Source organism: Uloborus diversus, chromosome 7, assembly GCF_026930045.1.
Source record: "Uloborus diversus isolate 005 chromosome 7, Udiv.v.3.1, whole genome shotgun sequence".
Classification (NCBI taxonomy): domain Eukaryota; kingdom Metazoa; phylum Arthropoda; class Arachnida; order Araneae; family Uloboridae; genus Uloborus; species Uloborus diversus.
The window spans coordinates 60,693,197-60,765,285 of record NC_072737.1 but is presented as its reverse complement, the minus strand read 5'-3'; the positions used below and the strand labels follow the sequence as shown (position 1 = coordinate 60,765,285).

The 72,089-nt window shown below is 31.9% G+C and overlaps 1 protein-coding gene across 1 annotated transcript; it reads right to left on the bottom strand.

The window, feature by feature from the left end:
* Positions 1-12,830: 12,830 nt before the first annotated feature.
* Positions 12,831-63,676, bottom strand: LOC129225786 (vacuolar protein sorting-associated protein 52 homolog). The gene is made up of 19 exons (XM_054860295.1): positions 63,550-63,676; positions 63,255-63,317; positions 58,125-58,212; positions 57,042-57,094; positions 56,136-56,210; positions 55,972-56,040; positions 53,523-53,636; positions 52,079-52,140; positions 48,641-48,791; positions 43,093-43,326; positions 42,949-43,006; positions 40,878-41,011; positions 37,533-37,688; positions 20,809-20,927; positions 18,822-18,945; positions 15,954-16,157; positions 15,172-15,349; positions 14,938-15,056; positions 12,831-13,063 (listed from the first exon to the last, which is right to left on the bottom strand). Exons 2-19 carry the CDS (start codon positions 63,297-63,299, stop codon positions 12,917-12,919), a joined length of 2,130 nt encoding a protein of 709 aa, XP_054716270.1. The 5' UTR covers positions 63,300-63,317; positions 63,550-63,676; the 3' UTR covers positions 12,831-12,916.
* Positions 63,677-72,089: the final 8,413 nt, after the last annotated feature.

Genomic DNA, 72,089 nt, shown 5'->3' with positions numbered 1-72,089 from the left:
AATAAAACTACTTTTGTCATAATATATGTCAACTTCTTGTGAATCTTTTCAATTTCGAAATATGGCTCTATAAATCTGAACTTGCACATTTATTGTCTATTGCAAGTTAATCAATGAAAGCTGAATAGGCTCAAGTTTGCATTCAGAGTATTTATCACTGCTTAAGCTGCTTTTGTATATTTTGAGGTGTAGAGACTGGACTGTGGACTTTCATAAACTTTTCTTACTTCCTAATTTTTAAATTTACTCGGGGACAGTTGAAATGCCTTATTGTCTGAACAGCTAATAAATACATACGAATAATTGATTTGCATACTTATAAATGATTTGCAAACCTAATATTTTTAGAACTTAATAGTGAAAACTGAAATAACTTTCTGGGTAGTGTTTTTGTCCTAACCGCCCTTATATTGTAATAAACCACTGTATAGATATTGGAAATAAATGTTGAAACCCCGGGGGGGGGGGGGGGGGGAGTGACTTCAAAAACTCCTCTCTGGCAATGCTATTTAACTTGGGTATTTTAGTTTCTTCCCATAAAAGTTAAAAAAAAAAAAACCTTTCATAAGTGCTTTTAAGTATTAATTTGCTGATTCTAGAAAATATACAAACCTCTGACTGCTGCAACCTTTGAAAAACCTCAAAATTAAACCTCTTGGTATCTGCTTCTCTTTATGACCAAACTTTTCAAACATTTTCAGAAAAACTTTCAACGCAGTAGATCTTTCATCAAAGCGTCTCTCGTTGTAGAAAAAGCAATTTTGCTTCCCTATACTTTTTTGTATTATTGCCTTATTTCTATGTGTTTGTAGTAAATGAAATCTGCATACAATATTTTTAGTACAAATTTATGATATTGCCTTGAAAACAAAATTTTTTACCTTGAAAAGTACTTGAAAAGTGCTTGAATTTTTTTCTGCCTAAAGGGTATGAACCCTGAAGTAGAACATGCATTGAGAACAGAGATAATTGAAGACATAAAAATATTCCAACCGAACGAATATCTGACAAAAAGTCCAATTCAAGCTGCTTTTAGCCGATATACAAAGCAAAAAAAAAAGCGAATAATACTGATTTTTCAAGAACCGACAGCCTTTTAGAGGTATTTGAAGATAAAATAGACATTTAGAGGAAAGTGAAGCAGATATTGTTCATGAAATTTCTTACATTGCTATGGACATCAATAAGAATTATTTTGGGATTGATACAATAAATCTATATATATATATATATATATATATATATATATATATATATATTAGGGTGGTCCTTATTTATATGGGGAAATATTTTTTTCGGAATTCAACAAGTGACGCCCCCTAGTTTTGTGACACTATAATAAAAAGCAATCTGTGAAAAATTTGAACTCGATCGGTCAATAATAACACATGCCCCTAGGACGTTGAACTTTCACACTTTTGACAATTTTCTCACACATCTTAGAGTTTGAACTACGAACTTCGAGTTTGAACTTGCAAACCTAGGAGAAACAGACCTCGTACATCGTTTCTCCTAGGTTTGCAAAATAATTTAACAGTGAGGTAGCGCTAAAATTAATCTTTTAAAATACTTCATATCATCTAAAGATTTTACATTGAAGCAGAATGAAATAGTGCTTTAGAAACTTTACCTTAATCGTACTCTTTTCTCAATGTATCTCAATCGTGTGCATTTTTTTCCCCGATAGTCTTGGACTGTCTGTAAAATAAATTACTTTTGTGACTCATATTTGGTGAATTGATTGTGAAATTCTTTGATTAATTGTGCTCCTCTTTCAATTGTATCATTCACAACTTTCAGCATCTCAACGATCTCTCTTCCCTTTAAATAGCTTCCTTCATTTTGCCATGAATCGGGAGAAAATAGAAAAACATCTTTTGGCGTTTGTAACTTATCAAACAGTTTTATTCACTTGTAATTTATTCTATAAAGGGGAAGATCTTTACTAAAAAAAAGTGTTCCAAATCATCTACTGTTACCTGAAATTTTTTATTAAGTCATCAGACACGTCTTCCTTATCAGCAAGCATTTTTAGAGTAGTCTTTTCCTTTCTTCAAAGTTAATCCCTTCATCCAATATGAACAAAGCTAATAGTACATCCCCTAAACACCATAAGCGATTTATGAATTTTCCAATCACTGCCTCTGCTGCATGTTTGTCATTTTGTTCGCTGCTAGTTATTTAGACACATTGTATTATTTAAAGGAGCCTCGTTTGAGCTGCTGCAATAAACCACACCTTCATAATACAGCATTTAACTGTATAATAGAATTTACGGGCTTTTTCTTCATGTAGTGTCAATTGAAATTGCTTCCTAAATAAATTTTCAAAGAAGAAATTCCTTTTGCCACCCATCTTGGTCAGGGATAAGCTCCAGGTTGCCGAAAAAAATATCCCTGTAGGAGAAACTTCACCAGGAAATATTATTACAAATTATAGGAATTCTCTAATCTTTTTCAATTCCGTTTTTTATGAACAATAATGTCATCAACTTCGTCTTTTAGAATTTAAGTGGTATGTGTACTTGATTCAAATGTTATACGTTCTGAATAATGGAGGTTTTTCCGCAAAATTTTGAATGGAATATCGTGTATAGAACTAAGAAAGGTGAGAACTTCTTTAAAGACACACTCTGCAGTAAAATATCAAGTACATGATGATGGCAATCCAAATGTAATGTATCACTGTTCAGATTTTGCTAAAAAAAAATTGCATGCACAATTTATATGGCCGGTATTGCAAGCCGTTGTATCAAACACTACAGCTTGAACAGTTAGCAATAAAGAGCAATCATCTAAGATATCATTTACAACTGAAGAAATATCTCAGGAATTCCGAGTAGCTGTTCAACATTGGAACTTGAAGTTATCACGATATAACTATCGGCGGTTTTTTTTTCCAGTTACATCTGGATGTAGCTTTGTATCCCACAGTGAATAACTAAAAAATCTAAAACTAAATACATGAAATTGGATTTTACCTCTCGAAGATTTTCTCTTGCTCTCTTAAGGGATGTGCGATTGACCACAAGGTCATTTGGGTTACAATTTACTGCATCTACATAGGCTGTTAATAAATGAACAGCATCTTTGTCCCTAATATGGCATTTGTCTAACAAGCGAGCAGATATCAATAGTTTTCAATCTTTTTTGGGTTGTTGTAGACCATATATGGAAAAAAGCTTCAACAGGTTAGAATAGATACCCATTTCGGTTTGTAAATTTTGAATTGCAAGAAAATTTTGATAACAATAAAGGACTATGTATTGCAATAAAAGAAAATCAATTTAAGGTATAGATTATTACATTATTCCTATATGGAATTTTTTAAATTTATATTTTAGAGATGTAAAATCCGGTATATTTTTATGTTAAAGTAATCGAGAATTTTTCAAAATTTATATTTTAAGAATTAAAAATTGCATAAACATTTAAGTATATTTATAACAAAAGAACAGAAAATTAAAATATAGTTGCCATTATTTATATTTATTGCATTGAAACCTAGCTACCCTATTTGCCACACCTATTACACAGGAAATTTTGTAAATCAACACCTCCAAAATCTCGAGGAGGCAATTTGTTGTTCTCAAAGATCATTCATTAATGGCCTAGGCTATTCATTAATGACCTTTAGAATCCCTTTTGTCCATCTTGGTGGAAAGAAATGTTCTCCTGCCGCTAGGTTTGAAAGGAGCGCAGAATAGCCCAACGGTCTTGCTTTTTCCCCCCGATTGATTACGATTCTGTGAATTTTGTACGTAAAATAAATTCAAACAGAAGTAACATTAATTTCAGTTCTAATAAGTGAAAAAAAAAATCCTCATGATAAAAGATTTTTTTTAAATATTGTGCACTTTTCCTATAACGAATTGCCTATTACAAGCAGAATGGTGATTATAAATGAATACACTAAAAAACCATGTTTTAGTTTTGTAATTACAGATTACACCAAATGAGATTCTATGAACTTCTAAATCATATGCTGCTTCTACAACGATGAATTTGATTTATTGAACCCATTTTTTAATTATGAGAAAAGTTAATGCGTATATTATTTTGCGGTTTGGTAATTTATTTAAGTATATTTTATTAAATAACACTAACTGTTTATTCAATAGTATATTTTTTACTGTTTATCGTTCTCGAGAATCGAAAAAATCAAGTCAATATATTTGACGGCGTATTGGAGATATGATATGAGACTGAGGCTTTCGATCTTGGACCCTCCCCTTGCAAAATTTCTGTGTGTGCCACTGTGCCTGATCCAAGGCCATTGGAGTACATTTACCCTTTGTAACATGTAAAATTTTACAGAATGAAAGTGAGAGAATGGTCGGTCAGGAAGTAGCAACATCTATTGAGGTTCAAAATTACTTTAAATGTGAAACGTAAGAATATTTTGACATAAAAATGAGAAAATCCGCATTTTTTTCTTCCAAACTCAAAAAAAGGGGCCCCTAGGGGCACGGGTTAATATTCATGGATTGACTTAAAATTTTGCAAGGATCATTTATTTGTATAATGGAACAAATTGAGGGGGCGTCGCATAAAATATCTACAACTTCAAAAATAAGGACCACCCTAATATATATATATATTTATATATAGATTTATCATTTTCTGATTTACCTGCAATTAAAATACCATCAATGTGTTAAAATCAGAAAAATAAAGTATTGCTAGTCTTTTTCTCTCTCTCTATACACACATATATACATTCTTACTACATCCTTTAAGTTTTAGCAGATCTAATCTGCATACTGGACACACGTTTTACGTAGGAGAAAATGCATAAAATGAGCTGCAAAAAAATTATTTTCTGGAAAACAAGAAGAGATCCCATGCTGCTTTCTTTTTCTTGATGTTTTACACATAGCCAGGTACCACAATATATAAAAAGTTTTTTTTACTAGTGATGCTGTTATGAGTTAATTGCGATCAAAAAAGAACAATTTTTGAAAATGTGAAAAATATCAGGGTGTTTTTCTCCTAAAAAAAATTAAACCTCAAACAAATTTTGTGCCATTTACTCTCTTCATAGCATAAACTTTCAGTATATATTACATTTTTTTCGGGGGGTGGCTTTTTGGGGGAAATAACGCAGGTTAAACTTGCGCGAAAACGGAGAAAATCCATACTTTGCGACCCCTTATCGGAAGAAAGCAACAACCCCCAACCAAAATAACTATGAAGTCATCATCACTAAATACAGTACAAGCAATAAATATAAACATAACCGTGAGGTGGTGTTTCTGTAAAGAGCTATAGCGCACTAAAATGCGACTTTTATAATTTTTCTAAAGAAGCGCTGCAAAACCTCAAACTTGGGAATTTTTAACGCGCGAAAAAATTTTTTTTTGAAGGCTAAAAATTTCAGAATGTTCACTTCTTATGACCTACTTTGACATATAAAAAAATTAGGAAAATCAAAAATGGTCACTGCCAAAATTTCCGTTTTTTGTCTGAATTTCAAAATAGTGGCTCTTAATATCCTAGGTAACCAATCGTTAAAATTGAGGAATGAAATTGAAACTTCTCCAGATATATTTGTTTTTTCTTAAGTGCAAAGGATTATTAAGGTTTTGATTACAATCATTAGTTTTAATTAGGTTGTTTTTAAACTATGTTGAATGTGGTGAGACATTCAAAATATTAAAGTACTGCAAAATTTAATCTGCCTTCTCGCCTTCTGGTTCAGGTTCTAACAAAGATAGTAATTATCAAGGAGGTGCAACAATGAAGCAATTAATTGAACACTGTTTTCTTCCCATCACTGTTGATATGTTGAGGCCATTGACAATCACTTTCAGCTCACACCTTAATTGGTAAGGTGTGCACACAGAGAACATAACGTGTCAATAAATAAAATATTTAGTTATTCTTACCAGGAAACATCACGATCAAGGAAATTCAAAAAAATTCCAAATTGGTGGCATTCGAAAGAGCATTGGAAAACATGTTTATGGCACTGAAACTACGTGCCCTCGTGACCACGTCATCGAAATATGTCTTAAAAATTGCCGAAATTTTTAGTAAAGTCGCCAAATTTAGCGAGTTTTGTTCAGAAATGGAAGGTACGGCGCGAATTCAACATCTGCATCTGACAAGACATTTCACTTCCATATTTGGTCACTGTTCCGGGATATTAACGTGCAACTGTATAGGGGAAAACGCCACAGCCCGAAATATTTGTTTTATTTTATTGTAAAAACAATGGAATTTTTTGTTATTCTTAAGACTGTTAAAAAACTGATGTTTAAAACTTTTATGCTTCTGCGGGTGAAATATTTCCACTGAAAGAGTTTATTCGATGATGAAACTGTTTTGAAAAAAATATGATAACCGTAGAGAAACGGTAAACACACTTTAAAGTCTTTTTTTTTGAAAAGTCGTAAACCTGAAGTCTTCAACAGTATCTAAATACGAAAAAAACGACATTTTTAAAGATTTCAAACCATGTTCTCAAATTAAAAAAAAAAACGATTTTTGTCAGTTATTTTCAGTGTGTTTTTCGTTATGTGTATCGTTTTCAAGTTATGTGTGAACCCTCTAACAAGTCAAATAAAAAAAAAAAAACTGTATTAATTTTTATTTTGCTCGAATTTGAATTCCCTTTTAACGTGAAACATAATTGGTAAAAGTGACTTCAGTATTTTTAAAAATGACTAAATAACATGCAATATGATATGCATTTACGTTATAGCGACTTTCAGTTGCAGTGAGACTTTTTCGAACTACAGGGGTTGTTGTAATGAACGTCGACTATAAAATTTTTGATAAGAATCTGTTATGAAGTAATTTCCGACATCGTTAGTTTTGCTGTGCAAAATTTTGACATTTACTATCCGTTGTTTTCTTTTTTTTAATTATTATTTTTTTCAATTTTAAATTAAACATTTTCGCTAGCAGTGGTCAGACAATAAAACTTCATGAATGATAGTAACTTTAGAAAAAATAAATAAGAGCTGGGATACTACAATCCATGATCATGTTCTTTCAACATCAAAAACTATCCATTTTATTTTCAATATATAAGCTTTAATAAGCATGTTTTTTTTACTTATTCATATTAATTCTCGTACATAATTATTAATTACTTACAACACATTTCATTACAAGAGTACAAACTTAAATTAGTTAAGTAAAACACACTTGAAATGCACTTAAATTCTGAAATGCATTATTATCACGATTACAAAGTTAAATTCTACGTTCAATTTCGTTATAAAGTTGTAGCTCCTCTGGATAAAGCTTTCTTTCCATTTCACAGGCTTCATAGTTACTTTTTAATTTTACCTACACAAGTAAAGGGTTAATTCGAAACATCGTTTACGCGCTTTGCAGATGACCAGAAATGGAAATGAGAGTCTTGCTAGACGCAGGCGATGAAATCACGTGGTATTTTCCATTTCTTGCCAAGTCTTTAAATTTGGCGAATTTTCGTAAGATTTCGACAGACTTTGACCCCCCATATCTCAAAAACAAAAGGACGAGGGCACACAATATTTGGGTCAAATTTTTTTCTAAAGATACTCTTTCGAATGCGACAATTTTTAACTTTTTTCATGATTACTGAACTCGTGATGTTTCCTGGTTAGATTTGTTCACTAATATTTTTTATTTATACGTCGTTAAAGCAAAACCTGGTGGCAAAATTTCAAATTGCATTTTTTTTTTTTGCTAAAATTTCCTCCTGATCATCTGCATTACATATACAGTAAACTCCCGATTATCCGCGGAATTGGGTGGCACAAGTGCCGCGGATAATAAAAATCGCGGATAACCGCAAAAAGACTAAAATGGGGGACAAATCAGGTAAAAATTATCCTATCTCAAATTCTTAACTGTATTGATGCATAACACTTTCTGCAAACAGTGAAAATATATATAGAGTACAGTACAAATGTTTTGTATTTTTGCACAACCGAACTTAACATCAATAACAAACAAGTGTATGTACGATGAAGAACGCACAAAAATAATAATAATAATAATAATAAAATTAAATCAATCAATCAAGCAAAAACAACTGAGTGTAAATTTACAATTTTTCAAAAAAGAAAAAAAAAACAGCCACTGGTATTCGCTTTTTACTGCGAAAATACATGTTCGGGGTTGTTGATTGATTCGCGGATAATCCGCCCCGCGGATAAACCGCTCGCGGATAATCGGGAGTCTACTGTATCTGAAGTTCCATTTGGATCTTTCTAATATAATCAAGCCTCTGTGCACTGTTATGCTTAGTTATAATCCTTAAAAAAAAAAGGAAAAAAAAAACTGTTGAGCAGAGTTTTTTTTTTTAATTATTGGTCAATGGTTTTATAAATCATCTTCTCTTGTTTTGTGTTGAATAATTTTTTAATTTATATGGTGGTGGGAAAAAAATATGTTTTTCTCCCGTTCGCTTTTTGTAATGGTATGTAGCAAAATTTTGTGCAATGAAATTAAAACAAATCTGGGGGTCATATGTCAAACCAACAAAGCATAATACTGCCGTGCTAAGCACAGATGTGGTATCTGCAGTAGAGCTCAAAATGAGAAATTGACGATTAAAGTTTTACAACTCATTTCTTTCATTTATGACTTAATTAAATGCTCAACTTGCGGTAGTTGTTTCGTAAATAACTTATCTAAAAACCGTGAGAGAGTATTTTTGTAAAAATCTTAATTTAAAATTAATAAATGTAGTTACGACAAATTTTCTTTTCAAAACCTTTTCATATACTAATCTATTTTCACCGTAAGTGACAATGACTAGGCATTTTTAGGGGTATCTGCACAGATACGACAAAAATAGCTTAGTAACACGTGCTCAAAGTATTATTAAATAATACTTAAAACATCTGCTTTCTTTGGACTTAGCTGTTTCGCTTTATTTTGTTAATACAAATCTAACAGAATCTGCCTTCTGAAAGATACCATTTTCAAAACTCTGGACACCACCATAACAATTTTCTGTTTTTTATATTCAAAGAATGTTTTTTATAATGTTTTATTTTCTAGATTCATTTTTACCGAGCATGAAGATAATTTTGGCAGCAGACGATACTTAAATAAAAATATTACTGGCCGTAGAATGAAATGCGTTTTTTTTTGCATGAAAGAATTAGATATGAATATTTTACATGCATTTCATTTTTAGAATTTCATTTTAAATAAACATTTAAATAGAAAAAGCTGAATATTTACTTTAACAATTATGCAAAGTTGTATTAGTTTTTATTATCAACCTGTATCAACTATTCAACGGTAAACTAATTTTAATATTCTGTGTTACAATAAACTGCTACATTATTAAATATGCTGCTTTACTAAGGTATAAAAGTCGTATCTACAAAAAATACTAAGGAAAAAAGTGGTAACTGCGCAGATACCACTTTAAAGGCTTAGTATTCGTCACTTACGTTCATATTGTCTTAGGAAACTACACAAGCTGTGCAGTTACGACTTTTTTCTTAAAGCTTTTTTTAATATTTCGCGTTCACAAATCGCCAAAAAACTTGACATTTAGGTAAATTAAATTACTAACGATCACCTGGTGACAATAACTCAATTTTGACAAAATGTGCAGATACCACATCTGTGCTTAGCACGGCAGAATACCTTGCCATCTAGAATTTTTTCAAAATCTGTGAAATCACTCTGGGACTTCTATCATTTGCAGTTGATAATTTATTTTTGAAATTTACTAGTAATCACTTTTTTAACTTGGCAGTTGCATTTTAAAACTTAAGAATTCAAAAAAACTTACAGGCAGGGCTGTGACCAGACTTTTGTTTTGGGGAGGGTTTTACCGAACATTTCTCGAGAAATCTATATGGTTAATAAAATTCAATTTATTCATATATTTTATTGGTTTTTGTTACAGTAGATTGTTCATATGAGGGGATACTTTTTAAAGGCATTGATATGAGCAAATGTAAAAGGTGATGCAAGTAAATGCAGAAAAAAAAATCTATGTATGTATTACATAACTTTACCCCTGTATGCGCATTCAACCTAATATTAAGTAAAATAAAGAATTTAGCCCTTTTAATTTTAGAGAATATTAATGTTTTTGTTAGTGTCGGGTATTTCAAAGGAAAATGCTTTTTCTTTTTTTGTAAGATATGAGTTTACAATTATTACAATAAAAATAAGTACTGCAGATAGAACGGCGAGTTTGTACCATTTGTCAACTATAATTAATTATTTTTTAAATGGAAATCACACAGTTCTCAACAAAAAGCATATTTTAGAAAAGTTTTGGAAAATTTTCCCGAGAAGCAGGGGTAGAAGTAATCCTATATATCCTATATTTTCAAAAAAAGCATCAAAAGTGTCCTATATTTCCTATATTTTTGAAATTGTCCTATATTTCCTATATTCTTATAGTTTGTTATAAAAAATTAGAAAATTACCATTGAAAAGCCTTTTGGTCACTTGATTTGAACTTTCTTTCACGACTTAACAATTCAAGACTGCTTAAAAACAAAATGCTTGTATATATTTTTTTTTTTTTTAATCGCTGCTAGGGCATTCCAAGGTATTTTTGACATTTATGTAGAGTCCGTAACGTGACGTTTCTTGCCATAACTTTTTAATTTATTGTTTGATTAGCATATTATTTTATTTTGATCTTTTCCTACCAACACACCAGCTCAAATTAAAATAATTTGCAAATCAAACGGTTAATTAAAAAGTTATGGCAAAAAAAGGTCACGTTACAGACTCTACATAAATGTCAAAAATACCTTGGAATGCCCCTGCTAGCACCTGTCTTTTTAAATTTTGTAGAGTATTTTTGACAAAATTTTCAATTTGTTTTAAGAGAAAGCTTCAATGATCTATTATTTTATGACAAGCTTTCCAAACTATTGATGAAGCACTTTGCCAATGAATTTTCACTAACAACAAAATGTGGAAAGATTCAGGCGCTATTAATGTTTAAAAAAAAAGGTCTATTTCAAATACTTAAATGTAGGTAATTATGCAAATAAATAAATAAATAAATAAATCAACCCTGCCTGGATTCAAAATTTGAACTTCTTAGTAAAATCAGAATTTTACATTATTTGAACACTATATTTTTAGCAGAATTGGTTATTGAAATAAAGGCTTTTCAGAAAATTGAAAAAAAAAAAAAAATAATAAAATTTTTACAGGATCCTTCCATTGATACATCACCATCTTGTTAAAAATTTTGAAGAATGGGGATTGGATGTTACTTGGATGTAAATTAATTCATTTTGGAAAAATACTTCATAATGATAAAAATTGATTAGCTTTCTAGATGGGAATACTTAGGTTTTTTAATTGTGAAAGTCTTAAGCATCTTTCATAAAATGTAGCATCAGTTGAAAGAGGTTTTTCTCACAAACAAAAGGATACTGACATAAGAAAGATCATCTTAAAGCATTGACTCTATAATAACAATTTTAAGGTTAATTAAGGTACTGAAATGGGGAAACCAATAAATTATGCATGCATTACCAAGGAAAGAGTTCTGTTTTATCATGATTTATTATAGTACTAAACACAAAATTCATAAAGAAATGGGAAATTCTTGTAGAGATGCATAACAATCAGAGGCAAAAGAAAAGGTTCATGTACCTTCCAAGAAAAAAAATAGTGAAACTTGGGGAAAAAATTGATTTTGCAGTCTGATTAATGTAGGCCGTCAAGGCATAGAAAATGGCCTTAAACGTAAATACATATATATGTATAAACTTTTTTTTTTCTCCGAAGCTATTCATTCAAGAACTGCATACTCATTCTAAGTAAAAGTTATAACTTTTATTTGGATTTTCTAACTGTATGCAATATGATTAATTGAAGTCATTGATAATAATTTATACAAGAATATCTAGATTATATATACTATGCATTTTTTATTTTTTCATATCAGTATTATTCACAAAACGTGTCCTATATTTGTCCTATATTTCTGGTGGAAAATGTCCTATGTATTAAAAGTTGACCACTTCTACCCCTGGAGAAGGTTTGAACCCTAAAAACCCACCCCTTAAATATGGTCATGCGTACAGGGTCTACAGTTGCGTGTATGCAGTTAAATTTGATATGTAACATTAATACTTTTCATAGAAAAAAAATATCCGTTTTAAAAAACTTTAAAATTAAAAAAAAAGGCTTGTCCCTTTTAAGTTTTGTAAAACACTTATGATTTTAAATGCATTTTAAAAAAATGTACTCAAAAAGCTTTTAAGTGGGAACATGAAGCAGTTTTGTTTTTCATGAAAAGTATTCAGGTTGTACATCAATTGAACGTGCAATTATATTAAAAAAAAAACTACTCTCCATAGAGCTTGAGTTATACCCTTTTTTTTATTTGGAGGGAAAGTGAGCATTATATTAACTGTTACAACAGTCATGATATGTCAAATTAGTAAGAATACTCATTGGTTGTACGTTGTCTTTGTCCTGAAATTCCTATTGGTTGGCCCTCCTTGGTATAAACACCGGTGTCCACGTAGTTGTCGGTTCTCTCGCGACGTTTGGTTGTGTTCGTGAGCTTTTTGCACTGATGAAGAGGCTTCATCGTAGCCTTGAAATTGCTGTATGCCGTATTTTCTTCAATATTTGTGCTTTATTTACATTGGCTTTTCGCTTAAATCATATTGTAGCACAAAGCTTATTGGATACTTTTTCATTTATACTCATTGTGTAATAAGGTATTAAATTATATTTCTATTGCAGTTTAAAATTACTTGGTTGAAACATTACAAGTTTTTCACCCTCAATGGTCCAATTTTCAAAATCCACTCATTTAACAGTTGTAAGATTTAAAGTCATAACTTGTAAAATAATATCAATAAATATGCTCAATAGTAACTGTATAATAATAAATTTTATTTTACAAATTATGTACAATTATTTACACTAATATTTTGAAGGAAAATTTGGCTCAACACAGATTAAAAATTGGTTTTGAATTTTTTTGCTTCTACCATGATGTGATGGATGTTCAACAAATCACTTCGTACTGGCAAGCTTTTGAATGGTTGCTGTGAGAGTACTTTTTGAAATCTGTGGTAATATTGAATCAGTTGTGTAAGAGCAGTCTACAAAAAAAAAAAAAAAATAATAATAATAATAAATAAATAAACAGTTACAATATTTTCCATCTCGACATAAAAACAATTAGTCGAACCTCGTTGATGCAAAATTCGCGGGACCATAATTCAGGGTTCATACTCTATTTGGATGAAAAAATTCCATGACTTTTCCAAGACTTTTTCATGACTTCAATGAAAATTTTCATGACCTTGTTACACGAAAAGAATAGCACTATTTAATCTCAAACTTAATAATTTTTGGAAATGAGCATTAACAAAACGTCTCAATGAATACCACAGTCTCATTGAAGCACTTACTCATAATGGAAAAAATATAAGTGTACACTTAAAAAACTAAACTATTCTTATTTGTCTTCATCATATAAATTTAAGTAACGTAAAAATGCAGTGAAACGAATATGATGATGCTTAAATATGTAACATTTTTTTTATAAACAGGGAGAATGATATTGAATGGAACAAAGGTTGAATGAGTGAGTCATCACTAAGTTTCAATAAATGTGCTTCAAAAGTGACCTTTTAGTGTCAACAGAGCATTTAATCATCCACGTAACTAGACAGTTTTTTGAATTTTTAAAATGAAGCCGCATAGTTTAGTTCTTTAAGTTTAAAAACCAGATCTTTTTTGATTCATTACTGAATGGTTTTTTCAATCTTCTGATTTAAAAGTATACTTGTTTTGTTTACTTATTTGCACATTTTCAAGTGTATATAAATTAATAGGTTCAGAAATTCCAGAACATGTTAGATTCCTGACATTGAGCGTAGCAGTGGGTCGCATGGATTAGTTTTGCGGGCCGTATGCTGGGCACTACTCTTTTAGATTATTAGAATTCCTATTTTTCTGTATTCTATCGCCTGACTAAAGATCTTTATTTTCTAAAATTTTCAATAAATTAAGATAAACTCTGTCAAATTTAATAATAAAGTTCTTACGAGTGATGGAATCGAACTCGGATGCAATTGAACTGCCTTTTTTGAGTGGGCGTGGCAAAACAAAGAATGTGCAAGTTCGCTACTACAGAATATGAAACATAAGAAGTGTTGAAAATAACAGTTTATTCAAAATCTCAGTTATGTCCAAGCAGAAAAATCACATCGCTAAAAAGGCAAGCAGCTGCGACAGAAGTGGATGCAATGAGATTTCAAAATTCAAGATATAGTTTTGGGATCGTTCAATTTTCCACTTTTAATAGCTTTTATGCGCTATAGTGTTAAATCACTCAAGATTTCTAATGCTCTTTTAGTTACTGTTACTTTCTCTTTGTCCAGGACATTTTTCCATGACTTGAAAGAAATTTCCATGACTTTCAATGAAAATTTCAATTTTCCATGACTTTTCCAGGTCTGAAATTCGTTTATTTTTTTTCCATGACTTTCCAGGATTTCCATGACCCGTACGAACCCTGATAATTATTTCATGTTAACTGGATTTCATCTTATCTGATAAATTATTAAATGAATGTTATTTCACCGGACGAATCAAGTATTTTATTTTAAACTATTTCATGCTAACCAGGTCAGATTGTACTCTGTTTCCGGATCTAGGATTTTTCTGAACTGGGGCAAATCTTGAAACCCTCTTCCTTTCAAGTTTTTATAACAAGTTACCAAAAAAAAAGTCTGACACAAAAGCAGGGAAGGCCATTTTCATGTCCTTATGATAACGCCTCATTCTTTTGCTTTTCTCTTCTGAGATGAAATAAACACATTCAACTTAGGAAGCGAAACTTTTACAAGAAAAAAAAAGGATGAAATTAGTGTTTCAAATTTAACTTGATAGTAATTTTAATATATAAAATTAATGTTTAAAAGCTATTTGAACTATAGAAACATTACCATTGAAACCATTAATTTACCTGCAATATATTTGTTCCATTTTTAAAATTTGTAAATGTTGTCATGATATCAGCATTTATTTCATCCATAGCTTTTTTCCACCCACTGTTGAAAGACTTTACAATGGAATTGACTTTAGCTGAAATATACATGTGTCATCAATATATTAAAATTATTTTAATATATATATATATATGTATATATATATATGTATATATAAAAAAAACCTTTGTTAAACAAAGGTCTTATTTTACCTGCTTCACTTTTTAGACAGTCCATTTGCCCTCGCTCTAAATACTTTTCACAATCCTTAACAAATGTCATCATTCCTCCAAAATATGGTGAAAGTATCTCTTCCACATACTCCATAATCCTGGCATTTAAAAGGTCTTTGAAACTTTCAGATTCCCTTGAATCTTCTTTTGTCCTTTCCTATTAAAAAAATAAAAAAAAACTGCAACTGCAAATTTCCTGAACTGAACTAAATACATTTAGTACTAGCCAGTACTGTAGTTGGAAAAAATATGTTTGAGGAGATTAACATTGGGGTTTGTAGACTCCAATAAGAAAAGGTGGCTTAACCAATTTACATTACATTTGCATTCTTTGTGCAATAAAAAACCAAATATTTCAGGGGAGCATGCCATTTAAATTTTTAGGGGGGGGGGGCTATAGGGGCATATGTGAACAATTGAAGACACTTTTAAAAAATTCCATAAAGTATAGAAATAATTCTTTTAAAAATCTGAAAAAAAATCAATGGCAGAAAGAAACGGCACTATTCAATCATGTCGACTCTTTTGAGAAATTGAAAATATTTTCTGAGATATTAAGATATGGAAAAAAAAAATTATCCACATGTGCCCACTTTTCCTCTACATATTTTGATAATTTTCAATGCATATAATCAGGCTTTATTGGTCTTTTATTGCACTTCTTTCGATCATGTCCTAATGGTTCAGAATCCACTTATTGTGTTACTTAAAGGTGATAGTTATTGTTATGAATGTTATAATGAAAAAAGATCAAACCTTACAAGTAGAACATTTAGCATCATATCATAATTATTTATCTGAAATATCAGCTGATCTTTATGGTCTGGAAACTCAGCAGCCATTCGAAGAATGAAACTTTCTACTTCTGCTTGAAGAGCTGCTAATAACCTTGCAACTCGCTCGCTTGGAAAATTTTCGTTAATGCCTACAAGAGCAGCAGAAAATTCTGCATATCTTCTGGTGATCTAGAAAATAAAACTTACGTTTATAATTTAAATTTAAAATACGGCTTTTCATAATAGTTTTCCAATATTTAGCAGTTGTTATACAGTTCATAGCTTAAAAACACAAAACTTGTGATGCCCAAACTGACGTCAGGTACAAGAAAAATTACTGATGACATCTGGTTAATTTTATAGATACGATAAACTTCTTCCAGTTCCTCACTAATGTGTCTAATACTAAAAAGTTCAAATAACAGAAATGTTGTAAAATGTGCTAAAGCTGCAGAGACAAACATAGATACAGTCGACTCTCTTAAGAACGACCCCTATTACTGCGACCCTTCCATTATAGGAACCAATGCATGAAGTGCTGTTCCCCACGTCAGATATGCAATGGTATTTTATCGTCCAAATTGAACCGTTCATTCCAATATACCGTCCAAAATTATGTTCTTTTCCCCTTTTATTATCCTGAGGACTAGCTTTTCAAAAACTGATATTAAAACCTTTAGTACTTTAAAGTTCAAAATATTTCCATTGAAAGCAATTACAGGTTGGTAAAGGATGAAAGAAATAATGAAAACCGCGAACAAATGGTAGGCATTATGCGTTGTGTTTTGTGGAGAAAGTCATGAAAGTAGAAAGCTTTTATAATATCTATGTAAGAGGAGAAGATGTACACTTGGAAAAAATCTTAAACAAAAAAATAAAAATATATTTAATTTTAAAAATGACCGTTTTTTTTTGGTTATTTTCAATGTATTTGTCGTTAAACGTATTATTTTGAGGTTATGTGTAATTTATGGACAATATTTCAGTATGAAAATTACAAGAGAAAGAAACTAGCAAAATAATTTCTAAAACATAATTATTTTAATATTTTGTTAATTTCTTGTTTCCCTTTTAAGACAAAACATAACTTTGAAAAACAATTCCTGCCTTTAAAAAAAACGTGCAATATGTTATAACGACCTCTAATTATAGCGACCAATTTTAATTGGACAATGGAGGTCTTTGTAACGAGCGTCGACTGTATAACAGAGTCCTAAATATTGAGATCTCAATAACCTGGCCAACTCCAGAATACTTGCAAACGAAAACCAATGCATGAAAAATCCCTTGCTTGTGAATTTCTGTTAATCTGGCATCTCAAACATGGCCACTTTTAAGCCTACACCTGGCCAAGTATTTGAAACTCTACTGTATTTCTCATTTAAAAAATAAGATTTTATAGATTAAAGGTGTTAAACTTTTTAGTATGTTATAAGAGATTTAATACAGTGCATAGAGTATTCAGTAAATTACCGCCCTTTAGCCAGGGCTAAAGGGCCGGTAATTTACTGAATATACCATGCCTTACCTTCAATCTTCGAGTTGAACCGAACCATTGCTTCGGTCACTCGTCTGGTCTGTGCTAATTCTATATTAGCTACCAGTTTGTTTGGCGCTCTTGGCTTCCTTACGAGGTTTTCATCTCCAGCTCAGTCACTTTCCTATGCCGGGCTGTTGAGTGCTAATGAGCACGAAACTGCAGTCCTCGGCTGGAAATGACTGAGCTGGCAGCGTATTTCATGTAGTTCATTGAGTACTTCTACCCAAGACAAACTTTTCACTAGATTAAACCTCTTATTCATTTTTTTTATGAACCTGAACAAGCGTTGACAGCAATAAATGATAAGAAAACTAATCTCTGTGGCTAATATTTTAATTAATACTGACATTTGTTTTTTAACATGATAATCAATTAATTTACTAAATTTGGATTGACTGCTATCATTCGATTACAATCAACAAAACTATCAAATGCTAGCTTTATCATTTTAATACAAGACAAAGTTCGATGCCCCCTACAAGATCAGCATTTAATGATTCTAGGGAGCTTCGAATGTACAGGACTTCTTTCTGTTAACTTCAGAGTAATTTTTTTTAAATTGCTCTAAACAGTATCTGATGCTAAGACTGCCTTGCTGCAAAACTAATGTCCACATTAGCAATTCATTAAGCATACATTTATGAAACATTAACCATTTTGAAAAGACCCAACCCCAAACAACGTTTATCCAAACATCGTTTTTGACGAAAAAAGGTGAATTTGGACAAACCCAATTCAGTATGTAGTTTGTTTCATGTTTGGATATGCTTTTACTTTCAACGATTATCTGGTTTCTCTATATTTCAGAGCTTAAGAAAATCAACAGGCTAAAAAGTATATTTCATTTAACTTAAAGCCCGAGGCTTTTATACGCACATGCTTTGTCATTTCACCAACACTTAAAAAATGAAGTACAGTAGATGGTGGTTAAATGAATCAAACGCTTTAATTAATCAAATTGTGAAAAACAACAAAATCCAGCTTCGTTGAATTAGCGACTTGATTGAATTATCCCCTTTATGGAATCAAAACTGTTTAGAACAAACGTAATTCATATTAACAGCGACCTCTGTAATTAGACGAGAGAAAATTTCAATGTCCTTTATCATGTTCAACTATACTTCTGTCTCTGAAATTTGAGGTTTTTCTTTATCTCAGTTGTACTTAATAAAAGAGAATTGAAATGACATAATGAAAAACACAACATACATCTGTATTTTAGTTTTTGAACATCTCCTTATTATTAGCAAGTACTTATGTGGTGTCCTTTTTATAATGCAAAAGAATAACACATAATAAAAAGTAACACTTACATAATGAGGTCTCTTATCTATATTTGTAAACTTTTGAGGATCACAATCTCTAACACTTTCAATGTTTAAACGCAATATGTATTCAAATCGTGGCCAAAATATCTGCAGTAACGTTTCCCAATACCTGAAATATATTAATAAATATAATACAACACTTCTAAGGCATTAAAAAAAAAGTTTCAAAATAATAAAATAATTTTCTTTTTATTATAACTTTCATACAAACTAAAAAATTGCAGGACCAGTTATTATAGTACCTTTATGCAAGTGAAATATAGTTCACTTGAAAAGTTCAGTTGTTTGAATGATTCATTAAATTATTTTTGAATAGAAAAATTATTGAATTTCTGAAATAAACAGTTTTAAAAAAATTGGAAGGCCATTGTTGAACTATTTCATATGTATACAACCCTATTGAAACAGTCATTTTTCCTGAAGTCAAGATTAGCTAGAGTTTTGAAAAGCTTTAGGCGATGACCTTTGGTTTTGCCATCTGTGCAGAAATTTAGCCCATAAACGTTCTTCGTTTTAACTGAACATATAACTGGATCATATCCCCTTTTACTCTCCTTTGTTCAGGACTATATATTAAGCCTGAAATCATTATCTAAATTTCAAGCCCATTTACTAACCTTGTAGCCCTTCTTTGGAAACTTTAAATTAAGTTAATATCTTTCTTAAGGAAAGGAGACCAAAATGACTTGGATAGAAACAAAATTCACATAAAAAATGCATGTAACTTTTCTTGTGAAAAATTTTTTTTCAAAGCATTTCAAGGTATATTTTTAATTGCAGTTTTGACATTATTAAATTTCATGTTAACATTAAATTACAGGTTGTAGTTTTGTTTGATAGCGATTAAATGGCCAAGATGCTCAAAATTTTCCCTTTTGGTCTTATCTAAAAATTTTGGATCCATAATCACGCAAAAGTCAGATTCAGCAAAATCTTCTTCCTCTCGATTTAGTTTTACTTTAAAATTATGATTCAACTTCAAGAATTCATATAGGGGAACATGGGCAAAGAGAACTAGCGGGACAATGTGAAATGGTGAAATTTTTACTCTGCTTTTAGCTTCACCTATCTGGTATTATTTTAACTAAGTAGTACCATATGTAGTCTATTCCAGTCAGGAAAAAAATACCGCCGAAGATTAAAGCATTTGGTAATACAGACAATTTTTAAATAATCGATACTCATATTATAATATTTTGTTGTAAGTCAAAAAAATATTTTTGTTACTATAAAATGATAAAGTTCTTTTTATTAACATTTTAAATTTTAATTGAGACCTCCTAATATTCAATGCAGCATTAATTTAGTTGATGTTGATATTAAGTTAGTTTTACTTTAAATAAATTTTACAGTTAATCAAGTACATAGGGGGCGAAGTGAAATAGCTTGTTTCATTTACTCACTTAATCATTTAATGTAAATCACTTACGTTTTTTATTCATTCATTCACTTATTTTCTTATTCATTCAATATTTCACTCGCTCCTTTATTTTTCTTCATATATCAATTGATTTATTCATTTAATTATTTGTTTATTGTTTCATTATCTTTTCATTTATTCATTCAACCTGTTATTTACTAATTCTTTTGATCAAAAATATGTTTTATAATCGAATAGAAAATATTTCATTAGAAAAATATTTTATTTTTCACTTGCTCCATGAAAAAAAAGTGAAAATTTTCTACTTTTTTTAAAGCCTCAAATTTGCTGCCAAAAACTAAAAATAATGTTTCAATGCAAGTTTTATTATAAAATGCAACGTTCTTTCTTTAAGCACAGTAATTTTCAGAACAAACTTCCGATTTGTTCATTTAAAAAAAACCTCAGATCTTAACCATTTTACTTTGCTCCACATTCCCCTACATGACCTTTGGTCTATTGAAAAAGATAAGAAATAAATCCTTGGTTAAGATATTAACAATAAATAAATTATAAATACATTAATAAAAGAAACTAAATAGAAAAACTTACTTGTCAAGGGAAGGAACATTTCGCTTATGCATTAAAACTTGATATCGATGAATAATGTGTATGGATAAAAACAGTGCAATTGAATCATAGCAATCTTGAACATAAGTTTCCATGTTTTTCTAAAAAGAAACATTATGTAAGATACATTTTAAACACAATCAACAATAAAGTATTTCTGCTTCTCTGGTTTAAAAATAGCTTTTAGCATTAATACATAATTTATACAATCAGAAATAACAGCTCCAAAATATTATTGAACACACATTTAATTTTTACAATAATATAATGCATTTGCTCTGCAAAATGCTGCATCACACTCTGCAAAAGATTTTCTTCTGCAATAAGATGTTAGAGAATCTAAAATTTATTAAATTTGAAAAACAATAAAATTTTGTTTCACTTAGTAAGTAATAGAGATTTATGTGTATAGTAAATCCAAAATTATAACGCACAGACATGCAAATTAAATTGCATGCTCATGTTTTAGAATTACAAGGAACCACATTTTCAATGCAAAAAATGTGATCTCCTGGCTAAAAAAACATCCCTATGATTGGCTTGTTCTCTCTTGGATACGCAATATATACTGTAGGGACTGCAATACTGGACCAAAAATGCAATACTGGTATTTGGTATTTTTTAAACCTGATACCGGGATACCAGTATTAGAAATTGCTAAAAAATGATCAGAAACATACATTGTTTTGTTGCCATATTTCATAATTTTGTGCAAAAATTATATTATTTATGAAAAGAAATATAAAATGAAGGAACAAATGTAATAATAAAAAATCAATAATAGTAAGAAACATAATGCATCTCTTGAATTGTTTCTAAGCATGGAACTCCTTTTAGTGTATAAATATCTTGCAGTTGAAAATACTCTTTCTTAATTCACACAGGTCAGTAGCACGATTCACAGCCTCAAAGTCCTTCCTCTTCAAATAATTTATTCTCATTCGTGTTATTTTTTGGATAAATTCTTTTGTGTGTGTGTGTATGTGTGTGTTTCTTTTGTATTGTGTGCAGTATTATTATTAGTTTTTTTTTTTTTTTTTAATTTATTGCTACTTATAATTTCTCTTCAAGAGACGATACTTTTCCAATATTAACATCATCTTCAACGATTCCTTTTGGATTAAGATAGGTTTGTGCTTGTTTTTTGATCTGAATTTGATCTTGTAAGTTTATTTTATTTGTTTTTGATTTCATTTCAAAATTCTTTTTAATTATAATTATTTAAATCTCTGAAAATATGTTTCAGTTGATTATGTCTTACTTCTATGCAAATATTCAAGGCATTACATAACTTCTAAATATTATATTGCCAAGTTTAAAGCTAAATATCTTGACAGGACAACAAACCAATACCGATGACAACAAATTACCAGTTGTTATACTAACAAGAAAAAGGTTTTGTCAAAAATTAGTAAGTTGAAACAAATATTTTAAAAAACAAATCATAAAATATAACTGCAATTGATGGTTGGAATAAATTATTCATATGGCAAATACATTCGAAATTACACTTGAAATTAACTTTCGCAGAACGGAAAATGAGTGATCAGGGAAATGAAAAAGAAAAAAAAAAAAATGAATAAATAAATAAATAGATAAACATGGTGCTCATAAGCGGACAAAAATGCAATTAATCTCACCATTTATTAATGAAAATATATATTTGAAATCTTTCTGCTACTTTTATCTAATGATATTCTGTTAGTTCGCCCTTTTAAAGTCAAAATTTTACAGCAATAGATTGATTTTGGTACTGCATCATAGAAAAAGAAATGTAGGTAATAAAAGTAGGTACCTAAGTTAAATTGGAAACTCAATAATTGAAACTATTTATTATTTTCAGCTAATACTGAAAATACTGGTATTTCTCCTCAACAAATACCGATACTTCGAAATAGCAAAATAGCTCAAAATACTGGTCTTTGGTATACCGGTGCTGCAATCACTATATACTTGCAACCACAAAAGTGTTTCAAATAAGGCAAGAACTCATGTTACTGTATTTTAAACTTAATAATTTTGTAAAAACCATGAAATTTAACTTTTTATTCCCTTATTCTCTAAAGGCATATTTTGCATAAGTTTATGCAAACCAAACAAATATAACAAAAAGATTATTTTTCGTACAAAAAAAAAAACTACTGAGAAAAAAGTTACTATATATGGCACACAATGACAGCTTTTCTTAATTTCTTTTACTAGTGGAACCCTTTTTAATGCTCACTTTTTTCTCGGAACTCTTGGTTTTTCATCACCTGTTTGAGATGGAGTAGCCAGGATTCTGTTTCAGAGGATGCCCAGGTTCTTACCTCAAACAGACTATCACATTAACTACTTTTTATTAAATCATCAATTAAGTCAACTTCATTAATGATCTAGCTTAATGGCTAGTTATTACAGTGGAATCCGCTTAATTGGATCTCCGGTTAATTGGAACAGCCGCTTACTCGAATCAAATCTTAAAGAACCAAAACAAATCCCATTACACAAGCCTAATATTATTCGCTTATTGGGACTAAAAATTGTTTAATCGGAGCAAGGAACATGGGAACAAATTGGAAAAAAGAATTGAAAATCGCAAGCTGGAAACGAGTTTCAGGTATGTTAATGCACTTAATAGGTGCAATAAAAATTACTAAAAATAGTTCCTTGAAATTTTCAATTAAATTCAGCAGTATTTACAGGAAAAAAGGGTTAAAGAAACTTCCATTGCATGGCGGCACTGTTCCAGCAGAGATCAAAATATCACTGAAATTTCTAATTTCTTCAATTCAGTTTGCACATAAAAAAATGTGTAAATAAAATTTTTTTTCCTTTTGGTTGTAAAACACGTAATTTACATTTCATTGGAATTTTTAATGACCGATTAGTGCTTTTTATCACTTATTTTTTTTCTCTCACATTTTTAGTTCTGGTTATTGAATTGAATCGATGCTGACTGAAAGGAACGTATCAAAAACCGAATCGATCTGAACACGTTGCTGAACAATTGTAAAACGATTACTTGCATTATTTTAATTTATTTTTCAATGAAAAAATTTCGTAAACAGCGATTTTTCTTCCTTGTAAGCTCACCATACATATGGGGCTTACCATAATCATAAGGGCATTTAATTTTTTTGTTTAGAGCATGTTCGGTCAAGCTTCACAGGTTCTGTTCATTTAATCAGACCGGCCGGTTATTAGGATCAAAATGGCCCCATCCCAATGTGGTCCTATTGCTACGAACAGGGGTGCCCACAAGGGGGGATTATGGCGCAAGTTGCGCCATCAAAATTTTTGGGGGGGATTTTTTTCCAGAAGGTTTTTTTCTTTAGAACATGAAATTTTCGAAATTTGGAATGAAAAATATTAAAACTCATTCAATAATAAATAGATGCATTAATAATGCTTTTTTCACGTACTGTCTTACGGGCCGTCGCAGTAGCTAGCACCCCCTCCCCTCCCCCTAGTTTTTCAGAAGTGGGGCTGCCAATTTCATTTTAGCGATGCAACTAACGAAGAAAAAGGGAAACTCTTCGTTGTTTTACAAAATTAAAATAGTAATTATAAATGAACAATTGAAATAATAGTGAAAAGAAGTATTTTTTCTGTAAAATTTGAATAGCAAATGTAATCTTAAAATACAATTTAGGAGCATCCATGATTCTCTTTTATTAGGAGTATCTAAGTAAAGGCCGCAAAAATGTACGCTTCAAACATTTTTATTAACGCAAAAAAAAAAGTATTCAGTACAGTACACTCTTCACTAGGCAGCAGAGTGGGTATGTCTGCCTAGTCGGAAACTATGGGCTCGAATCAGATTAAAGTATTGCGCATAGAGTAAAATTAGCTTAATGGGAGGGATGACCGGCGACAAAACTAACATTCTGCACGCCTTGTCTCTCGGAGGTCCTGGTTATACAAAATCATGCTTCATGGTTCTTCAGTTAAAAAAATAAAAATAAAACACATACATAAATAGGACAGCTTCATTAGGACAGCCCACAGGATAGGGGTCGCCAAAACATTCCCATATGTATTTTTTTTTTGATGAAAAATGTTGTAATGAAAATCATTGCTAAGTGGAGAAAAATGTATGGGTCGCCGAAATAAATTTCAAATAAAGAGAGAGAGGAAAGAAAAACAGTTAAATGTAAAGAGAGATTAAAAGTATTGTAATGAATACTCACACCAAAAGTTCTAAATGTTTGAATGTAAAAATCGTAAGTAAATCAAAGCTTGATCAGGAGATGCAGGTTGCATATTTAAAATAAAATGAAGTGGAATAGAGACCTAAGGTATCGCAGAAAATTACCACATCCGTTCAAATTGTTAAAAGTCCTTTCTCTAAAGCCGCAAACGCTTGTATTGCAAGAAAACAAAAAAATATTTGGCGAGAAATTGAAAACTTTATTATGGAAAATCCAAGCAAATAATCGTGTTTGGCAAAGGAAAATTAGAAAAAAAAATTCACAATGTGTTTATCAATAATTAAAATTTACAATGAAGATAGGAGGGACCATACTGAAAGGAAGAGTGGAGAACTCCAAATCCTTCTTTTTACGTCCCCTAAGCTGGCCTGGAAGCAGGGGCGCCGACTTGGAAAAAATATTGAGGGGGCCGGACACCGGGGTCTAGAGAGTGTGTTGAAGTACGGAGTCCCCCCCCTCGAAAAAAATTCAGATTTTTGTGCCTTGAAAATGCCAACTTACATATTTTCTGGTGTGTATAATTTATACAAACAAACAATATGTGACATTGCGTTTTGTAACGCAAAGTAAAACAATTTGTTTGCGCAAAGTAAAACAATTGCTTCAATTAGATCATGTCACTTGCCTTAAGTGAGGGACAATTTTACAGTTCCATTTTGTGGGGAGCCGTGCAGTGCCATAGCTACGCTACGGCACTATACAAGGTAGTGTACTTGATTTGCATGGAAAGGCACTCCCAGTGGCACCGATTTATAACAACTATTGGGGGGAGGGTGCCATAACGGGGGCCTTGCCAGGGGAAATTTTCTAAATTTGAGATAAAAAATAGTGAGTTTTAAAGTTTTTTAAGCATTTTAGAGTCATATGATCGACATTAGAACCCCAAAAACTCGACTCTCGGTAAATCGACACTCTGAGAAACTCGACAAGCCAACACATTTTTTGGCTTTAAAAAAAGAAAAAAGAAAAAAAATGGGATTTTCGTAAAAAGCTATTTAATTTTCAGTAATAATTATGCTTTTAGTCTATTGCAGAGCAGTGAATATATAGCTCTGAAAAGATTGAAATGATATCTAAATAAATCTAAACTATCATTAAAAAAATAAAGCATAAAAGATTGATGTCGCACTTTGATTACTAAAAGTGAAATAACTAATTTAAGCTTGCTTTGAATAAGGCCCAGAGTTCATTAAATAAATATAATGTCTCAAAATTAATGCTTTAATATAGTTTAAAAAGTTAATACACAGATTACTTTATTAACTCTAATAATTGAAGAAAACTATCACGCCTTCCATTAAATGTACAAATCAAACCCTGATATATTTTTTCCAGATCAGCAACACTTGGATGAGAGCGCTGCCAGCGAAACTTCACCCGAAAGTTCGCGCACTGGGACAAATTCTATGAGTACTCTCAGCTTCGTAACACTATCCTTATTCACACCACTCGTTTTCAATTAACCTGCTTACTACAGCAATAGTTATTTGTTTTAATTCTTTAATAGTTATTTGTTTTAATTTTGTGATTTTAGAAACCATAATATGACAAATAATGTTCTTAAATTATTGAGGGGGCTCTGCCCCCCAAACCAAACTATTGAGGGGGCTTGGGCCCCCTCAAGCCCCATGGAGTTGGCGCCACTGCCTGGAAGTGAGTTTTTAAAACTTAGGTTTTGAAAAAATCCCGGAAAAACGTTCTCCAACTCCAATTCTTACCCTAACGTCATTTAAGATGGCCTACACCTGAGTATTTAGGACTGCAATTTCGGAAAACCGTGAGAGTGCTCCCAACGTAACCTCTGAAAAACGCCCTCTCAATTAATCATTCACATCATTCAAGGTCGAATAAATTTCGTTTCTGGACTTTAATTTAAAAAAAAACTCCCTAAGGTTTCCCAAAACTGTCGTCCTGCAAATATTACCGAAGATCCTCAAAAATTTCATTGTTAAGACTTAAATTCAGAAAATTTTTCGGGGGAAAACTCCAAAACCTTCTACCCTTCTAACAGTATTTAAAATCGTCTACGATTGCGTTAATTAAATTTCAATTTGTAAAAATTTGCCAGGGGATTACTCCGAATATCTCCACCCATTAACATCAACAAAAATCTTCTAAAATTGCGGTTTCAACAGATCGAATTTTTTTCAAGAGAATGCCTTCCCCTTCAAAACTCCCCCCGCCCCCTTTCATTGAAGGTAGGCTTAAATACGTCTTCGGAGCTATAGTTTCAAAAAACTGGCGGTGCACTAAATTTTTAACAAAAAATGTCTCCAATTGTGTTTTTAAGGCTTCAAAATTTCGGGGGGGGGGGGCACATCCCTCTTCTCCTTAATATAACTTTAGATCGTCTAAAACTGAATTTTTTGAACGACAATTTTGAAAATTTTCCCGGGGGGAGTCCCCGGACCCCCCTTTACGTAATCAGAAATAATTCCCAATTGGGAATGCGTGCTTGAAGTTTACATTTTGAAAAATTATAGAACGATGACCCCGAGTGTCTTCCTCTCTCAACATCACCATAGATCGTCTAAAACTATTTTTTAAATAACAATCTTGAAAATTCCCGGGGGAGAGCCCCCGGACCCCTTCTTCGGAACATAGTTAAATATAACGTACGATTTTGTTGGGAACTTAAATTTGGAAAAATTATCGGGAGATGCTATCCTGGACCTCCCTTCCTCACAAACTTAAAATATACTCTAAAACTGCATTTTTATATCTTCAATTTCGAAATAATGCAAGAAGGTAACCCTCCGACACCCCCTAATTCTGATTGAATATTATCCTTACGATTAAACTTATATTGCTAGTAATAAGGTCTAGTAATATGACTATCCCTGCTAAATCAGAAGCCAAATCTTCTCTCTCTCGCTGAGCATTGAAACATGCGTTCGAAACAATTAAGGGGCCGCCAAAAGCGTCTCCCCCCCCCGTTTTTTTGACCTAGCGACAGCTCCGGTACTCTTTCCAAAATTTAATAACCGTGTCTCCTTTTCAATGAAGGGAATATCACAGACGGCTATAAGTTGGTGTCCGTTTCAAAGCTGGTTCAGACGATTTGATATCTTTTCAATTTTTTACAAATTTTCTGGAAGTAGCACAATTTTGCATGATGAATACGTGTGACAGTGATGAGAGGGAGAGAGGTCAAAAATATTTTAGTGTTTGTAATGATTCTGACCATATGCTCTAGTTTACCATTGATTCATTTGCACCTTGACAATCGTTAAGAACCAGTTTTGAAGTTTGCGAATAACGTATTTTTTATCACTCCAATCGATAATTAATATATTTTATTCATTAACTAGCTTAAGCTTATGAAGAATTTTTCTCATTTCACTTTACTCCCATCTTCTCTACCATTTTTAAACTGATTGTTTCAATTTATCATTAGATCATTTTCATTAAAACTTTCAGTGATGTTGGTTTTCGCTCATGGAAGTAGAACAGTCTGTTCTCAAGGTGTTTAAATTATTTTTCGTAAATCATATTTACTTTCTTCTATATCTGATATGTATAGAAGGATATTTGATTCGTTAAAATTTCCGAGTTCTGATTTTCGATGTGTGCTGAATAGCTGAATCCATTTTTGAGGATTTCCGACAAAGATCTGTCATAATGTGCGTGATCCATCTTTTTTGGCTATGCGACTTCAATTTTGGAAAACTTCCATAAGAGCTCCCCCACTGTAACGCCAGAATAAGACTCTCTTTATCATCAAGAATCATCTAAAACTCCGTTTCTAGTACTGCAGTTTTGAAAAATTCATAGGAGAGAGCCCCCGACTCCCACCTTTTTCCTTAGCACGATCAAAGAAAAGCCTAGAATTGCGTTTCTGGAATATCAATTTTAAAAAATTGGCACTAAAATTCACCTTCCACTAATATTATCAAGATCTATCAAAACTGTGTTTTTAAAGCTACAAGTTCGAAAATTTAAGTGGAGAGCCCCTCTTCCTCCCCCCCCCCAATCTCATCAACATTATTTAAAAAATCGTCTTATATTTGGTTTTTAGGGCTTCAATTTCGAGAAAATTACGGGAGAGCTTCCGAAAACTCTTTTGCTTAACGTCACAAAGGTCGGCTACAATTGCAATTTTAGAGCTTCAATTTCAGAAAACTGCTTTTCCCTCAACCATAGATAACGTTTTTAAGACTTTAATTTTAAATATTTTCCTGGGGCGAGCCCTAGGATCTCTTCTTTATCTAACATTGCCACAAATAGTCTAAAACTCGTTTTTAGAACCACAATTTTGAAAATAAAGGAGAGCCCTCCTTAACACAACGTTAAACTATCTACAATTGCACTTTTAAAGTTTCAATATTGAAAAATTACCGGGAAGGGGTAACCAACCCTTTTGTCCCCCTAACATCACCAGAGATCGTCTAAAACGGGTTTTAAAACTGCAAGTTCGAAAATTTTCCGGGGGAGAAACCCCCGGGCTTAAGTGACAATAAAATAGGATTCATATTGTATAGATTCGTATTATATACATTTAATAATGACTACATCCCAAGCCAGAAAGTTGAATCCACTCTTCCTGTAATTATTCATACGTTTGAAAAAAGAAAAAAAAAATAAGGTGAAGCAAAATTCAGGAGCACCCAAAACTTGTTTACTCAAGGTCCACGTTGTAAAATTTGGGGAGGCAAGGCAGGTCAACAATTCAATAATATTTCAGTTCAAATGGTATTTTTTAGCGCTAATCCCCCCCCCCCCCTTGAATTTGACTGGAAATTATACACTCCAAAAACTTATGTTTGACCCGATTCGAAAGTGAGAAAATTTTTGGGGGGGATTTTGCGCCATTGAGCTTGGGGGGGATGGGCACCCCTGGCTACGAATTGCCGTGAGAGGGCGTATTCCTCACCTTACTATTTAAGCAAGTTGTCCTGTATCTTTTGGTCTTATGTTGTGTGATGTTGTTATGTTACATCAGTTGAAAGGAGCCCCCAGCCCTCACAATACTAGCAAGAACAAACAGCTGCCTCGTTATCTTTATTCTCTTTTAAGTTTTAAAATAAAGTTAGTTTTTATATTTGTGTTGTTATTTGGAACCACTGATAGAGCTACGAACCAATTTGTTTTACCTATTAAATGGAATGAACTGTATTTGTTATTGTAAAATACCATTACACTCCTATTTGTACCTCTGAGTATTTCTGAAAGGGGCAAATAACCTCAGAATTTATGAATGAGTTATATGATTAAAATATTTTTTTTAATTACAAAAAGAATTACCTACAATAGTATTCATAGTTCACTTAAATTTACACAAAAAAAGTTTTTGAACCTTAAAAATTAAAATGTCTTAAAACTTTCAACAATCCTTTAGTTTTTTTTTTAAATCATGGACTTAGATGTTACTATGGGTTGATGTCAGACAAAGTTAGAACATTTAGATGCCTTTGACCAGAACTCCTTCTGAAATTGGTCCTTACTTGTTAAATGTGGAAATCATCCTTTCAATTGCTGCCATACATGCATGGAGAGTGGCTAGTATCAAGAGCAGAATCTATGAAATTGATGTTAAAAATTGTAATTTTAGGCAATATTTAGTAATGTTGTAAGATAAGGGGTTTAGTGTGCACTCCCAAATTATTTTCAACATTGAAATCACTTAAAAAATATTTTGGCTGATATTAGGACATCAATAGCTTCTTTCGGAAAATTTTCGAAATAGAAGTTTTTAAAACGCAATTTTAGGCTATCTTTGGAGACATTATGTGAGAAGGAGGTGTTTTGGGATTAATCTAGGAAAAATTATGAAATTGAAGAAGGTACAATTTTTTGCTATTTTTGATAGACTAACATTTACATGATTGAAAATAAATTTATTTTTAATTTCGAAGATGCATTAGTTTTATCGATTTTTTTAAAGAACAAATTTGAAAGGTGTGAAATGAAAACATGCAAGTCTCATGGAAGCCCTGAGAGAGCTCCTTGGAACCTGGGGTTCCGCGGGGCACAATTTAAGAAACGCTGCACCATGAGATACTTAATTTCATACAAGCAGGATGTCGGACTATGTAGTATACTTCCAAAATATTGAAACTCTATTGCATTGTGACTTTATTTATAAACTAGCAGTACTCACACGGCTTTGCCCGTAGTAGAAAATTAAAAGGTCATTAGCTTCTCCTTTATATTTACAAATAATGGATAATGAATTTCTCGTCAATTTGCTATGTTAATTTGCTCTCCCATGGTCGCATATGGCTGTTTGCTCGTCCATGTTATGGTAATTTGCTAGTCCACGTTACGGTGATTTGTTCATCCATGCTATGATAATTTCCTCAGTAAAATCCGCTTTGAGGTACTCATCCCTATGCTACAAATTAATTTTGTGTCAAATTTCACGAAAATCAGCCAAACAGTCTAGGCGCTATGCGGGTAACAGATATCCAGAGACACAGACTTTCAGCTTTATTATAAGCAAAGATAAATGCAGTACAACCTCCATTAAGGGATACCTCAGAATAAGGGACACCTCTATTTAAGGTACATTTTTTCTGGTCCCAGTCCCTTTGAATAGGGACTTCCATGTATTTACCTCTAATTAAGGGACACTCTGTTTAAGGGACAGTCACAAAACCAAAAAATGCAAAAAAAAAAAATGTATAAGCGCATAAGAAATAGTGAATTTACTGGAATTCTAGTTTCACTTTTCCTCTAAAAATATTATTTGAGGTAAGTTTGACTTAAACATATGTAAAGGAAACAAGTAATGTATTGTAAAACAACTTGCTGAAATTAACATGCATGATTTGCTCTCTCAACTTATTCAAGTAGGTTCAGGGCCGACGGAGAGTGCACAGCAACTAATTAGCTTTGTATATAAAACTTAAAATTTGAACATTAATTTTAATTCACATAGTATTACATTGTAATTCACATAACATAATGCAAATATATGCAATGAATTGCTTTAAAATTATTTCTGCATGGTACAAAACTTTGTCATCATAAAATTTTTGATTAAATTTAAAAAAAATATAAACTTAGAAATTTGAAAAATTATGAATTTTATACAGCACGTAAAAAACATTTTCAGAATTTAATCATAAGTGTTAATTGCTTAGTGTTAATGTTTATTGTGATGTTATACTCCTAAGTACACGGCATGCATCTATTCATCCACCTCCGAATAAGGGACACCTCTATTTAAGGAACAAAATGCCTGGTCCCCTTATTGAGAGGTTCTATTGTATTATCAGCATTACTTTTTCACCATCCAGATGAAGATTCACAAGAATGACTCTTGTAAGAGGCAGGTAACGTTTTACTTTTCACTCCAGGGTCCCCTGTAACTACCACTACTTCTTTTTTAATCAGTTGGATGGGACCCTGAAAACAGCTCTGCTTTTTTGATCCAGGTTAGAAGCCGAGCAATTCCTAGTCTAGCACCCCCAGCGGTATCGTTTCACTTGGAGGACTTTGTGACCACGAGCATATTTAATGTCTTCCAGTCACCATTAATGAAGACGATGGATCTTCAACCGACTAGGATCGAACCTGAGACCCTCCAGTCACGAGTCTAATACCTTACCGATCAGGTCGAACATATTTAACGTCCCTCAGTCACCATTAAGGGGGTAAAGGGGGAAACCGTTTAGACAGGTCAAAGAATCCACTTTTTTTGTCATAAAATGTTAGTAAAACTATTCAAGAATATCTTGCCAAAATTTCAGTGAAAAATTCTGATTAGTTCAATGCTATGAGCGCTTCAAGTGACTGTGGTGATTTGAAAACACTGGCAGCAGTTTTTTTCAAACGTGTTCTTCTCGAAACAACTTTTTTTTCAACTGGCTCAAATAGCTTCATTCTAGCTCAAAGACAGAGTTATTGACCAATTGTTCTGAAAATTTGTATAAATATTATTTATTCAATTATACCCTATATGAACCTAACTCTTTGGTGATATTATCAACAAAAATATTTTTTTTTTTTTTAATGCAAGAAATGTGAAAAAGAATGGTAGAAAAACAAAACATTGTAATCAAACGTCTCAACAATTTTAAACTTTTTTGATCACAATGCGGTTCATATTCTTAGGAAATATGTGATATAAATGATTACAGACAAAAATTGTGGCTTCATTGTTGCCCACCAGCAACAAGCTCTGATGGCGACTGCCCACGGGCAGTAGCTTCTAACTCCACTAATTCTCATGGAAATGATTTTAAAAAGTTACAAGGTGTACTTTAAAAGATGAATAAAATATCCTCCAAATTTAAAGAAATTCTGATTATTTCTTTCCTGTTAAAATTTTTTATGAAAAACACTAAAATTTCGTTCTTCTAAACTGGTTTTTCCCCTCAATGAAGACGGTGGATCTTTGACCAGCTAGGATCAAACTCGCGACCTTCCAGTCACAGGTCAGATGCTTTACAGGTCAGGCCCACACGGCCCTAGTGGCAAGTGACTGCAGGCGAAACAGCACTACTCATAGGCTTAAAGATAAACATACACAGACACACTTTCAAAAATGGTTAAAATGGACTTAGCACACATGAAAACATGCTAATCCATCAAAATTTGAAATTCTCTTAAAATTTATACTTTCTTCTATACATTATATTTTTGAAGAAGGTAAAAACATACATAAAAAATCCTTTTTGGTAAAATAATGTTTTCCAAAAATCGTCTTTGCAGTCATTTGTTAATATCATCATAAGCTACACTGCTCCTTCAAAATTATTGTTGACATAAAAGATTCAATTGAAATTCACATGAAAATTATACAAAATCGATGTAGCCCTGACAGCTGAGCCATTCCATTTCAGATCAGGCAGGGTCTGTCACATGACCATCACCGATTTTTTTGAAAAAAATACAGTAGTTACAACTAAGGGACATATGAAATATCCCAAAAGGATTTTGCAAGAAAATTTTTTTTCTTCAGTTACAGCCCATTAAAATTCTGCACAAAATCCGCCATTTTGGAAAAAACCGGCAAAACACTCCATTTCAAATGGACATTATTTCAAAAGTATTTAACCTATTTGAATAATTCTTTTTTCTAAAAATAAATAAGGGCCCATATATCCTCTAGACATCGTTTTTGAAAGTTTAGTTAGGTTTTTTGATAAAGAAAAAAAATCATTTTTGTCGCGAAAAAACTGCACTTTTACCGATTTTATGATTTTTTTTCTCCATGAAAAAAAAGTTTTTTTTTTACTAAACGGAGATGGCAGTCTAAAGCCCTTATATGATAGTTTCATAACATATTTTATTAGAATCCTTGGATGCATACAGCCTCGGAAATAAAATTTGAAATTTTGAAAATTTTCAAAAATTAGCGATTTTTGAAGTGATTTTACTCAAAAAACCCATTTTTTAAAAATCTAAAAATTGGCTCATTTGAACCCCATATAATGCTTAACAAGTGGGTAGACACCGCATCCCGTATTTTTTCCCGTAAAATGTTTTATGATTTTTTGAAAGTGACCTTATCGCCCATGGCATGCATGTAAAATAAAAATTTCTAATAATTTCAGTAACTGAAATTCTGGTTATATTAATGCCTAATAACTACAATAAAGGTGCCCTTTATCAGGAACAACTAAAATCTTACTAACTTTTAATAATGTAGCAGTATCAAACCGCTTCTGATGACCCAGTCAATTCGTCTTTTTGTACTTTGTTAAATGAATATATTTTTCTGCTGATCAGCGCCTGGGAGCTGAGATCCCATACTTCCTTATTTGTTTCACTCAAATTTTTGTATTTTTGACCGAATTCAGGCCACTTAAGCATTAAAATAAGTTCTGAAGACTATAGGGATCCTGACCTTCGTTTGTTAGAAATTGGATCCCTGGCTATAATAGCTACCTTTGGTGAGATCTGTTTGGTTACCTCAACTTACAACCATGTTCAATTAATTATTTCTCTCATAAAACAGTGGGCTTTTTAAATTCTTAAACTACAAGTGAGTTTTCGGTATGAATTTAGTATACATATTCTTACGTATAAAAGTAATCATACTAGGTAGGATCCAAAAATTATGTGACAACATTCGCCAATGTCAACCAAAGCACGAAATTAAAATTAATCGTTTTAAATGCATTGTATTGTTCTTCCCTTTGATGGTTTCCCCTGTCGCGTAATTGAGTTGAAGAGAAAGAGAATTGAAAGAGAAAAAATATGATTCGTTGCTGCATATGAAAGTAACGGTGAATGCATAGCTTTGGAGACAAAATAAACTAATATTTATTAAAAAAAATATAGATTTTTACTGTTTCTGATAAAGTACATCATTATCGTAGCTATTAGTCATTAATATAATCACCAAAGGCTCTTCTATCTAAAGGCTACACACAGAGTCTTACAAAAAGACGAATTGACTAGGTCATCAACAGCGGTTTGTTACTGATATATTATTAAAAGTTAGTAAGATTTTAGTTTTTCCTGATAAAGGGCACCTTTATTGTAGTTATTAGGCATTAATATAACCAGAATTTCAGTTACTGAAATTATTAGAAATTTTTATTTTACCATGCATGCCATGGGCGATAAGGTCACTTTCAAACTAGTATGTTGTGGCCATCACGAAACTTTCTTCTATATTTTTCTTTTTTTTTTCTGATCCCTCCCCATGCTTGACGAGGAAGCAATATTCCCAACAAAAACAAAATGACACATGCAAAAACTTGACGACTATCCCAATGTCTGAATTATTGCGAAAGCAAAGCAAAGAGCGAAAATTGAAAGTTATTTTAAAAGCCTTGCTTGAATGAATTACAAATATTTTATTTGTTAACAAACATAAGATGGCAACAGTTAAAAATTTTAAATCATTGCGATAATATTTCCTATCATTTCCATACAATTAAAATCACGAGAAATACGCAGACGACAATCTATTACGATTTATCTTTCTTATTGTTGCATTAATAAAAATATTTTTATTCGAAAAAAAAAAAATCAACACCTCTTGGAGCGATCGGCGTCAAAATAGAACCAAAGCCTGTTTACATATGGATTCACATATATTCCAAATTTCAACCAGAACGTAGCATTACTTCTTGAGATAGGGCACTCAAAATGGAAAAAAAGAACGGGTGATTGCGCTACCCCCTTTTTAGCTGTTGACACAAAAATAAAATCAGTTCTTATACCCACTAAGGGCTACTTGCCGATAAATTTTTCTTTCATTCCGTTCATTATTTCTTGAGATACAGCAGTCACAATTGACGACAAAAAACGTTCTATAGCTCAACCCCCGTTTGAGTTATTGACACCAAAATTGAATCAGCACCTGTTCCTGTTAATACCAACATATGGATCAAATTTTGTTTGATTCCGCCAGTTACTTCCTGAGGAATAGCAAGCACGCGTAACTCGAAAAACGTCCCATTGCTCCACCCCCCTTGGAGGAATTCGCGCCAAAAACTAATGGGCACACGTTCACATAGGGGCACATATGTGTACCAAATTTCGTTCGATTTCATGCGGTAGTTTTTGTTGTAGAGCGGCCACAAAAAACTGGTCACACACAGACGTGACACACATACACACACACATACACACACACATACAGACAGACAGACATTTTCCAAAAATGATCGAAATGGACTCAGCACACCTCAAAACGTTCGAATCCGTCAAAATTCGAAATTCGAAAATTTGCACGAATCCAATACTTTCTTCTATATATTAGATATAGAAGAAAGTAAAAATCATAAAACATTTTATGGGAAAAAATACGGGATGTGGTGTCTACCCACTTGTTAAGCATTATATAAGGTTCAAATGAGCCAATTTTTAGATTTTAAAAAAATGGGTTTTTTGAGTAAAATCACTTCAAAAATCGCTAATTATTGAAAAATTTCAAAATTTCAAATTTTATTTCCGAGGCTGTATGCATCCAAGGATTATAATAAAATATGTTATGAAACTATCAAATAAGGGCTTTAGACTGCCATCTCCGTTTAGTAAAAAAACTTTTTTTTCATGGAGAAAAAAAATTATAAAATCGGTAAAAATGCAGTTTTTTCGCGACAAAAATGATTTTTTTTCTTTATCAAAAAACCTAACTAAACTTTCAAAAACGATGTCTAGAGGATATATGGGTCCTTATTTATTTTTAGAAAAAAGAATTATTCAAATAGGTTTCATACTTTTGAAATAATGTCCATTTGAAATGGAGTGTTTTGCCGGTTTTTTCCAAAATGGCGGATTTTGTGCAGAATTTTAATAGGCTGTAACTGAAGAAAAAAATTTTTTCTTGCAAAATCCTTTTGGGATATTTCATATATCCCTTAGTTGTAACTACTGTATTTTTTTCAAAAAAAATCGGTGATGGTCATATGACACTTTTCATACCTGCCTGCCTGATTTGAAATGGAATGACTCAGCTGTGCTTCTCAATTGAAATGAGCAGAATAAATATCAATAGATGGGGTGAATCATTTAACTTTGAAATGCAATGGTAACATGAAATAGCTTTCAGTACTTCAAATACTTTCAGTTCAAATTAAAATAGTAAGGAAAACAAAAATATTTTACCAAAAACATAGCCAAAGTCTTTCCCATGACTGCATTGAAAAGGTCAAAAGCACTGGTACCAGATACCATGAAGAATTCTGTAATAAATAAATACTCTCTACAGGCATTATCCACCAATGCATATTGCTGACTTCTGAAAAGGCTTTCGAAAGTAAACTAGAATGGAAAAATGACACAATATTAAAACACTTTTATGGCACTTAACAATGAGACTTACTACTAAGAATAGATTTTAATTTTTAATATTTACCTTTAAAAGAAGTTTTTTAGGGAGTAATTAATGTAAGTTTTTTTTTTTTTTTTTTTTTTCTGAGTCGTGCTTGATTTTATAATATAGCAACAGTACTCACCAGTTTTAAAAAGTTTAGTGTCAATTGGTTCTTGCTAATGAATAATATATCTTGCATTGCTTTATTAGTAATTTTTTAATCTTTCTGAAGGTGTATTGATTTTTTCAGTAGTATTTAGAAGCTATGCTACGAAAAATTGTTCAAAAGAAAAAGATAACATTAACTAAATATCATGACCTCAGAACAACAGTAGAATATCTTACTATTAGTTTATTGCCAGGCTTAGATGCCATCCTGTTGCTCTGAGGCGTTACTATTATATGCAAGTCTTTGGCATCAAATTAAAAAAAAAAAAAAAAGTCTTGATGTGCAGGAAATCAACTTTAGAAATCTTGTACGTAGTGCTGTAGCTGGGAAAAAATATTTGGGGAAACTCCCCTCGGGGTTTGAGGAGACTCACCAAAAAAAAAAAAAAAAAAAAAATGGTTTGAAACCAATTTATACATTTCATTTGCATTATTTTAACAATAAAAAACCAAATATTTTTAGGAACAGCATCCCTTCTCATACAGGACTGTTTGTAAGATAAATTTGATGCCTGTTAGTAAGATAGTTTTTTTGAGACATAGTGTGCAGACACTTTTTCAAATAAGCAGTGAAAATCATGAAATAATAATTATAAACTCACTGCATTCTGTAGAGAAAAAACAAAAGTTAAGCAGTAATGAGGAAAAATAAAATTAAAAAAAAAGAAAAATAAAATAAAATAAATAAAAGCACAAATGTAAAAAAAAAGGAAACTAAATAGAAATAAATGCAATTCACAAAAGCAATGTCAGTACCTTACAAAAAGTACAAATTTTTGAAACCAAAAAACCAGCATTTTCTAAAAATCAATGCAGACCATTGTCATTCTTTTTTCTGTTTTGACATAATTCAATTTTCTATTGCAGAAATACGTTACAAAATGCAGTAGATTCTCAAAAATTCAAGTCTCGAAAGTTTGAAGTTCCAATTAATCTGAAGTGCTTCATTCATATTTTAAATTTAATTTTTTAGTCACTCAAAACATATTTTCATTAAAATCTGAAAATAGAAATTTTGCTTCTGTAAAACTAATTAAATTCCAACAGGAAATAAGGAAAAGACATTGCGAAGTTTGTTTCAAAAACTCCCAGAGGGACACGAAACATTTGACTAAAAGATATGCATTACGATTACAAGATATGTATTCAAAGATGCCTTGGCAATAATAACTTGATACACAAAATTGACATTGATTTTTGACAAAGAATGTGCTAACATTCCTTTTGGAGTATCTGGTTGCAATAAAACAGTAGGTGCACAACTCGACAAAACATGAGTTTCAAAAAGGAAAACTTTCACAACTAACCGTTTTTGTGTTATGCAACATACATCTCGTACATACACACTCTGATAGATACAGAAAACTTGTCCAAATGGATTTGGGCGCAGTCAAAATCCATGTTTTGGTTGCTTAAAACTGCTCACATAAATAAGCACTGATATCATGAAAAACTAAAATCATAATTCATTTAAACACAATTAAAGTGTAAATTTATGTTGAAATTTGAGTAATAAACTTTTTGTGAAAAAAATACTTCTTTTTCTTTTCACAAGAAAGTAAAACGTGTTCCTCCTATGTCATCCGAATGGTGCCAATTTTCAATCTGGATGAATTTTCCAGATAATCCGAGTTTTCAGTAATCCGAGGTGACATGAGCCCCAATTAACTCGGATTTTCAAGACTGTACTGTATTTTAAATTAAAATAGTCATTCTTGAATTACAGAAGAGTGGGGAAGAGACATAAAGGAATTTTCATTTACAATTTTTTTTATTGATTAAAAAAAAAACTATTTTTCCAAACGCACTACATCAGGGGTTCCCAAAGTGGGTGCTGCAGAGAGAGATGAAGGGTGCTGCTGCAAAAAGTGCCCATCAAATGTGCGTGTCAATGCATATACAGAAAAGATGTGGATTAGGGTGCCAAGAGAAAATTCTAATTTTTTAAAGGGTGCTGCAAATGGAAAAGTTTGGGATCTCTCGCACAAGACAAAAACTGTCCCAGATAACCAAATAGTTAGTGACAAAAAGGATAATATGCTTTGAATAAATAAATAAACAATAACAATTAAAAATAAAAGATTATAATTTGTATTCTTGAAATGATGCTGCTTTTAAGTGAAAATATTTATGCATAACAATTTTGCCTATTTGTACTTACATTTTCCATACTTGCTTATTTTTACTAAATGCATTTTCCCCTTCATACATAAAAATTTTCAAAACTGTTTGAGAATGCAAAAAAAAAAAAAAAATTAATTTGAATTTTGACATCTTGAATTCAAATTATGTTTCTCGCAATGTGTATGTAGGCGTGTGTGTTTGTGTGGGGGGGGGGGTATGTGTTTGTGTGTAGGGTTATGTGTATGTGTTTGTAGGCATGTGTGTTTGTGTCTGTGGGGGGGGGGGGGGTATGTGTATGTGTGTAGGCATATGTGTTTGTGTCTGTGGGGGGGGGGGTATGTGTATGTGTGTAGGCATATGTGTTTGTATCTGTGTGCAGGCATGAATGTGTGGGTAGTTGTGTGTATATGTGTGTGTAGGTGTTTGTGTGTAGGTGTGTGTATGTGTTTGTGTGTGTGTAGTTGTGTATGTATGCGTGTGTGTGTAGGACATGGATGCAATGTGGAGACGGCTTTCGCTATAGGAGCAGCATTGTGAGGAGCCCGTCAACGGTGATGGTGCGGAGGGTGGCGGTGGGAAGAATCAAAGGAACGTCGAAAATAGTCAAGTGAGAACAATAAGCAATCGTGATTGCTCAAAAAAAAAAAAAAAAAAAAGCTTCTAAAACTATTTAAAATATTAATTTTATTTTCAAAGACTGAAAAGTTATACTTATTTGCACTTATTCAAAGCTATTTTATATTATTTTGCTAGCAATTTGGAATTAAAGAAAAAATGTACAGAAATAATAATAGCAAAATATTATCATTTTTTTATTATAACTGTTAACAAAAACTTGTAAATACCTTTGTTTCATTTTTCTGTGCTGAATGTGGGACGATTATTTGACTTTCTAAATCAGTGGTCAAAACTGTACCTCTATTTCCAAGAGTAAACACAGTGGAGCGATTTTTTAATGATGGCTTTGATGAAAATATACTTAATCATAATTAAAGATTATAACTTTTAAGTTAAACATAATAAATTATTAAAAGAGAAAAATACAAAAAAAAAATTTTATAGTTTTTTTTTTGTTATTCCTTAAATTTAAATCAATGAATAAAAACTGTAAGATTACAGGTAATATGTATTGATTCAGAGATGTATACAAAACTACAAGTAAAAAAGAAATTACAAACTCTATTGATTATTGAAACATTTTTCAAAGCTGGTTTCATTGATTTAAGAATTTCTATTAACATTATATTCTGAATTGATATCAGGGTAAGTATATATGAAACATCGTGATTATAGATGTTAGATAATATTACTGATAACTCACTATTATTTAACACTTGGAAATCGCCTGTCAAGGTATGGCGGGTAAAAATCTTCTATATTTGAACGAAGCCATTTGATGATATTTTGATATTTGAAATGGTAAGCCTAACTCCAGTGGATTAATCCTAACCTCCAGTAGGTAGCGTTCATTGTTGACCATTTTTTCATTTTTTTCATTCCCCTGAAATGACAGTCTTACCAGTAAGGGTTAAGTTACCAGATCGAGTTCAGCCTTGTCACAATAAAGCGGTTCTCTGCATATTAAATATTACCAAGACATATTATCAAATTATCATGCCGTGGCGCAAGTTTCATTGTTGAAACTCGTGTGTTACTCGATCATTGGCTATTCTATATGAGAATAATGGAACTCACTATTATTTAAATGTAACAGAACTAACGATTATTTAACTAAAAGGAACTTATTCCAGTATTTTACCTCTTAATGATACTTCAATTGTACAATTTATTTACAAAATATACTTAAATATTTGCATGACTTTTTTAAACTAAAATATTTAGGAACCTAAAAATGATATTATCAAGGCTAGTTAGTTGAATTGGGTCTAATGGCTAAAAAACTTGAATAAAGTCATCTGTCCAAAACTTATGTTATGACATTTTTCAAAGCAGATAGCTCAAGACAACCTCAAAGGGTAGCTTCTTTGTAGTTGATTATTGACAACAGTTTGACAGTAGGAGAAAATCAACAAACACGTGCAAGGCACCTTGATGCAGGTTAGATAACAAGTCTCAAGAAAACAGTGCATGTCATTTCAAATTTTTTTCACTCCAAAGTGGTTTATACTCCAGCACTTATAAATATTAAAACCGACTTAATATACTGTTACATTATATTTCTTAAAGGCAGAAAGCAACAATCCTCAGCCTCCTGAACGATGAACCTGGCTTTCAAAGTAAAGAAAGCACTACTGGGATTCTAACACGGGACCTCCTTCTAAGTCAAATGTGTTACTTCTAGGATATGAGTAGAACTCCTGCACTTTCCTCCTTTTCTCTTTTTTTTTGCTGCCTGTTTTCCTAATGTTTTCAAGAACATCAACAAAATTTTACATGTTTTGCATCCATAAAGCTCTCTTATCATACAAAACCTATGACAATGTAAGTATTGTTATGACAATATAAGTATCAACATGAAAGGTCAATAAAGATGAGTTCTTAATTATTTACCATAACGACAGGGGAACTGTAATTGATGCTAGGGAAATTCATTTTACTGTAAAGTCACACAAGGGAAAAATATGAGGTGGGATTTTCAACCATGATCAAAATGTTAAATGTGACTTTTGAGAGAACTGCCTAGGAAATGGATTTTCGTGAGAGGAATTTTGGAAAATATTGCGGGAATGTCGCAATCCTAGGTCCTAGTGTGAACACTGAATGATGAAATTCTACACTGCATGAAAAATCTAATGAATCTTGCTGTACTTTCATTTTTAAAGTTTAAAAACAATACTTTCTCTAATGATAATGATATCATTTTATAATCAATCTTAAGGCTGCCCTTTTCATTTTCAAAAAAATTATAAAAATAAATTTAACATTTAGTTAAAAGCGAGCATTTAGAAAGGATATCTCTCTTAGCAGTATCTTCAGCACCCATCAAATCATCTCTATCAGCTACTTCTTCAAACTGAAAAGAAAATTGTTTTCAATAATGATTTATGCAAACCACAGCGTTTTGAATATCATTGAATCAGGAAAGCTAAAAAAATCTACCTGCAGTTTCATAAGGCGGCTGGTATACATTTTAAAGTAAGAATATAGAATTTTACTCATTGTATCCAAGTATTCTTCTCGAACTTCACGAGCAATATCTCTTTCGTGAGTCATCAGAAATTGGTAAAAAAACTTGAATTTTAAAAGTGCATTCTGTGGAACTTGGTAATTAGTCATTGGCTTTCGAAATGAATAAATTTTGTGCAACAAATATTCTCGTATCTTTGCAATAGCCTAAATAAGAAAATTTAAAAAAGAAAAAAATTACATACTGATTTATAATAGACATACAGGCCCGGATCTATGAATTTTGGACCCCCCTGCAACAAAATCACAGTGGCCAGCAGTGCATATTTGTAACAATATAAGTCTTAGAGCTAGTTTTTTCAATAAATTTCTTGAGTCGTTTGGCTCCCTTAAGGACGTGCCCCCCCCCCCCGCCCACTGCGGATACGCAGATCTGGTCCTGTGCACATATTTAACAAATCCATCATGTAGAAAAAGAAAATAGCAATAAATTGAAACAATATAATATTTAAAAAATATCCCCCCTCCCCTACTGTGGATGTGTAGATACGGGCCTGTACACATATTTAACAAATCTACCATGTACAAAAAAGAAAATAGCAATGAATTGAAACAGAATGTAATATGAAAAGATATAAACTGACACGAGTTAGGAGAAAAAACTCCATTCGTTAAGAATACAAAAAATAAAATTCAATTTAAAAAATTCTAAAATGAGAAAAAAAAAGGAACTGTCCCCCCTTCCCCCCAAAGAAACAACACATATAATGAATGTACATCCAGTAAACATCAAAATACGATTTAGCCAGTGAAAACCAGGAGTAAACAATAACAATAAGCAAACAACATTTTCCGGGAGCAAACAATAAGTTGTATAATTTAACACCCCCCCGCCCCCACCTATTTCTCCATCAAAGGCATAACAGAATTCTTTGGCAAATTAAATTTTGAAACTGTTTTTCATGTTTCAACTTTAATTCAAAATATTTGAAAGCAGACTAGTATTCATATTGGGGAGAAAAAAAAACCGATTGTCCTTGAAAATGCAGCTGCTATGCAAACCATTAAGTGCAGGATAATGTTCTATTAAGAAGCCTATTTATTTGTAATTAAATTGTATTATGTATTATATGAATCTTAAGACTCAATTCAGTTATACAGTCCAATTCGCTTACTGCAAGCCCTGATTTAACTAGAACCCGGATTTAGCGAGAAAATCGGAAAGATTTGGTTGGTTTTATGTTTAAACGAGCAAACCTCGCCTAAAGTGAGCAATGTTTATGTGATTCATAAAATTTCTCTTGATATTACTTTCAGCTCAGCTTATCCTTACTTGAGAAGTTTCTTTGACACTCTGAAGCTGAGCGAAAGTTAGTGATGAGTTATCAATACTGGGAAAAAATGATGATGGTTATTTATTTTAATTTGTGCTGTAGAGAAGCGTTTGAAAATTCAATACTTGTTTTACCTCCCGGGTTTTTTTTAGCTCAAATTCAAGCTAAAGCCGAAGAAAAAAAAATAATAAAAGAAAGTGTCAAATATAATAAAATATGTGAAGAATTTGAAGCTGAATCACCTTCAGCATAGTCAATGGCTTTTGATATGCAGAAAAGCTTTCACCTTTTTTAGAAGTCAGAGGGGATTGTCGATTTCTTTTGGGTGCAAAAGAAAGAAATAATCAGACACTAAGGAAGTTCAAAGCATATTAACCAGAAGTAATAATAATAATTATGTGTCAATTTTTGTATGGTGCAAGCATGTTTGAATTTTTATGATTTTTCCCATGAACCCGTTTTCTTACAGGCACTCAGAGAAAACGAGCAAATATCACGGTCCCTTTGCATCCATTACAAGTGTGTTCGACTGTAATTCATTCTGATATGAATTAACAAAACCGTAACCAAACTTTTATTTTGGGAAAGATTTTACCAAACACATGTCATAAAATCTATGGTAATTTAAATTTGATTTAATTAGTTACTCTATTGATTTTTGTTACAATACATTATTTAAATGAGGGGGTACTGCTTTAAGAGCATTAACATTAGCAAATGTAAAAAATGATGTATTTATTAGATTAAGTAAAGGAATCAGATGCTTAAACTACATAACTTCATTGTTAAATGTTTGCTGTCTTTTTAACAACTCAAAAGAATAGATGCATGTACTCATCTTAGCACATTCGAAAAATGCTTCTTAAATTCACATTTTTGACAGTTATAAGATATGTCAAAAATATATAGTTTGGAACTTTCAAATTTAAAGAATTTTAAAGTTTTTGTTCGTGTCAGGTATTCCAAATTTGAAGGAAAGTGCTGTAGTATTTTGTAAGAAAGGACAATCATAATAACTGCAATAAAAATAAATACTGAGGGAAAACACACAGTTTCTTCAGCAATAATAATTCGATTTTTCAAGTGAAATGGACAAATAAAGAAATACATAAGTAATGAAATACTCATAATATTTTTTTTAACTAAAAAAGTATAAAAAAAGTTTTGAAATGGTTTTCAAAAATTTTGGAGGGAGTTTGAACTCTAAAACCCACCCCTTAAACGAGGCAATGATGAAAATATATTAATATACTCTGAATATTATTTTTTAAATTTGTAAAATGATCTATATCACACCAAAATCTTCATAATGCAAAATCTCTGGTCCAAAGGTGTGCATTATAAGTCTTCTACTGCATTAGCATTCCACAAACCAGGGATATAATTCACAAATTTTCCAGTACCAGAACGTCAGAAAGCAATGATTGAATCCTAAGTCATAACCAGTATAATATGATAGGACAATTTATTTCTCCAAAAATCTAGTAGCAGAACGCTGTTCCGGCATCAGTTCATCCCTTGATACAAAAATGCATTACATTTTTCAAAGCTTTCAATTATGTGCATATTTGGTATCTTTGTTTGAAATGTAAACCCTTCATTGAGTTTGATGTAGTAAGTAAAATAATATGGAAGTTCTTTGCTTCATACATGCACAAAATAGTTGATTGAAACATGAAACGGAAGAATAAAGTCAAATTAATGCTTAATATAGAGTTAAAATTTATTTTTGGTGAAACTTAATAAGCATCGATAATGTTGCCAGATTTTGATTTACTAAAATTTGAAATTTAAATAGGAAGCTTTCAAACCATTGACAGGGTGGCGACAGGAACTGTGAAAAAAAGTTCCCTGACTTTTCCCTGATTTCCCTGATTAAGTTCACCAAATTTCCCCGATTTACGTTACCAATGATAATGGTTTTCTTTCTTTGCTCTACTTGAAATCCATTGTATGTTTGTATAAAATGAAGTATTTTAAAGGTTTTAAGTTGTGTAAAGTTGTTGAACTAAAGATATATTTTTAAAAAATGCTACTTTTTTAATAAAACATAAAGTCAATTTTTTGGGAAAAAACAAAACATACAAAAAAGTATATTAAATTTTTCTACATGGAAAGATTACAGAAAATTAAAAAAAAAAAACTTTACTTCCAGAAACCACTTAGCATAAGAATTTTAAGAAACTATTAAAATTACTCTTAAAAACATGTGTATTTATGATAGAACTAAAAAGTAATTGAAATTATTTTGAACTAAGTTTTTAAACCATATAATAATTGTTGCAAGAATAACAAGTAATAGTGAACGAATAGAAGTAATGCAGTTGTTCTTATATAACTAATTGACATATTTATGCAAAACAGATGAAACCATTTGACATCCATTCATAGGGAGCTTTTCTCTAATCAAGAACATAGGTTTTAATGAATGAATACAGCATTTTAACAATAAAAAAAAATTAAGATATTTACTTAAGTACACAAGTTAACTCTATTTCAAATGATTTCAGTATGTAACGGAAAAAAATCTTAGACTGCTTTTGTAACAAACAACTTTGAAATGCAAGGGGAAAAAAAGCAATTAGTTAATTTCAAAATATATAAAAGAAGAATACAACTTGGTTATAAAATTAAAGAATCACTTAAGTCTGAAGAAAAGAAAACCTTTATAATCTGCGGTGACAACAAATAGTATAACGGCAAAAAACAAAGTTTTTTTTATTGAAAGTTCAATTTTAGCAATTAAATTAAAAACGTGAAGAAGTAATAACTTTTAAGCTTTTATAGTATTAATTCAAAAACCCAAGATTTCTTCTTGAAATCGTGATTACAGTACACTAATTACTTCGAGACATGGGAATAAAGGCAAAGGAGCTAAGGCATTAATGAAGGCTTCCTCTTTGCCTGTATAGTTGTTTATTTTACGTAGCATTGAAAGCGTAAAAGGAAATTTCAAGCTATGTAAAATAAACAACCTAACAGACAAAGAAGCAAACTGAGGAAGTTCATTCTGTGGTTAATAAGTAAGATTCAATACTTCGACGTTGAGGAAAAAAGATGCACAAATATGCAACAATGTATAATCGCACCTCATTCATTTTACTTTTTTTTTTTTTGAACAGATATTTGGCGGGAAATGCGTAGGGAATTAGAGTACTTAGTTTGGTAAAGGAAAAATTTTTTTTTTCTTCATAAAATCAGTTTTCCCTGATTTTTTGTTATTTTTTCAAAATTCCCTGATATTTCCCTGATTTTTCCCTGATTGATAAAGTTCCCTGACTTTTCCCTGAACTTCCTGATTTCCCTGATCTGTCGCCACCCTGATTGAGTACATATGTCAGGACAATCTTTACAAACCCAACTTTACAGGGGTTTTTCTCACAAAATTCCAGAAATAAAGGGATTTTCCCAAACATCTGTAAAGTTCAGTAGATTTTTAGTAAAAATCTGTAAATCAAGAGGAATGCCTAAAATCCACGAAACTACTGGAAAACCAGTAAATTGGCAGGTATGCTTATAAATAGGAATTTTTATTAAGATAAAAGGCCTGCATTAAATAGCTACTATAATAGTAAAAAAAGTCAATATTAAACTAAAAGTGTCTATGAAGGACAGTCTACAAACTAAATATTTGAATTTTCATATCTAGTTAACATAATATTTTACTATCAATAATAAGAAAATTGGTTTATAGACTTTGAATAAAATTTTGAAACACTATTTTTCAGAAAAATATTTGAAATGGAGAAAGTGAATTATCATTCACAAAAGTACCAACTGATTCTGAAAATTCGATATTGTAGCTGAAAAAAAGTCGATGGAGAAATTACAGTATTCAAAATCATTATCATTACAATTAATCGACAGTTGATTAATTGGCACTGGCTAATTATCTTTTACTAATCAATCAGTAATTAATAATCAGTCAATCTGCTTATTGGTGCTTCCCTAATAAATATTTTACCTAATTATCTTTAAATTACCTAAGAAGTCAAGCTCTGAAGTTCAGGATTTTCATTAAATAGTTTTACTCATGTGGATAAATGCTAACATATGTGTACTAAAATACCTTTTCACTTTGTTATTCTTGATTTTTTAATGTAACAATAATAATTTTTAGATAAGTTCTCAAACATAAACAATGACAAAATCAAGAGTATGAATGTGTTATAGAAAAAAAAACATACTTTGATTTTCAACTTTTCTAAAACATCTTTGACATCTTGACAACATCTAGCATCTTTAAATGACTGCTCTTTAACAAATGCTATTTTATGATCTAAGATTTGGAGATCTTCAAGGAATTCTTTCTCAGTAACTGCGGTCTCAAGTATATGCCTAAGAATTAAACAAATAAAAAAAATTAACACAACAGTTGTTTACACAAAAAAGAAGTACAATATAATCAAAGGGTTTCCAGAAAAAAATTAAACACATGACATTTTTTAAAAATATGTCTCCCCACAAATGTATTAGATACTTATCTAGATGGAATAATCACAATTGGTTTCTCATTTCAAGTTACAATAGAATTGGAGACTACAAGGTTCATTTAATATAAATTAAAAGTTTTGGCATTAATCCAAATATTCTGATGAAAATGCAAGCGAGCTTTTTTCCTAGGAAATGGATAGAAAATTATTTCAGTTTGTGTTCAAATGAATTGTTCTTATTTAAAATTGGAAAGATTAAGGAGTTTAAGGCAATTTTATAGATAGGGTATCTGTTACACTTTGAGTTTCTAAATCCATGACTTTCCATGACTTTTGCTTGCAACTTTCCATGATTCACAGAACGTAATTTTTTCAGAAAAAAAAAAAAAAAAAAAAAACATTAATTTTTCACAAGAATATCTAAATTAATGATTTTTGAAAATTAAATTTCAACCATCTAATCAATGCTTTGGCCTAAAAATTCTAATTAAAAATCTAATTCTTGGTTTCTAAAAATGTCACTAGCTCTCAGCTACTATTATTACTAAAAAACAATTTATGCATCAACGACTAGTGATAAACATGAAGTAATTTCAGGGTTATTTATAAATCTAAAATTTGTGAAAATATTTTTTGGATTCTAATAAATTATGCAAAGTTTTTATACAGGTAAGAATTTACATTTAAACAAATTTATTATTTTTTTTCTCCAAACATTCTGATATGATGCACTAGTATTTTTCAAAATAAAAAAAGCTTCAAACATGCAACAATGATGATGTAAAACTACTGTTGAACAGAAAAATATTTAGGGTTTTTGTTTTTTTCTTTTGAATTTTTCTAAAATAAATATTTTATTTTATAAAGAAATAAGGAATCTAAAACTTAAAAAATGAGTTGGTAGTTTTCTAAAAAAAATTGTGACTGGCAATAATTTTGTAATTAATAAAATTAATTAGTTTACAATTAATAAAATAAATAAATAATCAGAAAAAAATTAAATCAAAGTACTTACTAATTACTTTACCAGACATTACTAGATATATTACTAACAAAGTTTTAGGATAACCATAAATTTTGAAAAAATTTCAGAATTTGTAATTTGCAACATTTTCAAACTTTTTAAAAATTTTACCCTTAAAAATTCCCTAATATCTATATTTTATCAGTGTCCTAAATGCCCTTAATTAATTCTTTGGTCCAATTTTATGTTCTAAAATTTTCATTAACTTAAGCCACTGCAGAAAATTAATGATATTTTTATGAGTCTTTTGAATCAACAGGGATGTAAATGATCTCAAATTTTCAAGTCGAATGAGAGCAGCAAAATTATAAGTCTACTAAACATATAAGAAAGATTTAAAAAAATGTTAAACACATAATTATACATGTTCAAATGGTAGAATCACATAGTAAAGAAAAACAAGCGAATATTATAGAAGCAAATGCAATCAGATTTCGAAATGTGTGAAAAAATCGGGACTGAAGCGTAAAAGCGTAAGAAACGGCTAAGATGCGCAAAATTTGCTCTTAATCTGTAGAATTTGATAAATATTCAAGTTCTTTAACTCAAATTCCGTGACCAGTTGCCAGTTTTCATGACTTTTTAGCATTTTTTGCTGAAAATCACGATTTTCCATGACCTTTTTCGATCATAATTGAAATCCATGACCCTCCCCGACTTTTCAGGTGCACAGACACCCTGTATAGACTTTAAAAACGTATATCAATTAATGAAAGACTAACCTCTCCAGAATATTATGATTCTGAGTTTTATAAAAATCTTCAAGATAACTTAATCATGAAAACAATGTACAAACCCTTTACCACATACATAAAAATAAGAGAAAATAAATCAGTTTTAACAACATTCTTAAGCTGATTATTTATAATGCATTACTGATATTTCTGTTTTAGAACACTATTAAAAGAACACTTTGAGTTAAAAAAAAAAGTGTTTGTGTGTTCCAGGAAGAGCCACTTAAATCAAAGAAGCAAATTGTAAAATTATGGACTTCTCTTATAGCTTATTAGAAATGAAAAATGAAAGAAACCAGATAGTACCTTCTTGGCAAAACTATAATATGAATGTAATGGGCAGGGCATGTAATACGAAAGTGCAAAGCTCAACAGCACCATGGCTTTACAAACAGAACAGGAACTGCTTCAAAAGTAGCTAAGAAATAGTTTCTGAATGTTAAAACTTTTATGCTACATAGCTATGGATTCCTCAATTATGTAGTATTTTATGGTCAAATAAATCTGCTGCCTTGTCCAAGCAGGTGGACAGGTGTTACAACTGTCACTCATGGGGAAAAAACAAATAAATTTATAAAAACTCAGCATGAGGCTCTGGGTTTGTTTAATAACCTAGTTCTAGTGTTATAATTATTATGACAATTTGTCTACAAAATACTGCTCATTATTATAGCATTTGAGGGAAATTATATAGGATTTAGCATTTAATTGGCTTAAAATCTAAAAAAAGATGCCCACATTTGCCATAACTTAGTACACAATAATTATGTACTTTAATGTAGGTTAATGAGCTTTACAGGAAAATAACTAAAAAAAAACAATATAAGAACATTATGAGAACTTGATAAAAACGGGAGAAAATCGTAAAAAATGAGAAATTGGGAGATGGAAGCATTAGATGGGATTCTCCCGTTAAAAACAGTAGAGCTGGCAAGTATGAATTACTTTTCTTAACTATATTAGTGATTGTATAAGAAAACTGCAAATTTTTATTTGGTTCTGTACTTATTTGAACTGTAATTTTGGAGCAGAAACAATGTTGCAAGAGTGAAAATCTGTTTCACACACAGAAAGAGGGATCTATGTAGTTTTGCCTGTTGAAGTTAAGATTGTATGATGCAGTGAAGTTAACTTTAGAGCAATACATTATTCTAAAAATGTAAAATTAATTTATGAAAAAATGAACTGATTTTAATTAATGGTTTTGTTAAAAAAAATCACTTGATTCAAATCATGATCCTAATCATGATTTAAATCAAGCTGGTTTAAATCAACAAACCCTAGAGGTTTTCAAATAAAATGACATTCAATGAGAAAAGTTATTAAACTAGGATGAGCAAGCCTACAGAAATTAAAACAGAACCATTCAAAGTCTGCCTATTGTATACAAGAACTATTTACTGTTGGTAGAAAAGAAAAAAACAATGTACTCACTGAATTAAACTTTCTTGAACAATCATGTCATCTACGAACTGACTCAGTTCTCCCCTTATTGCCTGTAAAAGAACCAAATATGTTATCAGCAATATTTAAATTCTTTTGAGCTGAATCACACCTGCTAACTTGGGAACATCTCAATGTGTAAAATACAGTAAAACTCCAACTATTCAAATCAATTGGGACTGGACCCCATCCGGATAATCAAAAATTGATAGTTGGATTTACAGGGGGGGGAAAAAAAAGAGTATTTTCATCAATTACTGTATGTATGCTGAAAATGAGAGAAAAAAAATATTTTTGCAGAAAAAGAGCTTTTCATGCTAAGTGTACTTACAAGTACCCGTACATTAGTACAGTATGTACTTCAGGTACTATAAATGAAAGTCATAGCTTGCCTAAAAACTCGATCATAGTAAGCTGTGACAATAGCAGAAAAGACAGGGGATCAATATTTTGTGAATCGCTATACCTTTTGCATTGTTATTATTTTTTTCTGAAACTCTGAAAGTGATGTGGATAATCAGCAATTTGGATAGTTGGAGCTTGGATAATTGAGGTTCTACTGTATTTATTAAGGTGTAAAAAGTCAGTTTTTCAAAAATTTAAATCAGATTGTTAAAAATTTAAATAGTAGTTTTAAAAAATACTTCAGAAACTGCAGTTTTTAATTAAATTTGCATTTATAAACACAATTAAATTTGTAATTATATGAGACTAAACTAATATAAGAACTTCTGCTTTATGAGTGTGTGTTAAGCTATAATACAACAAATGCAGCAGGAAACACATGCTGTGTTAAAGGTTATAGCTCAGTGAACCATCTCACAGTAATACAAGATGGTTGTCATAACATTAATATCAATTATCATGATGGTTATGATTATCATCATAATAATCATAATAAAATATTTTTGTCATGGTGTCAAAGAAGCCTTTGAAAGATGGCTTTAGAAAATAATGGCCAGTACTTTGAATAATAACAATAATACACTACTAAATAATTAAAAAAGTAACTTATTGAAAAACTTATGACTCACCCTGGTATACTTCATTTTTAAAGAGTTTGAAAGAGACCTGTTCCCTGCTGCCTTAACGAAGCATGTTTTATTCACTTCGGAAGAATTTGGCCTTTAAAAGATGTTACTTTTGCAGTAACATCTTTTAGAAGCCTAAATTATTCATTCACTCATTTATTCACTATTATTTCTATTTACAATTTAGTTCCTTATTACGGTTTTTAAAAGCCATTATTTTTTAAGAAAGCAAAGTGAGAAAAATCGTGTAATTATTTTAGAACATTTTTGGGGATTTCCATAAAACTTAAGTATTTTTGGAAAGAAAAAGTAACATATAAGTGTAAATTGATAGGATGGATACATTTTCAATACAAAAAAAAAAAACTGTACAATTGCTTCAACAATCAAAACTTATTACTTACTTGGCGATTTTTTAATCGAATGTTCATTGAAACAGATTGTTGTTGTAATGTCAAAATTTCTTTACTGATACTGCCAAGATCTGATTGAAATAAACGTAACATATCTTCCATTCGCTAAAATAATTAAATAAGCACCAATGAATGCTTTGAAAAGTACATCAAAACTTTAGTCACAACAAAAATACAAAAGCAATACAAGGATATTTTATCAAGCCAATTGAAATTCGATCACATATGCTGGTCATGTTTCTCAAGTAGAGATGAAAAGTTACATATTTTTATGAAAACCTAGTAAATCAAATTTGAATTCATCAAAGCTTTCAAACTACTATCATACAGCATATAAGTTGCTATTTAGATTATTTTTCAATCATAATAAATGTTCTTGAAGACAACAGAATGCTAATGAAATATTTTAAAAACAGTAAAACTTGAAAACTAATTTTTGGATAGGCTTCACCATTTTTTTTGTACTGTGATAAGTTTATGCATACTATACGTCTAAACATTTGAGAAAATAGTAACAACTTTTACACTAGTTGTCCTGGAGTATCAAAAAAGGAGAAAGAAAAAGAGAGGGGGGGGGGAAGAAAACATTCTCTTTGGGATAAAAAATCAACAGTATAGTAACTTCAAGACTCTTAACATATTTTTCAATATCATTTTCAATCTAACAAATATTTCATTGATTAGGTTTCTTCCAGACTTAAATCAAATAATTGCATAATTCAGGGCTGTCCCTGATGTTATCTCTAGGAAAACTAGAAAATGGTGGCTTGATTTTTTTTTTTTTTTTTGGCTTTAACAACTAATAAAATAACAATAGCAATCTTTACTTACAAGATACGATTTCTCTCTATGCACTTATAGTTAATAGTTAGATTTGAATGCTTGTGAAGCTAACTTATTTATGCATCACTATTAGAATTTACTTTTATACTATTTAAAAAATGTTGATGTTTCTAAGCAATGGTAACAAAAAAACTCCAATCCCATCTATTAAGAATGATTATAGTTTAGGATGTAAACTTAGGGGACTTAATAATGGAGAAAGATTGGTGTTTTTGGTAGCGACTTTATACTTAGGTGGAAAATTGATTTACAGTTTTAAATATCAACAAGCTTATAGATTTGTCATAGTGATTAGATTGTGTTTCATGGTGCAACTCTTTATGAATTTTGAAAATTTCAAAAATTAACATATAAGCAGTACTTTTAGTTCTTCTAGTTCAGTCAATTACTATCTTAAAACTTTTCCTTCAGTAGCAATTTTTTCCCAGTGGCAATGTTTTCTTTATGAGTTTCATCTTAATATATAAAAATCAATGTCCTGAGATAACATATATATATATATATATATATATCAACGCACAGCCGAAACCGCTGAAGCTTCTGACTTGAAATTTCGCAGGCATGTCCGTATGGTTACAAAAGTAACCACTAAGAAAGGATTTTTCGAAATCTCAATTAGTTCGGGAGAAATTAATTAAAACCACTTAATTTCTGCGAAATAAAAAACCTGTCATTGAAATTCAAATCCCTTATTTTCGAAGGCTTTCCTCCATTCAAATCATTATTCAGTACTTCATCTCAACTTTTGGTCGATAGCGAACTACAAATTTGATATTGTTTTTGTTTCTCACGTGATTCTTCGAGGCTTTTCTCAAGTCAAATCATAATGTTTCTGTCTTTTGCTTTTATTTTTTCAAAACTAGAAACGAAGTTTTTAAGAACATCATCACAGGCGGACTATCTTTTTGAATTTAGAAGAGTGCAGTTTCCTGTTAAAATTTGCTTTGCAATAACCATTAATAAGTCACAAAGACAGACATTAAAAGTAGCAGGGATCGATTTAAGAGAAGACTTTTTTTCACACGACCAATGTTATGTAGCTTGCTCCAAAGTCAGTTCATCAAGCAGTTTAATAATTTTAGCACCAGAAAAAAAAACTAAAAATGTTGTATACAAAGAAGTTCTAGCTTAAACATAGGTATAACAATAAAACGAGGATGACCTGTGTTTCCAAAGATAATCAATACTTTAAAAGGATCGTTAATAACAGTTAAAGATCGGTTAAGGACAAGGGCATATATATATAAGGAGTCCAGGGGTCTCGGAATATTCCCAAAATTTGAAAAAGTTATAGGTAATTAGTAATTATTATAGGGGATTTTCGAAACTAGATGCACCAAGCACTGTTAACCCCTGCTAATTCCATTACCCTAGCAATGCCGGGTACGGGAATGCTAGTGTAGTATAAAATTTTAAACATTTTGTACGATTTCAGAAAGGAAAAAAATAATCTCAAAAATTGTCAAACTATTTTAGATTTCAATTAAACATACATAATAGGCCCAATTTCAAATGTGTTTTAAAATTCTCTTACAGTATTTAAAATTTAAGCAACTGATAAATTGAAAAGAAAATCAAAATTGTTTCTAACTTTTACCTCCAGAATTTCATCACAAGCAGTGATTTGGTTATGAAGACTTGCAATATTTTGACTTTCTTGGATATATGTGAAGAATTAAGGCAGATAAAAATCAATAAATATATAAATTACAAAAAGTAAAAAAAAAAAGAAAAAAAAAACTATTATTTAAAAAGGATACAATCCTGAATTGAAGCATTTTCAACCTCTTTCAATTCTTTTTCGATCTGTCTGGAATATTGTCTTAAATCCATTCCCTGAAGTTAGAAAAGAAAAGAAATTAAAATTATGTACTAATCAATACTTGATAGTATCATGAATATTGCACTTTGAAATGTATTACTTCACACTCCAGAAGCAAAAATGTGTTTAGAAATTTATTTTTAAAAAATTGAAAGGAAGGTCTAGGTTTTCTAGCATAATACATAAGTTTAATAAGCCCTCATTTATAGTTTCCCTCATTTATATTCGCTGTTCAGCTTTTGTCTCTTTATCTAACAAAAGATACTAGCATGTTAAAAGAAAGTTTAAAAGAAGACAACAATTACAAATCATTACAAACTATATAAATAAAATATAAATAACAAATAGCTCTAATCTTTAAATATATCATATTTATATCAGGGGTGATTGTGAGTTCATCAAAAAATACCTCAAAGTTTCAAAGCGAGAACGGGGGGGGGGGTAATCTTTGGCCCCTATTACTTAAGTGCACCTCTGCCATAAATAGTTCTGAGTCAAAATAGTGTGTGTACATTTAATTAAAATTTTAATGGGTTACAAAGTTACTTTTGAGCTGGTGTTATACAAAATTATCTTGACATTTGTCCACCTTAAGGGATAAGTGTCCATCTTAAGGCTCTTGCAGGTATATTTGATGAGTGTTATATAATTTTTAAAAAAATGCGGAGGTAGGGAGATAAAAGCATAACAAAAAAAAACATAATTCCGGTATTTTCGGACATAAAAATACCGGAAATACGTCCGAAAATACCGGAAATTCGGTAAAATACAGGAACACAATCACCCCTGATTTATATGTTATTTTATTATATTCATCCAACACTTGAGGAAAAAAGAAAACATACCGACTTAAGGGCTTCTTTAATAAAATCATCTTCTAAATTTTCTTGTATATGAACTGCAAGAGATTTAAAGAAATCACATCATTTGAAGAATCAAACTTTACTTTTTACAAAATGATGATTATAATTTAAGTACTTTAGTCTACACAACAAATGTCATTAGTACTGCTGACATAATCGGCAAAAATTTGGAGCACGGGGAAAAAAAATACAGAGGTGGGGAAATAAAACATAATGGAAAAAAACCACATTTAGGCACAAAAAGACGGTAATTTGGATGTCCATATGAAACGTAATCACTCCTGTGTGCTTTATAATGACAAATCAAGCCTTTGATGAGATGGGATTTAACAAATTAAGCAATTTGCTGGAGCAGCACACTTTCTAAGCAAAAACTGATTTTTCCTCCTTTTCCTCCCCCCCCCCCCACTTATTTCAGTGACTCTTTGATGAAAGAAACACAAAACAATTTAGAGTTTTATAGAGTTTTGATGCAGTATTTAACAGGAACAGCGAAAATATAAAAATAGCTGCCCATCCCATGAAAACAGCTAGGGATTTTCCAGTTCTTTCTGGAATTCCTTGATAATTAACCCTTTTTTCCCGAATCCTTCAAATCCCTGATGATTCCCGGTACTTCTGATCTGTGGCTACCCTGGAGTGATTACAAATTACGTGACCTGCAAAGTTGTTTTCGTTAATCTTCTAGTTGTACACCAAAGATTGACAATGAAAGATTGAGCATCAATATAGTAGATGAAAAAAATAAGCAGATAAAAGAGAGTCTCAGGAAATTGACCACTTGTAGGTACTTTTCAAGAAAATATAAAAAGTAGTCACGATACAAAGAGTAAATTTACATTATGAGCAACAACTAATCCATTTTTCAGTGGTCAACATACAACTTGCAGAGCTGGTTAATATAGAGAGGTTGATTTGCATTGAAAATGAGCCAATCTATGATATTTCGTTCAACTTTTGAGGTTCTACTATAATTTAAATCAGTGATTTAAATCCTAAGTGAACAGCAATTTCAACATATTGACATTTATATTAAAGAAAGAGTAATAAAAAATCATTCAATACCATCAACTTCTTCAAAATTTGTTTCTTCATTTACATATGACGAATCTTCGAATAAAATTGAATCTGCAAAATGTTTTTGATTTATTTCCTAAAAAGGAGAAGAGATATTAAAACCAGAAAGAAAAAAAAAGTGCATTGTTTTAACTTTGTAAATATCCACATCTTAAAGCAGCAGAAGACAGAAAATTTAAAAAAAAAATTTTTTGAATGTAAGGTAAACTGGTCAGTATATGAAAATAAAAAGTTGTCCCTTAGCTAGGCTTGACAGATTACAGCAATATTCAACCCAGGACACAGGAAGCCCCCCCCCCCCTCTCCCAACGTCGGGGATATTCGAAGGGTGCACACCTTTGACTGGTTTTTAGTGTTTTAGAGGGTAGTTCATTCTCAATGTTAGGAATAAAAGACTACTAACTATGAACCTAAACCTGGGGACACAAACGGAGAAATTTAAATGTTTTATTTCTTTCATGTTGATATTTTTACAGTTACTTAAGTAAGAAGAAACACTTGAATGAGGAATAAAAATATTAATATTCACATGTAAGTACTTTTCATAGACTTGGGACTTCTTTCTAGAAAGTCTTTTTTGATTTTAATCTTGTTGCAAAAATCTTCACAAGTTAAAACAACATTAATTTAAATGTTAATGTTATAAATAGTAGGGTCTGTTGGGGTAATTTGGGTATAAGTTATATGTTTTTGAATGAAACCAAAACTATTCATTTGATACACCTACAAAAATTCACAGTAATAAAAATCATCCTTATCTATGAATATATTGAATATATGCTGAAAAAATGTTGCCAGAACTTTTTTTGAAATTGATAAAAAACATATTCAACTTTTTGGAGATGTGAAAGCAATGCAAACCAAAATTTCCAAATGACGCTACTAATTAACCTGCCACTCTATAGTTTTAAGGTTTAGGCATGTAGACATTACATATGTTTACTTTAATTTGGCATTGAATTGAATTATTTAACATAATTAGTTTTCATGTAATTAAAGATTTAAAAACATGGGTAATTTGAATATACATTACATTTTACCAATCAGAAGGACAAATAATAATTTTATTGGACTACAAACATGGGCATGTATGTGCATCCTCCATACCCAAGGTAATATATGCTGCTAAAAGTGAATTGGAAGGTTATTTAAATTTGCTTTAATGTTCTGTAACGAAAAACTACTTTCTGTTGATTAACGGCTTGTCATATTCTGCTATTTTCAGTCTAAAATCCTTCTTAATACTTAAAAAAATTGGTATTCATACTATCCCATTATTTCTATTGTACCTACATTCAACCTAAGTTTAAAAACATGGAGTAAGATTGTTGTTAAAACCATACTTTGCTCTTTAACCATTACTATACCCAAATTCCCCCATCCACTGGGTAATTTGGGTATAGTGAAACTTATGTTTGCCATTTATATGCAAATAGGTCCATTAACATGTTATCTGTAGAAAACTATTCTGGAAAGTTATAATGCTAAGCTGAAACAAGTAAAAGAAAAAAAAATATGTACATATAAATTTACTACAAGACTGGTAAGTTCAACGTAGGTCATTTTTATACCCAAATTACCCCAACAGATCCTAAAGTAATTATCCTAAAGAACCCTTCAAAGTTAATTATTTTTAGACTCGTTTGGCCAACCATAATCAAAGTTTACAGCAACATAAAGTAAACCGGGCGGGATATCATGATTGTTTTGGTCAAACTTGGATGTCTGGCACCCCTTAGATAAACAGCAATAGTAACTTTCTTCAATATACATTTCCAAAAAGAAAACAACCAGAAAATTTTGAAGTTGTCTTCCACTGGTTGGGGTGTTCACACATTCATTAAGAGTGGGTGCAGTTCTTTTGTTTCAACCTCACAAAAACCCTGACGCAGAGCAGTAAAAGTTCTTTCAATTCAAAAAAAAAAACATGCATCAATTAAAATGAGTTTATTGAATCTGCCCTCTCACTTCCACATTGTCTTTTGTGAAGTACAGTAGATCCTCATTTCAAGCAGGAGCTACATTCTACGGAAATGCTGCTTAAAACAAAACAAATTAATACTTAACAGTAGTGTTAAAATAGAGGTTGAGTTCCGTAGATGAAAAAAAATACTTCATTCTTAGTAATGACTAATTTTATAATAAACTAGCAGTACTTGCATGGCAATGCCTGTGCTAAGAATTTAAAGGAAGGCATTGAATAAAAAAAATTCAGACCCCCCCCTCCCCCTTTTGATGTGAACTGATCATTTTTCTGCAACTAAAATGTCTAAACACCTTTTAAAAGAGAGAACCTATTAAAGTCTATTTACTAAGTTACCGCCCTATAGCCAGGGCTAAGGCAGAAATACATGAAATACACCGCCAGCTCAGTCAATTCCAGCCAAGGATGCAGTTTCGTGCTTATTAGCACTTATCAGTCTGGCATAGGCTCCTATGCCGGGCTGATGAGTGCTAATAAGCATGAAACTGCAGTCCTCGAAATGGAATTGACTGAGCTGACGGTATATTCTATTAAAGTCTCTTTGGAATTTAAAACTATTAGCCAAAACACATAAAAAGTTTAACAGTAGCTTTAAAACTCAAAATAATCTTTTAACTGTATTGTTCATCACTCAATGCGTCAAGCAACTACGCTATCTTAACCCTGTCCTTTAGCGAGTGAAACAGGTTTTTTTCTGCAATTTAAAATGTTTTACCAAATAAACAATACTATAATAAAAACGTTATAAAGAACAATCACAATTGAATACAACAAATCAAATAATTTACATAGATAAGAAACTATCTTCAACTATAAGAACAAAAACAAACGTTGAAGAAAAAGGAAAACAAAACCCAATAGAAAAATCTTACAAAATCAAATTATGTACTTGAATATTGAAAAACACAAACGCATTCAAAAATCAGTTTCTAGACCACAACTGTCCCACAAGAGAGTAGTTGACCACTTATAAGCCGCGCCGCATGGTTCCTCGCAGCTATCAAAACTATCAGCAAGTGCCCTCTCGATGAGTTAATTTACCCTGCCATCTATTACGAATTTATAGAACTAAACTTATTCTGCCATCTATTAGGAATTCATAGTACTAAACAATTAATTAAACATTTAATTTGCAATTACAAATGTATTGGTCAGTCTGATTTTTTTAAAAATTAGCCTATAGTCTTCCTCAATAAATGGACCATTCAACAAAAAAGAGAATTTTTCAATCCAAACCAGCAGTTCCTGAGAGTAGCACATTCAAACGAACTCTTCAGCTTTATATTATTAGTATAGATTTAATGTGCACCTACTGATATTGATATATATGCACAACATGCATAAAGAAAACATAAATTAATTCAGTGTTAATTAAAAGGAGCTAGCTATGATTGCTTTTTGGCAGTCATTAAAAACTTTTTCTGTAGTTATTTGCAGAGCATTAAGGCATCCATGAACACTTGCGTCATTTCCATGATAGAATCTTTCTTCATTAATAAAGATTATTTGCTATTGTTGAAAAATGACAAAATGTTTCAGTGTGAACCTCTTTGGTTGTGTGACAGTGCGATAGGAATCACACTGCCACACTTTTAAAATCCGTATATTCCTGCCATCCCCGAATCTATTTTTCAAGTTTTCATACAACGCTTGCCCCGTTGAAGAAGATAGTTTTTCACCCTCCTTTCTCCAAAGTTCCGTAGGTTAAACAAGAGTGTTGAGGCGTTAACGACCCGGGGCTGGACTTGCTGTCCACGCTCGGGTATAAAAGGAAGATAATGCAGTCATGCCATATATATTTATATATTATGTGTAGTCTAGTATAGTTTTCGATGTTTCCTGTCCTGCGATCGTCTTATTTTCAATCTATTTAATACATAATGAATCTAATTATGTTGGAAGAATAAAAGAAAATTATCGTCCAGTCCATGATGAGAAGTGATATATGAAGAAATCAAGGAAGATTACCGACAAAATAAGTTCTGAAAGATATATTCCATATCATTAGTGTACAATCAATGATGAATACCAACAAGAAGCACAATGAACTGTGTTAAAATTCCGAATCAGCGAATCACATGGACTCCAACAAATAAGACTACCTCTACAATAGTAATGCAACTCCTGCGAATGTTCACCAGTGTGCCCGCTCATCATTTAATGTGAGTAATTTGAATTATAATCATGAGATACCTCATAACTTCATATATTTAAAGTTATATCTTTACTTATATTAATTCTTGACAAATGAAAGATAAATGATAAGAATGTTCTAAATCTAAATTTGATACATTTCAACTGTTTTCAATAGTTTATATTTTCGTGCGGCTAGCAGTATTATGTACTACCACTATACAATCTAAATATATAATATATCATCATAACTAATTATACTGTATTATAAGTTTATATTCAAGTTAAATATTTGTCTGTAATTTATGTTTCATGTGTTATTTTGTGCATGTAGTAATTCTTTGAAAATCTATCAATCTATCATTACATCAAAAGGAAATCAAATCATATATATTTTTAATATTGCATTTTATGAACCAATCAATCCAGTAGAAGTGGAAAACTTCATATATAACTATATAATCTCTCTCAACCTTCCACGGTACACCATTACAGGTTGCGTGTCATCACTGTCCGTATCCTTGTTGGTTTTGTCCTCCTTTGTCACTCCTAAAAGTTCTCCTCCAGTGAGTTCAGAACAGTGCGAGTTTAATAACTTTACTTCTCGAAAGCTCTAATCACATAAAGTGTCTCCAGTAGCCTAAGTTCGATTATTAGCTCACCAAAATGCAATTTTATTACGTGTAATCTACAATCTTTAGGAGTTTGGATTTTGAAAGAGGGGAAAATTTTATCTGCTTAGATTGCCACATCCATGCAAAACCTAAACTCATCCGCGTAAAATAAAATAAAGGCGTCAAGACTTAAACTGCATAAAATAAATCCATGTAATACGAGGACCTACTGTACTGCAGTTTCAATGTTATGAGTTTTCAAAAATTAAATTGCACTGGAGAGTTTATTCATGGGTCTACCCTAATTTTATATTTCAACTCGATCTGGGTGCTTAAGATCAATTAGCTGAAAAGATTGAAAACTCATAAGAAAAGCGTGCAGCAAACCTTTTTATCTTCATTGGAAGGAATTTCCATCTGGTTCTGTGCCATGTTCACCTGTTGATGGATCTAAGAAAGTTGAAAACAGTAGTTTAGTTCATTTAATAATGTATGAGAATACAAAGCCATCTGTGACAACAAATTAAATGAAAGCAAACTATATTTGTAACAAAGTGCAACGTGAAAAAAAGTATTTATGATTCTTTTCAATTTTCTAAAGTATGAGGACAAATTTGCTGCAATGTTATAAGTAATAATAATAAGCCAACCATTTAACTAAACATGCAAAGTTTTTTCTTACGTTTGCTGAAGACTGAAGATCAATTTATTTCATTAAGTAATTTATTTTTCATTCATTTCTAATGACTACGTCCACTGCAAAAATTGAAAACGAAGAACGTAAACAAAACAGAAAACAGACATAGCAAAGTGTTGCCATTTATAAGAAAACATCTCCAGCAGAAACATCCAGTTGGCAATTTCTTTCTAAAGGAAGCTTTACGCGGTCTCTCCGTCGGAATATATTCCGATGGAGGTCTTCGTTCAACTGTTGCTTCGTTCGTTCGGTGTTGCAAACCGTTCGTAAAAGCCAGATAAAGGCTATATTTTTTAGCTTTTTACACTCCTAGCAGACAGTGCCCTTGTCTTACTAGCCATTTATCCATTAAAGCGAAACTTTTGCCTTTTGCGATTCGCGAAATCCCCTTAATTTTTAGCAAAAAGGCCTTTTTAAAATTTTTTCTTTTAGAATTACTCGAAAAGAAGTCGAAACATTCATTTGGCATGCTGTTCTTCTAATTCTTCTTTTTTTTTTTTGAAACCATAATTTCTAGATTTTAAACTTATAAATAGCCTCACTCCGAAACAAGCACAAACTCCCGATTTGAAAATAGTTTCCTTTTATTTTAGCGCTATTCACATAGTCCTAATACGCTTTCGTTGTTGTTGTCTTGTGCCAGTCAGCCTGGAAATTCGAGGGAGCGCTGCTTCATTTTTCCAACTGTACCGTAATTTGGTGTGAAGTCAGACTTCCATAGTACCCCAGACAACCACAGCCTTCCTCTGGATGACCGAAATTAATCCCAAAGCTCCTGATAGGACTAGATAGGACCATCCTACAACTGACTCCTTTATGAGTCCAACGGGTAACAGTGGCAGGAATACTCCCATAACACTCTTTCTCCGGAGTGCTCCTGGAACGAGCGAGTTTTCGCGCATGCGTGTACCGATCTCCGCATTTTTGACTGCACGTGGTGACCGCGATCCGTTGAAATCCAAGATGTCTGAAAGTTAGTTAAAAGTTACTTATTTGCTTTGGTTTTATTGTTTAATGGAGAATAAACTACTATTTTTCAGTTTGGAACCTTTTTTAGATTTGTTATGAATTTGTATTTTCTTGCGGACGGATATTTCTTAAGTTTACATTTGTTTGGGCGAGTGTTTTTTTTACTGATGAATTGTTAAGTAAAGAAAATAGGATAAACACTATGTTTCTTCATCGTTTTGAAGAAACCATGAAGAGAAAGCAAAGAACAATACTAGTTGAGCTACGACTTTGATGAGAAATTGTAATTAAATTCTCTTCAATGTTGAAACTTTGTTGGTATCTACTACTTCAGTTGGGCATGAAAAAAAGTAAGTAAATTTTTTTGACATTCACTGTACTTACTAATACTTAATTATGTGCTGTTTAAAAATATTTGCTAACATTGTAATTACTTGTTGTTAAATATGTTGATTGACATCAAGTTATCAGTGGGACAGTTTCTGGATCAACAGTCATCCAGAAACTGTATAATAAGATACCAATAGGATCGTTTCTGGACTAGGATGAAAATGATTATCCAGAAACTATATTATAAGTTTCGTATAGGAAACTTTCTGGATTATCCAGAAGCTGTATTACAAGGTATCAGTAGGAGAGTTTTTGGATCAATAGTCATCCAGAAACTGTATTATAAGATACCGCTGGGATTATTTCTGGATTAAAATTGTCCAAAAGACATCCTTAAGGATATTTTTCGGAAAAAGAGGTGTTCCGTGCATCCTAAAATTGTCCTATTACTATCCAACTAGTGTCAGATGCAGGATGTCTTGTGGATGACAACAGGAGTGTACTTTTTGACAAAGTTACGACAGGTGTAGGAGCATTATCGGACTGCCAGCGGATGTCAGATCATCCTGAAAATGATATCCGCAGGAGTCCCTAAGGATATCCTTGTGTTGTTAGGGACACCACTAAGGACCGGTTTATAGGGCATCAAGCATTCACATCAGCAGACGACACATTTACACAAAGAAAGAACAAGGACCGGGGAGAGACATTTGCATCCATCCAGAGCCGGTATTCGAACGGAGGTCCTCCCCATTGCAGTCAGACTCCTCTAACCACTAGATGGTTAGTACAAAACCAAAATACATGTTCCAAATAAACTATGTAGATGTGAGGTGTCGCTTAACAATTATGGGAGGGGGAGGGGAGCAAGCTATTCCTGGAAAAAAGTTCGAAAACTCTATGATAAAAAATCTGTGGATTTAGGCCATCATTTCACTAATTAACTTTTAGAGAAGAGGAACAAGGTTCTCCCGCGAAAATACGCTGACTTTAAGGAAAAAAAGATTCAGGCCTCTCCCTATAAGTTTTACGAAATTGAAGCCTTAAAAGCAAAATTTTTATACAAGCAGGGGAGTGCACGGGGGGGGGGGAGAAGGAGAACACCTGCTGGCCTTTAACAGAGCAAGGGAGAGCAAAACTTTTAAAATGAGGGATGAAATATATAATAGGGACATAAGGGTAAGCAATACGGAGGGAGCTCGTAAAAATCATTTGTGACGGATGCTGAAATTTTTGTGCACGCCCTTTTTTTAACTACCATTTTTGTCAATGATTTCTTCACACTAATCAAAAAAGCTCGCTGCAGACGAGGATTTTCCATTGTCCAATTTAAAATTGATTTTTATGTGCTAAAAAACGATTACAACTACAAGGTCTGGTTATTAATTTCCAGTACTGATGTAACTGCAGGAGAACGAAAAGCCGGAAGATAGCGCTGATGATTGCATATTGAAGAGTGTTTTCTTGTGCATGTGCAGTGCAAAATCAGCGTCATTCTGAAGTAAGTGCTTCTCGTAGAAAGGCGCATTAAAACGTAACGTCTCAATTCCTGTTTTCACCCTAAAGCAATATTCTACAACCAGTTTTCGATCGGCGTTGTTATGACAGCAAGCCGTAATTTACGGGACCCGTCAACGGGACAAGAAGCTAGATATCTGACGTCCGTCGAGTTAGGAGTCGCATTTTATTGGTCTCCACGAGATGAGTGCGCTCTCTCTATTGGGCGAGAGTACTGACATGTGCTTTTCTCGCGTTCGCAATGTATGAATGCTTCTCCTTTTTCGGGAAACGTACGTCTGTCCGCTTTACGTGGCGAACGTGATGTGCGGACAATGTCTGCATTACGTTTAATGCAAACTTCCAGCGTGCGTACGTACTGTGTGTGGATCATCATCGACGCTTTCGGGCCCGTCACGAAAATGTTTAAGCCATTCAAAAGTTGTTGAACGGGATAACGCTTACTAGCCGTAAACTTGTTTAAACATTTTGTATGTTTCTGCAGCTGTCTTGCCCGATTTGAAACTAAAATTAATATTAAAATTCTTGCCCTATTTTCATTTTGATGAGAGGAATTTAAGAGCTACGTTTTCACGCGCCCTTTCCTCGAGAACCACTTACTTTAGAATGACGCCGATTGCACTGCACATGCGCAAGAAATCACTCTTCAATATGCAATCATTAGCGCCACCCTCCGGCTTTTCGTTCTCCTTCAGATACGTCGGTTCTGGAAATTAATAGTCAGACCTTGTATTTTCCCGCTCATTTAGGCATTTGAAGTTTTCAAATACGTAGCAAAAAAAATCTACTAAAGGGGTATTTTTCACGTGATTTCCAATCAAGACGATACGATAAGTATTTTGGCAGAAAGAGCCATTTTCTGCCAAAAAAGAAAAAAAACTTAAAGCTACAATTCGAAAGGTTCGGTTGTTTTTTTCCGGATAAAAGGTACCCAATGTTCTATTTTGCACCCCTGACAAATGTGTATGCCAAATTTAATGATGATCAGTTGAGAAGTTAAGGCATGAAAACGGTGCAAACACGCTAATTCACTTTCCCCCTTGTTTTCCATGCATAGTCCTTTAACATTAGTAAGGATTATACAGGGAAAAAATATTGAATACACTAAAAATGTATTCAGTGAAAACAATAACAACTGAGAAATTATTTCTGAAACTTTCAGTAGATCCGACTAGAGGCGGCTAGTGCGCAAAAAAAAAAAAAAAAAAAAAAAAAAAAAAAAAAGTGGGGGATCAATAGAGGTATGGGAAAGCAAGGAAGAATCCAGAAATTATTCAAGGAGCTGGCAATCGATTTCAGAAACTTACAATTTTATAAATGTTCAAACCTCCGCCTCCAAACATCATGAAAGATCGTCTCAAATAAGGGTTTCTTATATATATATATATATATATATATATATATATATATACAGGGTCCATTATGAAAGTAATGAGCATAATGTTATTGGACGATAGATGGCAGCACGGTAAAACCGGCTGGAAAATGTGGTGCGGGATATGCCCTTTCAATGCATCCAGTCGTCAGTTGCTTTCGAGCAGTGTGAGCGGAGATAAGTGCCTCCGCTTGAAGTATGTTTTCAACTTTTGTAACATAACGCAATGGAGCGTTCGCTTGAACAATGATACGCCATAAAGTTTTGCGTGAGGTTTGGAAAAAATGCAAACGAAACATTTCAGATGCTGCAAGAAGCCTTCAAGGACGATTGCATTTCAAGATCACAGTCTGGGAAGTGGCACAAGGCATTCAAAGAGAGCCAGGAGGAGGTCGCCGACGAACACCGTTATGGATGCCCCCCCCCCCGGTGATCCCTCACCACCTTACAGTCCCTACTTAGCTTCATGTGACTTCTTTTTGTTTCCGCGACTCAAGAGAGAGAGAGAGAATAAAGGAAAACATTGGGGAACCTTGGGAAACATCCAGCACCATGTTACAACGTTCCTAAGAGGCATTCCCTTGGAAGAGTTTCAGGGTGCCTTTCAGGCGTAGCAAACACGTCTCCGCAAGTGTATTGATGCAGGAGGAATGTATTTTGAAGAATATTGAACATTTGTACAAATTACGATCAATAAATATATTTTGCCAGTAAATGCTCATTACTTTCATAATGGACTCTGTATATATATTTGGACTTATGTACGGAACCTCATTTTACTTTGAAGTCATCAAAAGTGTCTTTTTATTGCTTTTTTTTTGAACTTCAATGAAAAAAACTATTCGGGGGAGAGCCCCCAAATCGAATCTAATATCATCTTAGATCGTAAAAATGGAATTTTCGGAACTTCGAAAAACTTTCTATGCAAAGGTCCGATGTGAGATATGCTACAATTTCGTTTTCAAGCCTACAATTCTGAAAAAAAATTCGAGGGAGAGTCCGCTTTTTCCTAGCATTATTGAAGTTACGTTTTTAGAACTTCAGTATGAAAAATATGCAGAGGGAGAGTTTTTATATTTCGGCTCAAGGAGGGGGCGATCGCCCCCTTCCATACTCTCTTGTATCCGTCCTTGGGGTAAGAGGGCTCTACCCCGAAAGTTGACCGCCCCCTCTCCTATTTTCGTAAATTTAAGCTATATGTTATTGTGTTTTCACATTATTGATTAAGTGCAGGGCTGCGGAGTGAGATTAAAATTTACCATCCAAATCCAGGAATTTTTAAGCTTTCAACTCCGACTCTTTTTCACTCTAAAATCAGTTCAACTCCGGCTTTTACTCAGAAGTTCTGGCAGAGTTACGGACTTTGGGGAAAAAATGACAGACTCCGACTCTTGAAATTTTAAACCTTCGACTCTCAATTCCAACTCCGACTCCTTTACCATAAAGTTAGTTCGACACCGACTCCGCTGCCCTGATTAAGTAGCCTCTGAAAAATGTGGAATGTGACCTAGAAAGTCGGGGCAAATGACCACCATAGACTCCCCTTTAAAGTTCTAATCTTATAAAATAGCAAGGGAAAAATCCATCATTTGGAATTTTCAGTTTTTATTTTCATGAGACAAATCAATTTACCTGAAAAAAAAATCATTTTCCCATCAATCATTAATTTTTAATTCTGAAAAAAAATGAAGGGTCAAGGAGCCTTTTCTTTTGGAAGTGAGGGCGCAGTCTTCCCGCCTGCCCCCCCCCCCCCCCGTACGAGCCGCCTCACAGTGGAGTATTTGACTGAAAATCCTGGCCAAAAGTCCAAAATTAAAAATTTACCCGATTTTTATGAAAATTTATTCCATGATAGTTGACTAACTGGTGCATCGATCGGCACCTGTTTTGGAAACTTGAGTCACATACAATTGCTCATAGCTTCAGTGAAAAATGAGATTTCTATAAGAATTTTCGCTTTTTTGTTACGTTTCAGCTTAATTATTGCGTTTCAATGTAGATTTTTTTGTGGCTTTCTAAATGAATGGAATTGAACCAAACCAATTTTACGGTATAAAGAAATGTCAGGGCTTAGTGCTAATTATAAATCAAAGTAAATATTTTTATTTTCTTTTAGTGAAAAAAATAAAGAAAACTTGGTACGTGAGATTTTTAAAGGCTTTTCGCCTTAATTTATAACTAGAGAAAGCTTTTTAAATGGGTGTCGGGCTTGGTCGGGCTGTTTTGAAAGTTTCATCGTATTTGGCAAAGTCTCTAGTGCTAATTTCAGCAAAAAAATCTTCCGCCTACAACTGCCCTTTTTTTAAATGATTTTTTTAAAAAAAAGTGCATAATCCGATCTTTTTGTGACAAGTCATGATTTTAAACTGAGTTTACCTACAAAGATTTAATAAATTTGCAAAAAAGTTATCATAAGTACTACTGAATGAAAAGATCGACATATTTGAGCGCACAAACAACAATAAAATTTCAGACACGAGTTTCATGGTTATGAGAAACCGCTTCATCAATGTGTAAAGCTGTAACTTATGGAATGAGAATCATCCAATTAATTTCGAAAACGCTTACCTTTATGCATCGCTAAAGAGATTCACTGCACCCCTAAAACATGTGTTTGCGTTCAGTTATGTTAATTTTCTCATGTACGTTAATGAGTTAATAAATTAAATTATTTTGTGATCTCGCTAAGAAAATTTGCTCTTCCTTAAAATTGAGATAGATTTTAGATAAAATAAATAAATATTTATATTTTTTCAGCTCATTGCTGCAAATAATGTGCCGGGGGAGGGGATCTTTCCCCCTTATACGTAGCAAAAGGGGGGAAATACCCCCCCCCCCACACACACTTGCTAGCGTTAGGAGACAATTGTAATTGTCTCCTAACGTTCCTACGCTAGCGAGCTATCCATATTTAAGGCATTTTACCTACTCATTGTGAAATTAAAGTTATATAAAATTTTAGTTCCAAATTTGTTCGTACAATTTTTAGCGGGACACATCACACGATGTAAAACTAAGGATCGACCCAAGGTACGAGTACAATATATACAATTCAAAAACAAAGAGCTTTTGAATATCCATTTTCGAGTGTTTTTACAGTTATAATATCCTAGTTCATTTATTTATTTATTTATTTATTTCAATAGAAAAAAGGTTCTTTGTAACCCCGAAACCCTTGTCTTTAATTCTTTTTGTGCATGATTAACTCAGGGTTTTAATAATTGAAACCAAACGAAAAGAATAAAATTGATTTTTTTTTGGTTTCAAATTAGTGTTTTGTACAGAATACTAGGATTTTTTTAACCGCTTTTTGCTCTTTTCCCCCCTCGAACAGTGCACTTAATTACATATCTTCAAAGGAAAACAGCAATTCGCATCGAACATGTTTACTTATCACTTGTCTAAGCATTATTGGCAAAGAGCCAACCGTGGCATTCATTTCGGATCGAGTGAAAATTATTGAAAATTTTTATTTCAACTCATTGAAAAAAAATTCATTATAAATCAGTGAAAGAACATAACTTCACCGTTTTCGCTGTAAATGAAGGTAAGGTGTTTATATTATTTCCTTAAAAAGTTTCAGAGCCATAACATTATTAGAATATTGGATGCAAGAATTTTAGTTTACATGGATTGAATAATTGAAAAAAGTCGAAAAAGTGACCTCCCTTTGTAAATTCTTAGAAATTCGGTTAATTACGTTAGAACTTCAAACAAACCATAATCTTGAAGACAATTAATTTTCCTATCTAGTGATGCATTGGGTTTTTTTCTACGTTTACTAGGATCGTTTTTACGGTCGTAAACATGCAAAAGTCTAAACCGTGGATAAAATATTAAATATTTCATTTTCTAATTCAAATTTTAAAAATCGAGTTTCAAATTGTAACATTAGACATTTCAGACAACTTGTATACCAAGTTTCATGTCTATAAATGGGATAGCTTCGCCGTACAGCGCACAAACGCACACAAGGATGTCGCCTTCAGAAGGGTGAAAATTTCAAACTAGTTTTGGCCAGGATTTTCAGTCAAATACTCCACTGTGGCGCCTGTGGATCCGACCTATTTTCAATCTGTTATAAAACTTTTTTAAATTTAATAAATAATCATGAACTCTGTGTAATGAACTTAGTTCCTTCAAAAAAACTGGAGATTTATTGTTAACTAGTGGTACCCGCACGGCTTTGCCCGTAGTAGAAAAATTAAAAGGTTATTGGTTCGCCTGTATATTTACAAAAAATGGATGATGAATTTTTCGCCAATTTACTACGTTCATTTGCTTGCCCATGTTACGGTTTCACGTTACGACAATTTGGTAATTTACTCTTTCA

Coding starts and splice junctions, on each gene's coding strand:
- LOC129225786 (XM_054860295.1), bottom strand. CDS start 63,299: ATGGCACAGAACCAGATGGAAATTCCTTCCAATGAAGATAAAAAG. Junction 52,141..53,522: donor TTCGATTAAAAAATCGCCAA/GTAAGTAATAAG, acceptor GTTCTTTTACAG/GCAATAAGGGGAGAACTGAG. Junction 18,946..20,808: donor AATGTTCCTTCCCTTGACAA/GTAAGTTTTTCT, acceptor AATATATTTCAG/GTATTGGGAAACGTTACTGC.